Source organism: Microcebus murinus, chromosome 3 (assembly GCF_040939455.1).
Source record: "Microcebus murinus isolate Inina chromosome 3, M.murinus_Inina_mat1.0, whole genome shotgun sequence".
Taxonomy (NCBI): Eukaryota; Metazoa; Chordata; class Mammalia; order Primates; family Cheirogaleidae; genus Microcebus; species Microcebus murinus.
The window spans coordinates 61,063,560-61,115,354 of record NC_134106.1 but is presented as its reverse complement, the minus strand read 5'-3'; the positions used below and the strand labels follow the sequence as shown (position 1 = coordinate 61,115,354).

The window sequence follows — 51,795 nt, the reverse complement described above, 5'->3', positions numbered from 1 at the left end:
CCTCCCCTGGTCCAGCTGCTGGTCTCGGGCAGGGAAGCCAGTTTTAGGGAGAAACAGAATTAACACTCTAGAACAGGGGTCCTCAAACTTTTTAAACAGGGGGCCAGTTCACTGTCCCTCAGACCGTTGGAGAGCTGAACTATAGATTTAAAAAAACTATGAACAAATTCCTATGCACAGTGCACATATCTTACTTTGAAGTAAAAAAATAAATGGGCAAAAACACCCGCATGTGGCCCTTGGGCCGTAGTTTGAGGACGCCTGCTCTAAAGAGTGATAGGGTTTTACAAAGAAAACCCTCCCCTGGCCCAGCTGCTGGTCTCAGGCAGGGAAGCCAGTTTTAGGGAGAGACAGAATTAACACTCTAAAGAGTGAGAGGGTTTTACAAAGAAAGCAATCCCCTGGCTGGCCAAGCCAAGCCAAGCCAAGCCTCTTGCCTGCGGCAGGTAAGGTAGGGAAGTCACTTTTAGTGAGAGACTGGAAACATATTTCCCCCCACCTTTTTCAGGCCATTCCCTCTGTTACAGGGTGTTTCAGGAAGTCCAGGCGCCCTTCCATCCAGGGTCATGTGACACACAGGCGGTATTTGGGGTCCTCTCCAGCCCTGGCAGTGTTCCCTGCTTGCAGCTGACTTCTGAAGGGTCAGACAGGCCACACCAAACATACTCCTGCCAACTGGCTTTGCAGGCAGGTTTCACCTAAATGGAGACACTTATCCATGAGCTCGGCATAGTTCCAAGCATTCGTGTTGCTGCCTAGGACCACAGGCCTCCAGTCTGTCCTCCTACCCCTCTGTGCTGGTCTCTTTTCCCCCTGGCCTCGTGGGCCACCGCACTCCTCTCTGCCAGGCCATCGGCCTCGTCAGGGCCGCCTCCCTTGTGCTTCTCTGAAAACCCAACTATGGAATCCCTTGTCAAACTGCCCCCACCACCGATGTTTTAAACTGAGCTGCTGTTACCTCCGGAGATGTGGTTCCTGCTTATTATTGATTGGTGGGGCCCTGGGGCCCAGCCTTTCCGAGGCAGGAAGAGGGTGCCAGGCTCCCCCGCTGCTCTGCCCAGCTCTCCTTGCCCCGCAAGGCCTGTGCCCTCGGGAGGAGTTTCCAGGTGAGCAGTGGACCTGGGCCAGGGACCAAGGAGGCCCACAGTGGTTCCTGTGCTTTGAAAGATTTAGTCTATGACAATGAAATTTCTTCACTGATCCCACACAGGCGTGGTCAAGCCCTCCTGGGACCTACGCCCAGAGGTGGCTGAGAGACCCGGTTAGGGGCAAGGAGGTAAGCATTGTCCTAAGAGGTGATGAGGGGTTCCTGGGCCCTATGGAAGGACATGAAAAGGGGCCCAACCCTCATCGGTGGATGGCTACACGGAGGGACAGGGCTTCTCCTTCCAGAAATTCAGAGCCATGGTGGAGCTTGGCCCAGCCCCACACAGCCCCTTCTAGTTCTTGCAACAACTGAAGCTCTTTTCGCTTGAGGCCTTCGAACTGCTGTTCCCTTCACTGGAACATTCTTCTCCCCTCTCCCCAGCTCCTTGTTTGTTCAGGAGCTGACTAACTTTGAACTGACAGCAAGGAATTCTCTTGCTTTTATTCTGACAGTTATTGTAACTTAGGCCTTTGCTACTCAAAGTGTGGTCCCCAGACCGGCGGCAGGAGCATTGCCTGAAACTTGCTAAAAAGAAGTGTGGATGCAAAGCCTACTATGCCCACAAGAGCAATATTAGCATGATAGTATCAATGCTGGACGGCTTCCTTCTGCATGCAACTCTGAGGCCCCGTCCATGAGGCGAGAGGTCGGGAGCGCCCTCTGCTGGTGGCCGCTCCCCACTGCCCGGTCATCCTGGGGACATGCTGGGCGCTGACAGCCAGGGAGAGAGGGGGGCTGGCGCCCTCCCCACACCACACTCACTGGCAGCGGGGCTGTGGGCACTGCTGTCCTGCAGGATTCAGACACAGCTGCGGAACTGACTATGTCTGGCTGTGAATCTGGGGGGAGGGTATCATAGGGTCAGGAGACTGGGCTGGGGTACCGGGAGGTCAAGCAGGACCTTCAGACCGAGACACTCCATATGACAGGGAAGACGTTCTGCCATGAAATCTGAGACCAAAATGAGGAAATTCTAAAGGAATTTATCAACAACAGCTTTGGGGTTGCCAGGGTTCGAGGGGCAGAGATGTGAGGAGGGATGGGTCAGTGAGTACAGGTTTCCTTCTGTGGTGATGAAAATGTCTGGGGACTTGATACCGGCGGTGCTTGCACAAGACTGTGGATGTGCCCAATGGCACTGAGTTGTACATTTCACAATGGTTAATTTTATGGTATGTAAATTTCATCTAAATAAATTAGGAGAAAAGAGGAGTTTGGTGGCTCCAAGAACTCACAAGGTCAGAGAGAGCAAAGATGTTGAGGGATTTTTTTATGGGAAGATTTGCTGCTGTGCTCAGTCAGCCCTTACAGAGCGAGGGATCGTGGGAGGTGCCAACTTCAACCCCAGCCCACTGGATAGAGGCTGTGAGGACCCTTCTTGTGAGTGTGAGTCTGAGTCCCCGTCTGCCAAGACAAGTGATACCGCCTGTTGCCTGCGAAACCTAAATGTGAAAGTCAGTGCCTAATAGTCTGGGACTTTGGCAGAGGTAGGATGTTGCTGGCCGTGTTTGTAAGTGTGTGTGTGTGTGTGTGTGTGTGTGTGTGTGTGTGAGAGAGAGAGAGAGAGAGAGAGAGAGAGAGAGAGGTTGGAGGAGAAAAAGAAAGGAAGAAGGACAGGGAGGGAGAGGGAGAGATGGCTCTGCCTGACCGGGGGCTCTGGCAGTGGTGATGCCAGCCCGTGGGCTGCCAGGGAATGGCAGAGTGCAGATTTGTGACTTGTTGGGCAAATGTAGGGTAGGAGACTAAGGGTTTTCCAGAAAGTAGGACTGAGGGAGGACATTGTTTAAGATAATTTTTTTTTCACTCAGAACATTTTTAATAATGCACAGAAACTAAGTATTCATATTACAGATTGTTTTGCATGCAAACATAGAATAGCTTGGAGAACAACATTTAGAAAACAAAAGTCAATGTGAAAAGACAGATTAAAATCACTAAGACAGTACAGGATTTACATGGCTTGGATTTGACAGTTTTCTCACTGCATCATCAACGTCAGAAACCTGTTCCTTCAGCTATCTCCGTTGCTCTGGGTTTAAAGAAATACCTTTTCTTTCTGGTCATTTCACTTTCTGGATCCAACCAGTATTCTCTAATGTCAATTAGAACTTTCCCTTTAAAGCCCCGAACACTTCACTCCCACATTTTCCCAGTCTGAGACACGCTGCCCCGTCTGCTGCTGCTGCCCTGTTTGGAAGATGACAGAGCTCCTGAAGTCTCACCAGTCTTCTGCTTCTTCACAGGCTTCTCTGGAGCAACTTGCTTCTTCCTCCTTAACTTTCTGTCGACTTCACTGTCAGAGTCGCTGCCTGAAGAGCTTGAAGAAACAAATTCCTTGGGTTTAGGCGTGGCTTGGCTCCTGCAGTCCTACACCCTCCTGCTTCCTCTGGAGACTCGGTCTCAGATAATCTTAGAGGTCAGTGACTTGGACCCAGCAGTGAGAACATTTAGGCTGTTGACTCCAGACTTCCCTGCAGCTTTCTTCAGCTCAGGAGTAATTTGCTTGGTTTGAGGGATATTTTATTCTGAACATGGTAAAATGTTGGTAACATTAAGATTTGCTTTTATGTAATAGTGTACTGGCTAAGATAGAATTAATTTGTTTTTCATTTTTGTTTTTGCTTCTTGTGCACATGTATCTGCTTGGGCACGCACGTGGGCACCTGGGTATGTGCAGGAAAAGCCTGCCAGCCTGAGCCTTCTGAACCTCCTCTGATTTTTGCTTTTGTATTTTTTTATTATGGCAAAGTATACGTAATGTACCATTAATCATTTTCAAGTGTACGGTTCAGTGGTATTAATTATACTCACAATGTTGTGGAACTGTGACCACAATCTACTTCCAGAACTTTTCATCATCCCAAACATAAACTGTCCCCATTTAGGCAATCACCCCTCAAGTTTCTCTCCTCCCCTGGCCCCTAGTTACCTCCGTTCTACTTTCTGTCTCCACGAACTTGCCTCATGTGAGTGAAACCATACAGTATGGGTCCTGTTGAGTCTGGCTTATTTCATTCAGTGTAATGTTTCTGGGATTCATGCATGTTGTAGTGTGCATCAGAATCTCATTTCTCTGAAGGCTGAGGAATGTATGGTTGTCCCACCCCTTTTTATCCATTAATGTGTTGGTGGACACTGGGGTTCTACCTTTTGACAAGAGTTAATTTATTTATTTGTTTTGTTGTTGTTGTTGTTATTGTTTGTTTGTTTTGAGACAGAGTCTCACTTTGTTGCCCAGGCTAGAGTGAGTGCCGTGGCGTCAGCCTAGCTCACAGCAACCTCAAACTCCTGGGCTCAAGTGATCCTGCTGCCTCAGCCTCCCAAGGAGCTGGGACTACAGGCATGCACCACCATGCCGAGGCTAATTTTTTCTCTATATATTAGTTGGCCAATTAATTTCTTTCTATTTATAGTAGAGACGGGGTCTCGCTCTTGCTCAGGCTGGTTTCCAACTCCTGAGCTTGAGCAATCGGCCCTCCTCGGCCTCCCAGAGAGCTAGGATTACAGGCCTGAGCCACTGCGCCCGGCCTATTTGTTTTTTTTTTTTGAGACGGTGTCTGGCTCTATGGCCCGGGCTAGAGTGATGTGGCATCAGCATAGCTCACAGCAACCTCAAACTCCTGGGCTCAAGCAATCCTGTTTCTTCAGCCTCCTGAGTAGCTGGGACTACAGGCATGCGCTAGCATGCCTGGCTAATTTTTTCTATATATATTTCGAGTTGTTCAGATAATTTCTTTCTATTTTTACTAGAGATGGGATCTCACTCTTGCTCAGGCTGGTCTTGAAATCCTGACCTCTAGCAATCCTCCTGCCTTGGCCTCCCAGAGTGCTAGGTTTGCAGGCATGAGCCACTGTGCCTGGCCTGAGTTAATTTATTTTTAAAACTATCCAGGAAGGTTGGGCACAGTGGCTCATGCCTGTTATTCTAGCACTCTGGGAGGCCGAGGTGGGAGGATGGTTTGAGCTCAGGAATTCAAGACCAGCCTGAGCAAGAGGGAGACCCTGTCTCTACTAAAAAAATAGAAAGAAATGAGCTGGACAACTAAAAAAAATAAAAAAATAAAAATAAAAAATATATATATATATATATATAAAATTAGCTGAACGTAGTGGCATATAGCTGTAGTCCCAACTACTCAGGAGGCTGAGGCAGGAGGATTGCTTGAGCCTGGGAGCCTGAGCTTGCTGTAATCTAGGCTGACATCATGGCATTCTAGCCTGGACAACAGAGTGAGACTCTGTCTTAAAAAAAAAAAGTATCCAGGAATAAGATAACATTGAAGCCAAAGTGTGGAGATAGTGAATTTTCAACTGGAGCGTCACCCTGGTGAAGTGCTCTTGAGTTACTTTTTGCATGTATCACCCTCAGAACATCCATGTGAAAGGGTTCAGACTGGTGTATTGGGGACAACTTAATTTAAATTTTGCTGACATGGGTGTTGTTATAAGAAGTTTATTTAAGAAAGAACCATGCAGGAAATACAGACTGGTGTCCAGGTGGCAGCCTGGGGTTTAGAACTCACAGCTGACTGGACAAATGGTGAGGGAGGGTCTGTTCTGTGCACTGGAGGAAATGCATCAGGGTGCCTGGGGCCCAGTCACCTAATGCTCCGGGCAGAGAAGGACCACAGGGGGAGAGAGAAGAACTGAGTGCTCCTCTGTGCAGCCATGGGTCCCCTCTGGGCCAGTCTTCACCCAGCGGGATGTGACCCAGGGGAGAGTGGCAGTTGTTGCTTGAAGCACTGGCCCAACGAGGTGGAGAAGCACCCCCGGGAACAAGTGGAAGCCCCCATGGCTGTAGATCCAGGAAGCAGGAGGACAGAGCCTGCTGGTGGGGTGCTGGGACCCAGCCCCCATCCTCAGAGAAGCCTGGGACCAGGGGAGGGAGGCTAGGCAGGAAGGTTGGCACCCTTGGAGCTCACAGCATGGGGCACATGAGAGTTAACCAGCTCTATGAACAAATTTTAGTGACCCCTCTATGTTTTTAAATAACTACTGAGGAAGTGTCTTCTGCCTCCCACCTCCCCATCAGAACACACACACTTATCCATTCGAAACCACAGACTCGGAATCAAGATGGTGGACGAGAAATACCGCCAGACAGAGTGCCTCTGCAGAAAAGGCAGATTCTAGCAGAAATTAGAAGAAAGAAGCAAGAAGACGAGGCTACATCGAACGAGGGTCAGAAGGACGGGTACCTGAGACTCCATGGGAGGAGGTTGTGGAGGAGAACTGGAAGCTGAGACTGCTGGATCAGCCCAGAGACCAGAGGGAAAGGTAGGTGAATAAGCCAACTTTCCCCTCCCCTGCATCTCGGACTGCTGGTGGGCTCCCCAGCGGGTGGAGAGACCTGCAGACACCAGCCCAGAGACAGCCCAGCCAGTGAGCGGTAAGCCAGTAGCAGATGGGGCACCAGGCTCCCAAATCCCTCGGGGCACCTCCATGTGCACAGACCCGAGCTGCACAGCAGGCGCCATATTGCCTCCTCCTCCCCTCCCCCGACCCTATCTGTGGCTGCCCAGAGGGACAATACAGCCACCAGCTGGAGGCACCTCCAGGGAAAGGGACATTCCCTTTTGGGGCCCTACAGCTGACTAAAGGGAACTCAAACTATGAGCTCCCTACCCGCCTGCCCTCCCAGGTGCTGCTGGCATGGTGATCCCAGGAGAATGGGGCAGACCCTGAGGCTGAGAGACACAGACCCAGCTTGGGCCCCGGTGGGTGAATTGGGACCGGAACTCCTCTCCCTGGTGGGGATACAGTTTGAACTCTGGGACCCAGAGGTGAGACCTGGAGACCAGATCCCGTGCACCGAGGTCTCACATTGCCCAGGGCACAGAAGGGATATGCGAACATCCTACTGAGGTCTATGTACCTTCAGGGGCAGATCAGTGTCTTAGAGGGCAACCCTCCCCCAAAAGGAGGCCGTATGCCCAGCCCAGGTCGCGTTCCTGCGCAGGGAACCTCCCAGCCGGCATCACAATCCGGGGAAGGCCCGGTGGCATGTGGTCTGGGCTGCTGTCAGAGGCCCAGGAGTAGCTGAGGAGTTGGGGAGGGTGGAAAGAAGCAAGGCCCCCTCCAGACTGCGGGTCTCAGACAGCCCCACCCCCACACTCAGATATTCTGATTGAGCGGGGCCATTCCAGCCCCTCCCTGACAACTTTTCCTGGAAGCAGAGAACGGAACTCTGACCCCTGCTAATGGCATTGGTGGTGCCTGAGGGCAGGCTTACCCAACCCGCTGCGCCCAGACTCTCACCTAGTCCAGCCCTCACTGAGGGGGAGAAAAGGACACACCTGGAAGTCCCAGGACCCCACCGACCACCTGAGGCACTAGAGTGCCTCTCTACAGGAACAAGAGCTGATAACAGGACACAAAAACAACAGCGTAGCCTGTTCCTCCAAGCAAGCGCCACCTACTGACAGGGAGGGCATCCTGCACACCCTTTTCACGGCACCTACTGACTCATTATACAGGGAGTGGTCAAATCTCACCCACAGACACCACCTACTGGCTCAGAAACTAAACAAGGCATGTGAATACCCACATGAAAACCTAAAGGAAAGAAACAACAACTGATTGACATGGGAAGAAATCAGTGAAGGAACTCAGGAAATATGAAGAACAAAATGGAAAACACACCCCCAAAGAGGAGCACCAGCCCCCTAGAAACGGACACCAACCAAAATCAGGCAACCAAAATGACAGAAGAGGAATTTTGTATGTGAATCATAAGAACACCTACCGACCTGCAAGAACAATTCAATAACCAACACAAAGAAACCACAAAAAGCCTCCAGGACCTGGAACAAAAGTTCACTAAAGAAATCGACACAATGAAGAAAAGTTTAACTGAACTCCTGGAAATGAAGAATCAGTTCAGGGAACTACAAAATACAGTGGAAAGTCTCAAGAACAGAGTAGATCAAACAGAAGAAAGAATCTCAGAGATTGAAGATAACACCCTCCAATTAAATAAATCAGTCACAGAGATAGAGCAGAGAAATAAGAGAAAAGAGCAAAGCCTACAAGAGATGTGGGATTATGTGAAGAAACCTAATGTGAGTGTCATAGGGTTACCAGAAGGGAAAGATGAAAACACTCAAGGGTTGGACAAGCTATTTGAAGATATAATAGAGGAAAATTTCCCAGGCCTTGCCCAAAATCTCGATATACAAGTTCAAGAAGCCCAGAGGACCCCTGGGAGATTTAATGCAAACAGGAAGACGTCACAACATGCAGTCATCAGACTGACCAAAATATCAACTAAAGAGGCCTTTCTAAGAACTGTAAGACGAAAGAAGCAAGTAACATACAAGGGAAAGCCAATTCGAATAACACCAGACTTCTCTACTGAAACCTTACAAGCAAGGAGAGACTGGGGCTCCATTCTCACTCTTCTGAAACAAAACAATGCCCAGCCTAGAATCTTATTCCCTGCAAAACTAAGCTTCATATATGAAGGAGAAATAAAGACATTCTCAGACAAGCAAAGGCTCAGAGAATTCACCAAGACAAGACCAGCCCTATAAGAAGTACTCAAAACAGTGTTACACACGGAACACCATAATAAAAACTCATGAATATAAAAACAACCAAAACCCAAAGATTAAAGGCCAGATATTACAATTGCTCAAGAGAGAAATCAAAGCAACAATATCCAACCCAACAGAATGAACAGTAATCTACCTTACCTATCAGTTCTCTCAATAAATGTGAATGGTTTAAACTCTCCACTCAAGAGACTTAGGCTGGCTGAATGGATAAGAAATGGACAGGCCAAGTATATGCTGTCTTCAGGAAACATATCTAACCTGAAAGGATGCATATAGACTAAAAGTAAAAGGTGGAGATCAGTATTCCAAGCAAGTGGAAGCCAAAAGAAGGCTGGCATGGCAGTTCTAATTTCAGACGATGTAGTTTTTAAACCAACAAAAGTAGTGAAAGACAAAGAGGATCATTATATAATGGTGAAGGGCACAGTTCAACAAGAAGAGATAACAATTTTAAATATATATGCACCCAACTTAGGTGTACCCAGATTCATAAAGCAAACCTTACTGGATCTAAGCAAATTGATTAATAGCAACTCCATAATCACCAGAGATTTCAACACTCCACTGACGGCACAAGACAGATCCTCCAAACAGAAAATTAATAAAGAAATAATGGACTTCAACAAAACTCTAGAACAATTGGGTCTGACTGACATTTACAGGACATTCTACCCAAAATCCACTGAATACACGTTCTTCTCATCAGCTCATGGGACATTCTCTAAGACTGACCATATCCTACGACACAAAGTAAACCTCAAGAAAATTAAAAAAATAGAAATCATACCATGTACCTTCTCAGATCATAGTGGAATAAAAATAGAAATCAACCCTAACAGAAACTCACATTTCTACACAAAAACGTGGAAATTAAACAACCTCCTACTAAATGATTACTTCATAAATGAAGAAATCAAGATGGAAATAAAAAAATTCTGTGAACAAAATGACAATGGAGAGAAAAGTTATCAGATCCTCTGGGACACAGCTAAAGCAGTTCTGAGAGGAAAGTTTATCTCCATAAATGCCCATAACCAAAATTCAAAAAAATCACAAATAGACAATCTAATGAAATGACTCAAAGAGCTGGAAAAAGAAGAACAGACCAACCCCAAACCCAGCAGAACAAGTGAAATCAACAAGACCAAATCAGAACTAAATGAAATTGAAAACAGGGAAGCTATTCAGGAGATTAATAAAACAAAAGTTGTTCTTTGAAAACCTAATCAAAACGGACACGCCTTTGGCTAAGCTAATGAAAAGCAGAAAAGAGAAATCTCTAATAAGCTCTATCAGGAACAAAAAAGGAGATATCACAACTGATCCCAAAGAGATACAAGATACAATTTATGAATACTACAAAAATCTTTATGCACACAAACTAGAAAATGTGGAGGAAATGGACAAATTTCTAGAAACACACAGCCTCCTTAGGCTCAACCAGGAAGAAATAGATTTCCTGAACAGACCAATCTCAAGAGCTGAAATAGAAACAGCAATTAAAAATCTCCCTAAGAGGAAAAGTCCCGGTCCAGATGGTTTCACACCCGAATTTTACCACACTTACAAAGAAGAACTAGTACCTATCTTGCAGAAACTATTCCACAACATCGAGAAGAACAGAAACCTCCCTGACACCTTTTATGAAGCAAATATTACTCTGATACCCAAACCAGGAAAGGATGCAACAAAAAAAGAAAACTACAGACCAATATCCCTAATGAATATAGATGCAAAAATTTTCAACAAAATCTTAGATAACCGAATCCAGATGCTTATCAAAAAAATAATCCATCACGACCAAGTGGGCTTCATCCCAGGGATGCAGGGATGGTTCAACATACATAAATCTATAAATGCAATTCACCACATAAACAGAAGCAAAAACAAAGACCACACAATTCTTTCAATAGATGCAGAAAAAGCTTTTGACAAAATTCAACACCCCTTCATGATACAAACACTTAATAAAATAGGCATAGAAGGGACATGTCTAAAAATGATACAAGCCATATATGACAGACCCATACCCAACATCATACTGAATGGGGAAAAATTGAAAGCATTCTCACTTAGAACTGGAACCAGACAAGGCTGCCCACTATCTCCACTTCTATTCAACATAGTGCTGGAAGTCCTGGCTACAGCAATCAGACAGGAAAGTGGAATTAAAGGTATCCAAATAGGGGCAGAAGAGATCAAATTTTCACTGTTTGCTGATGATATGATATTATATTTAGAAAACCCCAAAGATCCAACCAAGAAACTCCTGGAACGGATAAATCAATTTAGTAAAGTATCAGGATACAAAATCAATACACAGAAATCAGAGGCATTCATATATGCCAACAACAATCTAATTGAGAACCAAATCAAAGACTTAATTCCCTTCACAATAGCAACAAAGAAATTAAAGTACCTAGGAATATACTTAACCAAGGAGGTAAAAGACCTCTACAGGGAGAACTATGAAACACTGAGGAAGGAAATAGCAGAGGATGTAAACAGATGGAAATCCATACCATGCTCGTGGATCGGCAGACTCAACATCATTAAAATGTCTATACTACCCAAACTGATCTACAGATTCAATGCAATACCTATTAAAATCTCATCAGCATTCTTCACAGACATAGAAAAAATAATTTTACGCTTAGTATGGAACCAAAGAAGACCCCGAATATCAAGAGCAATTCTAGGCAACAAAAACAAAATGGGAGGTATTAATATGCCAGATATCAAACTATACTACAAAGCTGTAGTAATTAAAACAATCTGGTATTGGCACAAAAATAGGAATATTGACCAGTGGAACAGATCTGAGAATCCTGATATAAAACCATCCTCATATAACCATCTAATCTTTGACAAAGCAGATAAAAACATACCCTGGGGAAAAGAATCCCTTTTCAATAAATGGTGCTGGAAAAACTGGACAGTAACTTGTAGAAGGCTAAAGCAGGACCCACACCTTTCACCTCTCACAAAATCAACTCACGCTGGATAACAGACTTAAACCTAAGGTATGAAACTATTAGAATTCTAAAGGAAAATGTTGGAAACACTCTCCTAGACATTGGCCTAGGCAAAGAGTTTATGAAGAAGTCCCCAAATACAATCACAGCAGCAACAAAAATAAATAAATGGGACATGATCAAACTACAAAGCTTCTGCACAGCCAAAGAAACAGTAATGAAAGTAAACAGACAACCTACAGAATGGGAGAAAATTTTTGCATCCTATGCATCTGATAAGGGGCTGATAACTAGAATATACTTAGAACTCATGAAAATCAGCAAGAAAAAATCAAATAACCCTATTAAAAAGTGGGCAAAGGACTTGAACAGAAACTTTTCTAAAGAAGACAGAAAAATGGCCAACAACATATGAAAAAAATGCTCAATATCTCTAATCACCAGGGAAATGCAAATCAAAACCACAATGAGATATGTCTTAACTCCAGTGAGAATGGCCTTTATCAAAAAGTCCCCAAACAATAAATGCTGGCGTGGATGCGGAGAGAAAGGAACACTCCTACACTGCTGGTTGGACTGCAAACTAGTTCAACCTCTGTGGAAAGCAATATGGAGATACCTTAAAGCGATACAAGTGAATCTACCATTTGATCCAGCAATCCCATTACTGGGCATCTACCCAAAAGATCCAATGACACGCTACAAAAAAGACACCTGCACTTGAATGTTTATAGCAGCACAATTGATAACTGCAAGGCTGTGGAAACAGCCCAAGTGCCCATCAATCCAAGAATGGATTAATAAAATGTGGTATATGTATACCATGGAGTACTATTCAGCTCTAAGAAACAATGGTAATATAGCACATCTTATATTTTCCTGGATAGAGCTGGAACCCATACTACTAAGTGAAGTATCCCAAGAATGGAAAAACAAGCACCACATATACTCACCAGCAAACTGGTATTAACTGAGCAGCACCTAAGTGGACACATAGGTACTATAGTAATAGGGTATTGGGCAGGTGGGAGGGGGGAGGGAGGCGTGTATATATATACATAAGGAGTGAGATGTGCACCATCTGGGGGATGGTAATGCTGGAAACTCAGACTTGTGGGGGGGGAAGGGCATTTATTGAAACCTTAAAATCTGTACCCCCATAATATGCCGAAAAAAAAAAAACAAAAACCACAGATGCTTAGTGTACTCTTCCAGGAAAAGAAATGTCTCACGAAAGACATGTATATGGCAAAAAGTAAAAATTTCAAAACATAGGTCAGGCATGGTGGCTCATGCCTATAATCCTAGCACTCTGGGAGGCTGAGGCAGGAGGATCGTTTGAGCTCAGGAGTATAAGATCAGCCTGAGCAAGAGCAAGATCCCATCTCTACTAAAAAAAAAAATAGAAAGAAATTAGTCGGACAACTAAAAAAAAAATATATATATATATATATATTACTTTGGCATGGTGGTGCATGCCTGTAGTTCCAGCTACTCAGGAGGCTGAGGCAGGAGGATCGCTTCAGCCCAGGAGTTTGAGGTTGCTATGAGCTAGGCTGACCCCACGGCACTCTAGCCCAGGCAACAGAGTGAAATTCTGTCTCAAAAAAAAAAAATTCAAACAAGGAAAGGTGTCGAGCAGTCCCTAGGCGAGCCCTCATTTCCACAGGCTGTGATCCTGGGGCACCTTCCTACCAACAGAGGTACACCTGGCTTCAGATCTTGCCTTCTTGCCCCTGCCAAGTGGTGGAGCCAATGGGCCAAGAGGGCGGGAGCCAGGCTGGGTTGACCCTTGGACCTGGCTAAGGTTTCTGGCCTTTGGATTTGGCCAGGAGGAAGTGGGTCGAGGGCCTACAGAGATTGGAGGATTCCAGGGAGAAAGAGAGCAAGCAGGCCAGAGTACTTATTCTGGTCTGTCCCCAGATATCTTTTCTGCTCAGGACCTCCTCTCTGCTCAGCTCCTTGGTCAGGTTCCTATACCCCTCCTTCCCACTCAGGCCTGTGGGTTCCTGGACCATCTTTGCCTTCCCCTCTACACACACCTTCATCATCTGCCCTTCTGTTAACTCTACCTACACAATCTGCTGGAATTATCCTAATTGGACTGTTGGACCCTGATACCCTCTCCCTTAGAGGATTTGTTTAAAAGGTTACAGAACATTTCTTCTCTATAGACCTGGAAGCATTATCCTACCATTTCTGAACATCTTACTGAGGATGACCTGTCTGTCTACTTTCTTTCCTGTTTCCTTTTTTTTTTTGGACAGAGTCTCACTCTGTTGCCCAGGCTAGAGTGCCATGGGCATCAGCCAAGCTCACAGCAACCTCGAACTTCTTGGCTCAAGTGATCCTACTGCCTCAGCCTCCCAGGTAGCTGAGACTACAGGCATGCGCCACCATGCCCGGCTAATTTTGTTTATATAGATATATTTTTTAGTTGTTCAACTAATTTCTTTCTAATTTTTTAATAGAGAGAGGGTCTCGCTCTTGCTCGGGCTGGTCTTGAACTCCAGTTCAAACGATCTTCCAGCCTCGGCCTCCCAGAGTGTTAGGATTACTGGCATGAGTCACACTGCCCAGCCTATTTTCTTTCCTGTTGAAGCGATTTGTTGCTATTTTGTTTTACTCATCTCTTTTAAATTATGAGTCCTCACTGGAATCCAGGATAATGATCTGAGGTTGGGCTACTGGAGTCTTGATGAGAAGTCAGGGGAATGATGTCTTTCCAGGAGCGCAAGGTAAGGGAGCCTGAGTTGATGTTTCCCTTCTTCCTGTGAACTCCCAGGATGCCACTTGATTATCTACCTTCCAACTCACTGGCCCTTTCCAGCCTGGGGTGGTCCAGTAGGGGAGTGATCTTCACAGATGCAAGCATGGGATGTCATTGGCATGCTCCCCTCAAACCCCACAACTCTCAGAGGAACAGTGATTCCAAAAATATATTGCTCATTACTTATATAATCCGTTTCCTAAGGGCAATAGAAAAACAAATAAAATAGTTTATCAGGGTACTTGTAGCTGTTAATGCCTCGTTAATTGTTAAGCATTCATTGTTAAAAAGTAAGAAATAACGGCAATAAAATATATATATATATATATATATATATATATATATATATATATATATATATATAAAAGAAATAGCAGCAATACAAGTGCTTAATGAGAAGTGCAAGACCCTGAAAGGGGGGAGGCATCAGGTACAAGATTCCTCTGGAGGGGAGTGGTCAGAAGTCTTGATGGAGTGGGTAGCACTAAAGTGGGTCTTGAAGAAAGAACAGGGCCTCAGTCACATATTGGAATTTGGCCAAGTACGGCCTGACCACTGGCGACAGGATGGGTGTGGTGGGGCTTGGTGGGTGGATCTTACCTCCCACCAGACAGAGCTGGTTCTCCTTGCACGTGGGGCTTTTAGCTACTCCATCACTGGCCAGACACCTGTGGGCCAGCATACTGTACTAAAAAGCAAGAATGCGTAGGCTTTGGGCCTAGAGCTACCTAGCTTTGAGTTTCCCCCTCCCACCTGGGGCCTTGGGTAGGACACCTCAGCTTTCTGGGTCTGGGTCTCCCGTTTATCAAAGTGGGACATTAATACCGACCTTAGGTCTTGTACAGTATAGGAAAATATCTTTCTAACGGTGCCAGTATCTAATAATTTCTTGTTACAAAACATCCATTTCTTCTTCCTTTATGCACCTGGTAGTGCTGAGGCAGGCAGAAGACACGGGAGATGCCTGGTCTCCCCTCCACAGTGGACACACGCCGGTGTGTGCCAACTGCCTGACCTCAACAGAGCTGTGGAGCTGTGGAGCTCAGCAGGAGCTGACTAGAGGCCATAACGTCCAAGCAGAGGGCCTCGCCCCCACTCTCTTGCTAGACAGTCAGTGGTTATAGGAAGCGGGAGATGACGTTGTTGCCCAGGCAGTAGAGCTGTGGGGGTGGTGAGGGCACAAGGAAGTCTCCGCAGGGGACGCACGTCTGGAGCCTAGGTGTACCCCAGCCAGGCTGAGAGCCCAGGCCCAGGGACAGGTGCTTTGTAGGGGCCAGACTTGTGGCTCCGGCTAGGGGTGGTCACTGGAACTGGAGCCTTGTCCTTTCTTCCTCAAAGAGGCCAGGGCAGGGGCACCTGCCAGGTAGGAGAGAGGAGGGACATGCTTTGGGGACCCCCACAGGGCAGGCTGGGGCCGAGCGGGTAGGGCCTTCGCCCTGCCTCTCAACGGGCCCCCCGTGGCTGCCCTCAGGGCCAAGCGAACAATAGTTTATAGTGAGCCGGGCGGCCAAACATATATATTTAACCAGCTGTGGGAGGAGTCGAGAATATTGATGTGAAGAGAAACAGGAGCCTGCACAATGGAGCCATCTGGCCTTTCATGGGGTCCCTGTTCAGAAATGGCCGCCCTGTCTGTCAAAAAGGGGAGACAGACACCAAACCCTCTCTGCGCATGTTCCCTAGGCTGTTGGCATCAGGTCATCGTTGGTGGCCTTTTATCAGCAAAGAATGCTGGTCTGGCCCTCAGGGAACAAGGCTGATGGTCGTCAGCAAGGGAGGGGTAAAGTGATGGGCTTGGGACCTCCCCGTCATGGCTGGGAACTCAGTTTTAAGGTTTCTCTGGGGTCCCCCTTGGCCAAGAAGGGGTGGGTTCAGGAAGCCCGGAGCTGAGGATTTTATTTTTAGTTGACACTGCAAAGCAACATCACCCTGCGTGGCAGGGCAGTCCTCAGGCCTCCTCTCTTGGGACCCCAATCCCTGGACCCCTTCCTTGGTGGCAGGACTAGCCTGCCCAGGCTTTCTGCAGTGACTAGACTGGAGGTGGGAGGGGGTGTCATGCCGGCGCACACTCCCGAGGAGTGTCAGCAGTGGAAGTGACGGAAACTCAGGAAGACCGAGAAGTTCAGTCACTGCTGAACTGGGTGCCTGGAGGAGGCGCAAGGCCTGGGCCGGGGACCTAGACGTGCTCCGCACTGCCTGAGCCCGCAGAGCCCGTCCTCTGACGGTGGACAAACAGATTACAAACAAAATCTCCTCCCAACCCAGAGAGCCTCTCTGCAGAGGTGGAAGAGAAAGAAAACACTTCTGTCATTGAAGATGTATTAAAGCAGAGTGTGATGCACACCACAGGCAATCCGCTAAGAGACTGCAAAGACAGGAAGAAACTCCACCTGTCGGCCCCGCCCGGGGAGGCAACCCCTTCTGAGACCCATTCCATACTGTCCCTGTTCCCAAGATGAGCTGCAACCAGTACTCGGGTGAGGGGGCTCCACGGCACCGTTGGCCACACCCAGTTTATCCTAGATTCATCTTACATCCCCCTGGCCATCTGTGTTCGCTAATTAGCTTGATGCACAGAAAAAATAAACTCCTCTCTTGATGACAGCAGGTCAATTTACAACCCGGAGAGGAAGCGACACGAGATGGGGGCGCTATCTCCCTTGATGATTAGGTTTCCAAACGAGGGGCCCCCAGGTCTTCGAGGAAGACCGTCCTGGGTTGTAAAACTGGCAAGAGGTTTATTGAGCTGTCACAAAAGTTTGCAGGTTGTCTACATCTCAAAGTGGCACAGGAAGAATTTACAATGACACATTTTCTAAAGAAAATGCTCTAAGAAAAGGGACAGAGGGCCTCTCTTGCCCTCTTCAGGTCTCCCTGTGTTGCCAGGCTGGATGTGAACTCCTGGCCTCAAGGGATCCTCCCACCTCAGCCTCCCGAGGAGCTGGGACTAGAGGCAGGAGTCACTGCACCTGGCTGTTCCTCTCTTTTAACACAAAGTATTAGGGTTCCTAGTTTTCATTTTCTTTGCTGTTTCTGAGAGCAGTGTCCTGTCACTTCTCAGCATAGCACCAGTAATTCCCAGCCTAACACAGAATCTGTGCAGTGAAAAGATGGTGTTTTCCTTATTCCCCCAAAATAAAAAAGACAGAACGAAAGAAGGAAAGACAAGGCGTAAGATGTGCAACATTTGGGGGATGGACATGCTTGAAGCTCCTACTCGAGGGGGGAAGGGGGCATGGGCAATATAAGTAACCTTAACACTTGTACCCCCATAATACACTAAAATAAAAAAATAAAATAAAAATAACGTAATGAAAACATAAAAAAAGAAAGAAGGAAGGAAGGAAGGAAGGAAGGAAGGAAGGAAGGAAGGAAGGAAGGAAGGAAGGAAGGAAGGAAGGAAGGAAGGAAGGAAGGAAAAGAAGAAAGAAAGAAAGACCACCTGGCTTAGTATTTTGTATAAATCTGCATGTTCCTTTCAAGAAAATCTTAACTCTAAGGAATTGGAATGAGATTTAGTGGAGACAGCTCGGGACGCTGGGTTGTTCGTTTGCTCTCTTTCCTTGGAAAGGCTTCACTGGTAAGCACTGGCTGTCACAAAGCAGACCTGAATATAACAGCTTTTACGTACAGGCTAGAGACACACAACTTTAGTTATGCACTTGGGGCATTATTTGTAGCAAAAGCCCAAATCCAGCCCAGCTTCCAAGGAGGCTCTAGGACTTATCCATTTCTTTAATACTTGAGAATTTAACTAGAGCTAGAAGACTTTTCAGAAATGATCTCCTTTGAACAGGTGCCAGGCCTCCAACCCACGGCAGGCACTTGGCCGAGTTTTGTTCACTGAATTAATGAATCTTTCAGGTCTCATGAAGAAAACCCAGGCTTCTATCAGGAGAGTCATAAAAATGCAGGAGTGACACTAAACATTGGGAGAGACCAGAAGCCTGGAGGAAACCGAGGCAGCTGTGCTTTGGGGAAGCCACGGCAACCAGCGCGCTCACAGGGAGAGAGAGCCCAGGGACAGACAAGCCCCTCGCCCTGCACTTGACTCTCAGCTTTCTGGCTGGTTAGTACTAGTCGCACTCACCTTGGGAACACACAAGTGCACTTTGGAGCCCTCTGTGCACCCCCTTTGCTTCCTAGGTCAACTTTAGCTAAACATTGAAATGTTCATAGGAAACATTGAAATGAACTGAGAACAATTTAACAAAGATCCGCAGACTCACCACCAGAGCTGATGTTGTCATAGTTAGACTTTACCTTGGAGGTCCCCTCAGATGCCAGAGATCTGGATCCCAGCAGGCTGCACCACGGCCCTGCATCCCAGCTGCCAGCTCGCAGCTGCTGGCTTGTGACAAGGACGGCTGCGGGATGGCACCTGCAGGGCGAGTCTCCATCTTTCGGCATCTGCTCTCCAGTGTCCTCGTGGAAGCCCTTGCCACCAACGTGGCTGTCATCTCTGACCCCTTCCTTGTCCTCATCCCTGTGTGAATCATTCTAACTCCTGCCATTTCTGCCCCTAATGCACCTCCCTTGGTCCCTGTGTCACCATCTTGACTGCCTGACTCTGGTCGATCCCCTGCTGTCTCCTGGGCCTCTGCTGGCCCACAGGCTCCTTTGTGAACCCTGAATAAGGCACCGGCTCGAGTAACGCAGCCTGCTGGAAGCCCAGTTTGGTTGGCAAATAATGCCTTTGAGCAAATAGGAAAAAGATGCCCTGTCCTTAGGCCAGACTCAGCTCCGTGCCACGCTCATGGCTTGGCAAGCTGAGGAAGGCTGGAATTAGTGCCCACGAGCTCCTCTTGGCCAGGTACCATGGTGCAGAGGGCACCCTGCACACCTGCACTAGGGACCTTTGTGCCAGCTGGATGCTGCACGAGCCTCCCGGGGTACCTGCTTCCAGCCCCGCGTCCTCAAATCCACTGTCCATGTGCAGCCAGAGTGATGCGTGTGCCCGTGAGCGTGTGCACGTGCGCGCACACACACAGCAAGTGCCCACAGCCTCCCCTTGCTCTTGGAATAGAGTCCAAACTACGTCACCAGGACGAGATACCAGCCCCCCTCTCCCACTCTCTCCAGCCACGGCCCACCTGTCATGAAGGCTTTCCCTGCGTCCCACCTCAGGGTCTTCAGGCTTCTGTTCCCTCAGCCTGACACGCTGCCCTCACCCTGCCTTGCTCAGGCTCCCTCTGCTTCTGGCCCTCCCTTGGGAGCAGCCAGTGCCTCTCCCTCCCCCCACCCTCGTCGTGGTCATCACGGCCGTGAGAGGCATCCTCTTGTGTCCCAGACACCGAAAGCTCCTGAGCAGCTCCCAAGCGTGAGACCCCACGTCCGCCGGCTTCCCTGCTCACCCCAAGTGCCCGCACGGCCTGGCCCAGGACAGTCATTAACTGAATATTACACAGAAAGGCCTGCTTACACTTGTGACCCTGCCTTCAGCAAGCCCTGAGTACATTCATTCTTACCTGCTTGGCGACTTTAGTGCTTGTGGGGAGAGGCGCGAGTTAATTTTTGGAAGGGAAGCCTCCCTTTGATAGCTCACAACGTCTATATTTTTCAGGTTTGTTTGGCTTTTGCCTGTTTTACTGCTACCTGGACAGTGGGAAATGTTCAACCACTCTTCTGGCACAGGCTCTGCCCAACAAGCAGAACACACACCAGGTGCACACCGTGCTGTGCCTGTCTGCTGTGTCGGCCTTGCTCCCAGCTGAACCTGACATCCAGAACGTCGTGTGTGCATCACACACAACTGTGGAGTGAGTGAATGAATGAATGGATGATGAATAAAGTTGGAAAGGGGTGAGGTAAGTGCAAAAACTGCCAACCATTGATTTTTTTCATGGACCAGGTGGAAACAGCCTAGCTGTGAGGGACCTTGTTGCTGAGTCAGGGGACTTGGCCTCTGGCCGGCGATGACCGAGCAGAGGGTGCATGGCACTAGCAGCTGTGTGCAGGGGACTAGGGTGGGTCGCAGACAGCACCAGGTGTGCCGAGTGGGAGATGCTCCAGACCTGAAGTGCCACAGCAAGAGAGGTCTAGGGCATCAGGGAGGGAGCACCCGGTGCTGTTCCCTGCGTACCCGCTCCAGCCACATTTCCCAGTGACCACAAAGGGGAATGCACACTGCGCTCCCTGGTGAGTCAGCCCAGCTCTTTGACCCTGAGGTTGATGATTATCAGACCCCCAGGAGCCAGCCAATGAGGGCACTGAGCATCCATGCCTGTCCCCAGAGGTGCAGCAGTCCCTGGACAGTCTCTCCTTGGTGCCATCAGAGGTTGAGGGCTCAGGCTGCGCTGGACACTCAAAGCTCCTGCGGTGCCAGGTGAGGGACGGGTGGAAGGACAGAACTCTGAGTTGGACTTTCCTCGAGATCTTGAGGCTGGGCCATTCTTGGTATTTGCCTCTTATGGCATCTCAGCAACGTAAAACTATGCAGTCAAGGGGGAAAGAGCCCTTGCTGAAACTTGTGCTTGTGAGGACAGGATTTCTGCAATGCATGGTTTCTGGGGAGAGAAGAAAGCGCTGGGGACATTAGCCTGGCTGCTGCAGGTGTCATCCCAATATACCAAGAAGCTGAGAGAGCCAAAAAAGGGTAAAGAGGGTAGAAAGGAAGTTACTTTATATACCACAGATTTATAGAAGTTATTACATCCTTAGAACAGCCCCACAAAGCAGGTTTTATTTTACCCTGTTCTACAGATGAAGAAACATAGGCTCAGAGAGGTTACGGGAGCTGCCCAAGGTCACACAGCTATAAAGCGAGGGAACCAGGATTTAAATGCTGGTCTTTTGGACTGTCCCTTCTCGCAGTGGAGGTGGCCTGCTCCTCGTGAGCAAAATCAGAAAGACACATCTGGAGCAGGGTCTCCCCGTCCCTGCGAGACTGTGAGGCATGGGGCACTCACGTGGCTTTCTGTCTCTTCTCCAGGGCTGCCAGGAAGGTGTGCGGGGACTCCTCACTGTCTCTGTTGGACCTTAACATTCAAGACGCAGGGGTCTCCCCATGGCCCCTTATCTCATCCGAAAATACCAGGAGAGCGACCACAAGTGGGTCGTGGATTTGCTTTCCCGGGGAATAACCGAGCACATTCCCGCCACTTTCCGCCACGTGCTGAAGCTGCCCCGGACTCTCGTGCTCTTACTTGGGGGGCCCCTCGCCCTACTCCTGGTCTCTGGCTCCTGGCTCCTGGCTCTCACATTCAGCCTCGGCCTCCTCCCCGTCCTGTGGTTCCTTGCTGCACGTCCCTGGAGGCAGTACGTGGACGTGATGTTGCGCACAGACATGGCTGACATCACCAAATCCTACTTGAGTGAGCCTGGCTCCTGCTTCTGGGTGGCTGAGTCTGAGAAGAAGGTGGTGGGCACAGTGGGAGCTCTGCCTGTTGATCACCTCACTTTGCAGGAGAAGCGGTTGCAGCTGTTTCACCTCAGTGTGTCCTCTGAGCACCGTGGTCAGGGGATAGCAAAAGCCCTGGTCAGGACTGTCCTCCAGTTTGCCCGGGACCAGGGCTACGGTGAGGTTGTCCTTGATACCACCACAATGCAGGTGTCAGCTCTGGGCCTCTACCAGGGCATGGGCTTCCGCAATACAGGCCAGTCCTTTCACAGCATAGATTTCAGGCTAGTGGCTGTTCATACAATTCATTTCATCTACCACCTCCTTTATGCTCAGGGGGGTGGCCCGTGATCTCCTTCCTTGTGCATCAGTCGGGAGGGGATCCTCCATGCTGCAGTAATTAGCAGAGCTGCCTTTCAGTGCTGACACAATAAAAGCTTATTGGCTGTTCACATCAGAGCCCCAGTGTCTGGTGGGGTGGTGGCGTATGGGGTAATGGTCCATTCAGTTTTTGTGGGTCATGTCTATTTCGTTTTGTAGTGTCATGATGATGTTGCATAAGAAAATACCACAAAACAATAACAAGCAACTATTTAGCACATGAGCCTACAGGTCAGCAGTTTTGGCTGGGCTTGGCTGGGCAGCACCTCTGGTCTCAGGTGGCTGAGCCAACCCCACTGTCAAAGGCCATGCGGTTGGCTAAAGTGACAGGGTGATGGAGCTCTCATATCCCACAGCTGAGCTCAGGCATGGTTTTCAGGTAATTGCAGAGAAGGAAAAACTGAAGCAGAAATGAGGAAATGTACTTTGAAGCAGCTGTCGCATCTGCTGACACCCTGGGGTCAGGGGAAGAGGTGGATCTGCCTCTGCAGTGAGAGTAGCAGCAAAGTCACGTGGCAAAGGGGTGGGAGGTGGTTATGGGGAAGAATCGGGGACAATGACATAGTCTATCTGTTCTAGGTCGAAGGTCTCTGAGAGAGAAGAAGGTGGCTGGGGATAGAAGGTGGAATTCAACATGAGATCAACCTGGACCCAGCCTTGGGTTCCCAGCAGGACTGAAGTTAGGCTGGGCATTGGGTCTTCCGATGTGTTCGGGAAGAGGGCATGGGATTGTGCATTTCCCAGATCTGTCACACTTGGGTCCTAGCCTCTGTCCCCAAAAGCTGAGAGACTCCAGATTTTCATAGGTACCGGGGGTCTGACCACACCAGGCCTTAGGCTCATATCCAGTGGCAAGTTGGTACTTGGGCCTGTGGTCATGTTGGGGCACCAAGCCCCTTTCCCAGCTAGTTCATCACCAACATGGTGCCCCTGTGAGTGGTCCAGAGCCTCTCACTGGGTTCTCCCAAATAAGAGGTCAAGTCCTTGGCCTGTTACTGAAAGCTCAGCACCTGGCCACCAGGCCGAATCAGAAGAAGAAGGACAAGTGGTTGAAGAGAAGGAAAGAGATGTTTATTCCTTTCCTAGTTAAGGAGTAAAAAGGCAGACTATGATCCTCAAATCCTGTTTTCCTCCCCCATATTCGAAAATACAGAGTTTTTAAGGGGGCTTCTCAGGTTCACGGTATTGATGTCAACTACAGTTAATAGTTCTGGTCCTTTCATCTCCAGAGTCTGTTTGGAGCCCCCACCAGTCTGGAGCCAGGCCAGAGTGGCCTGGGTTATCTCGGGACTGCCTGCAGCTCCTCCATATCTCCTGCAATGCAAAGGACAAAGAAAACCCTCCCCTGGTCCAGCTGCTGGTCTCGGGCAGGGAAGCCAGTTTTAGGGAGAAACAGAATTAACACTCTAGAACAGGGGTCCTCAAACTTTTTAAACAGGGGGCCAGTTCACTGTCCCTCAGACCGTTGGAGAGCTGAACTATAGATTTAAAAAAACTATGAACAAATTCCTATGCACAGTGCACATATCTTACTTTGAAGTAAAAAAATAAATGGGCAAAAACACCCGCATGTGGCCCTTGGGCCGTAGTTTGAGGACGCCTGCTCTAAAGAGTGATAGGGTTTTACAAAGAAAACCCTCCCCTGGCCCAGCTGCTGGTCTCAGGCAGGGAAGCCAGTTTTAGGGAGAGACAGAATTAACACTCTAAAGAGTGAGAGGGTTTTACAAAGAAAGCAATCCCCTGGCTGGCCAAGCCAAGCCAAGCCAAGCCTCTTGCCTGCGGCAGGTAAGGTAGGGAAGTCACTTTTAGTGAGAGACTGGAAACATATTTCCCCCCACCTTTTTCAGGCCATTCCCTCTGTTACAGGGTGTTTCAGGAAGTCCAGGCGCCCTTCCATCCAGGGTCATGTGACACACAGGCGGTATTTGGGGTCCTCTCCAGCCCTGGCAGTGTTCCCTGCTTGCAGCTGACTTCTGAAGGGTCAGACAGGCCACACCAAACATACTCCTGCCAACTGGCTTTGCAGGCAGGTTTCACCTAAATGGAGACACTTATCCATGAGCTCGGCATAGTTCCAAGCATTCGTGTTGCTGCCTAGGACCACAGGCCTCCAGTCTGTCCTCCTACCCCTCTGTGCTGGTCTCTTTTCCCCCTGGCCTCGTGGGCCACCGCACTCCTCTCTGCCAGGCCATCGGCCTCGTCAGGGCCGCCTCCCTTGTGCTTCTCTGAAAACCCAACTATGGAATCCCTTGTCAAACTGCCCCCACCACCGATGTTTTAAACTGAGCTGCTGTTACCTCCGGAGATGTGGTTCCTGCTTATTATTGATTGGTGGGGCCCTGGGGCCCAGCCTTTCCGAGGCAGGAAGAGGGTGCCAGGCTCCCCCGCTGCTCTGCCCAGCTCTCCTTGCCCCGCAAGGCCTGTGCCCTCGGGAGGAGTTTCCAGGTGAGCAGTGGACCTGGGCCAGGGACCAAGGAGGCCCACAGTGGTTCCTGTGCTTTGAAAGATTTAGTCTATGACAATGAAATTTCTTCACTGATCCCACACAGGCGTGGTCAAGCCCTCCTGGGACCTACGCCCAGAGGTGGCTGAGAGACCCGGTTAGGGGCAAGGAGGTAAGCATTGTCCTAAGAGGTGATGAGGGGTTCCTGGGCCCTATGGAAGGACATGAAAAGGGGCCCAACCCTCATCGGTGGATGGCTACACGGAGGGACAGGGCTTCTCCTTCCAGAAATTCAGAGCCATGGTGGAGCTTGGCCCAGCCCCACACAGCCCCTTCTAGTTCTTGCAACAACTGAAGCTCTTTTCGCTTGAGGCCTTCGAACTGCTGTTCCCTTCACTGGAACATTCTTCTCCCCTCTCCCCAGCTCCTTGTTTGTTCAGGAGCTGACTAACTTTGAACTGACAGCAAGGAATTCTCTTGCTTTTATTCTGACAGTTATTGTAACTTAGGCCTTTGCTACTCAAAGTGTGGTCCCCAGACCGGCGGCAGGAGCATTGCCTGAAACTTGCTAAAAAGAAGTGTGGATGCAAAGCCTACTATGCCCACAAGAGCAATATTAGCATGATAGTATCAATGCTGGACGGCTTCCTTCTGCATGCAACTCTGAGGCCCCGTCCATGAGGCGAGAGGTCGGGAGCGCCCTCTGCTGGTGGCCGCTCCCCACTGCCCGGTCATCCTGGGGACATGCTGGGCGCTGACAGCCAGGGAGAGAGGGGGGCTGGCGCCCTCCCCACACCACACTCACTGGCAGCGGGGCTGTGGGCACTGCTGTCCTGCAGGATTCAGACACAGCTGCGGAACTGACTATGTCTGGCTGTGAATCTGGGGGGAGGGTATCATAGGGTCAGGAGACTGGGCTGGGGTACCGGGAGGTCAAGCAGGACCTTCAGACCGAGACACTCCATATGACAGGGAAGACGTTCTGCCATGAAATCTGAGACCAAAATGAGGAAATTCTAAAGGAATTTATCAACAACAGCTTTGGGGTTGCCAGGGTTCGAGGGGCAGAGATGTGAGGAGGGATGGGTCAGTGAGTACAGGTTTCCTTCTGTGGTGATGAAAATGTCTGGGGACTTGATACCGGCGGTGCTTGCACAAGACTGTGGATGTGCCCAATGGCACTGAGTTGTACATTTCACAATGGTTAATTTTATGGTATGTAAATTTCATCTAAATAAATTAGGAGAAAAGAGGAGTTTGGTGGCTCCAAGAACTCACAAGGTCAGAGAGAGCAAAGATGTTGAGGGATTTTTTTATGGGAAGATTTGCTGCTGTGCTCAGTCAGCCCTTACAGAGCGAGGGATCGTGGGAGGTGCCAACTTCAACCCCAGCCCACTGGATAGAGGCTGTGAGGACCCTTCTTGTGAGTGTGAGTCTGAGTCCCCGTCTGCCAAGACAAGTGATACCGCCTGTTGCCTGCGAAACCTAAATGTGAAAGTCAGTGCCTAATAGTCTGGGACTTTGGCAGAGGTAGGATGTTGCTGGCCGTGTTTGTAAGTGTGTGTGTGTGTGTGTGTGTGTGTGTGTGTGTGTGTGAGAGAGAGAGAGAGAGAGAGAGAGAGAGAGAGGTTGGAGGAGAAAAAGAAAGGAAGAAGGACAGGGAGGGAGAGGGAGAGATGGCTCTGCCTGACCGGGGGCTCTGGCAGTGGTGATGCCAGCCCGTGGGCTGCCAGGGAATGGCAGAGTGCAGATTTGTGACTTGTTGGGCAAATGTAGGGTAGGAGACTAAGGGTTTTCCAGAAAGTAGGACTGAGGGAGGACATTGTTTAAGATAATTTTTTTTTCACTCAGAACATTTTTAATAATGCACAGAAACTAAGTATTCATATTACAGATTGTTTTGCATGCAAACATAGAATAGCTTGGAGAACAACATTTAGAAAACAAAAGTCAATGTGAAAAGACAGATTAAAATCACTAAGACAGTACAGGATTTACATGGCTTGGATTTGACAGTTTTCTCACTGCATCATCAACGTCAGAAACCTGTTCCTTCAGCTATCTCCGTTGCTCTGGGTTTAAAGAAATACCTTTTCTTTCTGGTCATTTCACTTTCTGGATCCAACCAGTATTCTCTAATGTCAATTAGAACTTTCCCTTTAAAGCCCCGAACACTTCACTCCCACATTTTCCCAGTCTGAGACACGCTGCCCCGTCTGCTGCTGCTGCCCTGTTTGGAAGATGACAGAGCTCCTGAAGTCTCACCAGTCTTCTGCTTCTTCACAGGCTTCTCTGGAGCAACTTGCTTCTTCCTCCTTAACTTTCTGTCGACTTCACTGTCAGAGTCGCTGCCTGAAGAGCTTGAAGAAACAAATTCCTTGGGTTTAGGCGTGGCTTGGCTCCTGCAGTCCTACACCCTCCTGCTTCCTCTGGAGACTCGGTCTCAGATAATCTTAGAGGTCAGTGACTTGGACCCAGCAGTGAGAACATTTAGGCTGTTGACTCCAGACTTCCCTGCAGCTTTCTTCAGCTCAGGAGTAATTTGCTTGGTTTGAGGGATATTTTATTCTGAACATGGTAAAATGTTGGTAACATTAAGATTTGCTTTTATGTAATAGTGTACTGGCTAAGATAGAATTAATTTGTTTTTCATTTTTGTTTTTGCTTCTTGTGCACATGTATCTGCTTGGGCACGCACGTGGGCACCTGGGTATGTGCAGGAAAAGCCTGCCAGCCTGAGCCTTCTGAACCTCCTCTGATTTTTGCTTTTGTATTTTTTTATTATGGCAAAGTATACGTAATGTACCATTAATCATTTTCAAGTGTACGGTTCAGTGGTATTAATTATACTCACAATGTTGTGGAACTGTGACCACAATCTACTTCCAGAACTTTTCATCATCCCAAACATAAACTGTCCCCATTTAGGCAATCACCCCTCAAGTTTCTCTCCTCCCCTGGCCCCTAGTTACCTCCGTTCTACTTTCTGTCTCCACGAACTTGCCTCATGTGAGTGAAACCATACAGTATGGGTCCTGTTGAGTCTGGCTTATTTCATTCAGTGTAATGTTTCTGGGATTCATGCATGTTGTAGTGTGCATCAGAATCTCATTTCTCTGAAGGCTGAGGAATGTATGGTTGTCCCACCCCTTTTTATCCATTAATGTGTTGGTGGACACTGGGGTTCTACCTTTTGACAAGAGTTAATTTATTTATTTGTTTTGTTGTTGTTGTTGTTATTGTTTGTTTGTTTTGAGACAGAGTCTCACTTTGTTGCCCAGGCTAGAGTGAGTGCCGTGGCGTCAGCCTAGCTCACAGCAACCTCAAACTCCTGGGCTCAAGTGATCCTGCTGCCTCAGCCTCCCAAGGAGCTGGGACTACAGGCATGCACCACCATGCCGAGGCTAATTTTTTCTCTATATATTAGTTGGCCAATTAATTTCTTTCTATTTATAGTAGAGACGGGGTCTCGCTCTTGCTCAGGCTGGTTTCCAACTCCTGAGCTTGAGCAATCGGCCCTCCTCGGCCTCCCAGAGAGCTAGGATTACAGGCCTGAGCCACTGCGCCCGGCCTATTTGTTTTTTTTTTTTGAGACGGTGTCTGGCTCTATGGCCCGGGCTAGAGTGATGTGGCATCAGCATAGCTCACAGCAACCTCAAACTCCTGGGCTCAAGCAATCCTGTTTCTTCAGCCTCCTGAGTAGCTGGGACTACAGGCATGCGCTAGCATGCCTGGCTAATTTTTTCTATATATATTTCGAGTTGTTCAGATAATTTCTTTCTATTTTTACTAGAGATGGGATCTCACTCTTGCTCAGGCTGGTCTTGAAATCCTGACCTCTAGCAATCCTCCTGCCTTGGCCTCCCAGAGTGCTAGGTTTGCAGGCATGAGCCACTGTGCCTGGCCTGAGTTAATTTATTTTTAAAACTATCCAGGAAGGTTGGGCACAGTGGCTCATGCCTGTTATTCTAGCACTCTGGGAGGCCGAGGTGGGAGGATGGTTTGAGCTCAGGAATTCAAGACCAGCCTGAGCAAGAGGGAGACCCTGTCTCTACTAAAAAAATAGAAAGAAATGAGCTGGACAACTAAAAAAAATAAAAAAATAAAAATAAAAAAAATATATATATATATATATAAAATTAGCTGAACGTAGTGGCATATAGCTGTAGTCCCAACTACTCAGGAGGCTGAGGCAGGAGGATTGCTTGAGCCTGGGAGCCTGAGCTTGCTGTAATCTAGGCTGACATCATGGCATTCTAGCCTGGACAACAGAGTGAGACTCTGTCTTAAAAAAAAAAAGTATCCAGGAATAAGATAACATTGAAGCCAAAGTGTGGAGATAGTGAATTTTCAACTGGAGCGTCACCCTGGTGAAGTGCTCTTGAGTTACTTTTTGCATGTATCACCCTCAGAACATCCATGTGAAAGGGTTCAGACTGGTGTATTGGGGACAACTTAATTTAAATTTTGCTGACATGGGTGTTGTTATAAGAAGTTTATTTAAGAAAGAACCATGCAGGAAATACAGACTGGTGTCCAGGTGGCAGCCTGGGGTTTAGAACTCACAGCTGACTGGACAAATGGTGAGGGAGGGTCTGTTCTGTGCACTGGAGGAAATGCATCAGGGTGCCTGGGGCCCAGTCACCTAATGCTCCGGGCAGAGAAGGACCACAGGGGGAGAGAGAAGAACTGAGTGCTCCTCTGTGCAGCCATGGGTCCCCTCTGGGCCAGTCTTCACCCAGCGGGATGTGACCCAGGGGAGAGTGGCAGTTGTTGCTTGAAGCACTGGCCCAACGAGGTGGAGAAGCACCCCCGGGAACAAGTGGAAGCCCCCATGGCTGTAGATCCAGGAAGCAGGAGGACAGAGCCTGCTGGTGGGGTGCTGGGACCCAGCCCCCATCCTCAGAGAAGCCTGGGACCAGGGGAGGGAGGCTAGGCAGGAAGGTTGGCACCCTTGGAGCTCACAGCATGGGGCACATGAGAGTTAACCAGCTCTATGAACAAATTTTAGTGACCCCTCTATGTTTTTAAATAACTACTGAGGAAGTGTCTTCTGCCTCCCACCTCCCCATCAGAACACACACACTTATCCATTCGAAACCACAGACTCGGAATCAAGATGGTGGACGAGAAATACCGCCAGACAGAGTGCCTCTGCAGAAAAGGCAGATTCTAGCAGAAATTAGAAGAAAGAAGCAAGAAGACGAGGCTACATCGAACGAGGGTCAGAAGGACGGGTACCTGAGACTCCATGGGAGGAGGTTGTGGAGGAGAACTGGAAGCTGAGACTGCTGGATCAGCCCAGAGACCAGAGGGAAAGGTAGGTGAATAAGCCAACTTTCCCCTCCCCTGCATCTCGGACTGCTGGTGGGCTCCCCAGCGGGTGGAGAGACCTGCAGACACCAGCCCAGAGACAGCCCAGCCAGTGAGCGGTAAGCCAGTAGCAGATGGGGCACCAGGCTCCCAAATCCCTCGGGGCACCTCCATGTGCACAGACCCGAGCTGCACAGCAGGCGCCATATTGCCTCCTCCTCCCCTCCCCCGACCCTATCTGTGGCTGCCCAGAGGGACAATACAGCCACCAGCTGGAGGCACCTCCAGGGAAAGGGACATTCCCTTTTGGGGCCCTACAGCTGACTAAAGGGAACTCAAACTATGAGCTCCCTACCCGCCTGCCCTCCCAGGTGCTGCTGGCATGGTGATCCCAGGAGAATGGGGCAGACCCTGAGGCTGAGAGACACAGACCCAGCTTGGGCCCCGGTGGGTGAATTGGGACCGGAACTCCTCTCCCTGGTGGGGATACAGTTTGAACTCTGGGACCCAGAGGTGAGACCTGGAGACCAGATCCCGTGCACCGAGGTCTCACATTGCCCAGGGCACAGAAGGGATATGCGAACATCCTACTGAGGTCTATGTACCTTCAGGGGCAGATCAGTGTCTTAGAGGGCAACCCTCCCCCAAAAGGAGGCCGTATGCCCAGCCCAGGTCGCGTTCCTGCGCAGGGAACCTCCCAGCCGGCATCACAATCCGGGGAAGGCCCGGTGGCATGTGGTCTGGGCTGCTGTCAGAGGCCCAGGAGTAGCTGAGGAGTTGGGGAGGGTGGAAAGAAGCAAGGCCCCCTCCAGACTGCGGGTCTCAGACAGCCCCACCCCCACACTCAGATATTCTGATTGAGCGGGGCCATTCCAGCCCCTCCCTGACAACTTTTCCTGGAAGCAGAGAACGGAACTCTGACCCCTGCTAATGGCATTGGTGGTGCCTGAGGGCAGGCTTACCCAACCCGCTGCGCCCAGACTCTCACCTAGTCCAGCCCTCACTGAGGGGGAGAAAAGGACACACCTGGAAGTCCCAGGACCCCACCGACCACCTGAGGCACTAGAGTGCCTCTCTACAGGAACAAGAGCTGATAACAGGACACAAAAACAACAGCGTAGCCTGTTCCTCCAAGCAAGCGCCACCTACTGACAGGGAGGGCATCCTGCACACCCTTTTCACGGCACCTACTGACTCATTATACAGGGAGTGGTCAAATCTCACCCACAGACACCACCTACTGGCTCAGAAACTAAACAAGGCATGTGAATACCCACATGAAAACCTAAAGGAAAGAAACAACAACTGATTGACATGGGAAGAAATCAGTGAAGGAACTCAGGAAATATGAAGAACAAAATGGAAAACACACCCCCAAAGAGGAGCACCAGCCCCCTAGAAACGGACACCAACCAAAATCAGGCAACCAAAATGACAGAAGAGGAATTTTGTATGTGAATCATAAGAACACCTACCGACCTGCAAGAACAATTCAATAACCAACACAAAGAAACCACAAAAAGCCTCCAGGACCTGGAACAAAAGTTCACTAAAGAAATCGACACAATGAAGAAAAGTTTAACTGAACTCCTGGAAATGAAGAATCAGTTCAGGGAACTACAAAATACAGTGGAAAGTCTCAAGAACAGAGTAGATCAAACAGAAGAAAGAATCTCAGAGATTGAAGATAACACCCTCCAATTAAATAAATCAGTCACAGAGATAGAGCAGAGAAATAAGAGAAAAGAGCAAAGCCTACAAGAGATGTGGGATTATGTGAAGAAACCTAATGTGAGTGTCATAGGGTTACCAGAAGGGAAAGATGAAAACACTCAAGGGTTGGACAAGCTATTTGAAGATATAATAGAGGAAAATTTCCCAGGCCTTGCCCAAAATCTCGATATACAAGTTCAAGAAGCCCAGAGGACCCCTGGGAGATTTAATGCAAACAGGAAGACGTCACAACATGCAGTCATCAGACTGACCAAAATATCAACTAAAGAGGCCTTTCTAAGAACTGTAAGACGAAAGAAGCAAGTAACATACAAGGGAAAGCCAATTCGAATAACACCAGACTTCTCTACTGAAACCTTACAAGCAAGGAGAGACTGGGGCTCCATTCTCACTCTTCTGAAACAAAACAATGCCCAGCCTAGAATCTTATTCCCTGCAAAACTAAGCTTCATATATGAAGGAGAAATAAAGACATTCTCAGACAAGCAAAGGCTCAGAGAATTCACCAAGACAAGACCAGCCCTATAAGAAGTACTCAAAACAGTGTTACACACGGAACACCATAATAAAAACTCATGAATATAAAAACAACCAAAACCCAAAGATTAAAGGCCAGATATTACAATTGCTCAAGAGAGAAATCAAAGCAACAATATCCAACCCAACAGAATGAACAGTAATCTACCTTACCTATCAGTTCTCTCAATAAATGTGAATGGTTTAAACTCTCCACTCAAGAGACTTAGGCTGGCTGAATGGATAAGAAATGGACAGGCCAAGTATATGCTGTCTTCAGGAAACATATCTAACCTGAAAGGATGCATATAGACTAAAAGTAAAAGGTGGAGATCAGTATTCCAAGCAAGTGGAAGCCAAAAGAAGGCTGGCATGGCAGTTCTAATTTCAGACGATGTAGTTTTTAAACCAACAAAAGTAGTGAAAGACAAAGAGGATCATTATATAATGGTGAAGGGCACAGTTCAACAAGAAGAGATAACAATTTTAAATATATATGCACCCAACTTAGGTGTACCCAGATTCATAAAGCAAACCTTACTGGATCTAAGCAAATTGATTAATAGCAACTCCATAATCACCAGAGATTTCAACACTCCACTGACGGCACAAGACAGATCCTCCAAACAGAAAATTAATAAAGAAATAATGGACTTCAACAAAACTCTAGAACAATTGGGTCTGACTGACATTTACAGGACATTCTACCCAAAATCCACTGAATACACGTTCTTCTCATCAGCTCATGGGACATTCTCTAAGACTGACCATATCCTACGACACAAAGTAAACCTCAAGAAAATTAAAAAAATAGAAATCATACCATGTACCTTCTCAGATCATAGTGGAATAAAAATAGAAATCAACCCTAACAGAAACTCACATTTCTACACAAAAACGTGGAAATTAAACAACCTCCTACTAAATGATTACTTCATAAATGAAGAAATCAAGATGGAAATAAAAAAATTCTGTGAACAAAATGACAATGGAGAGAAAAGTTATCAGATCCTCTGGGACACAGCTAAAGCAGTTCTGAGAGGAAAGTTTATCTCCATAAATGCCCATAACCAAAATTCAAAAAAATCACAAATAGACAATCTAATGAAATGACTCAAAGAGCTGGAAAAAGAAGAACAGACCAACCCCAAACCCAGCAGAACAAGTGAAATCAACAAGACCAAATCAGAACTAAATGAAATTGAAAACAGGGAAGCTATTCAGGAGATTAATAAAACAAAAGTTGTTCTTTGAAAACCTAATCAAAACGGACACGCCTTTGGCTAAGCTAATGAAAAGCAGAAAAGAGAAATCTCTAATAAGCTCTATCAGGAACAAAAAAGGAGATATCACAACTGATCCCAAAGAGATACAAGATACAATTTATGAATACTACAAAAATCTTTATGCACACAAACTAGAAAATGTGGAGGAAATGGACAAATTTCTAGAAACACACAGCCTCCTTAGGCTCAACCAGGAAGAAATAGATTTCCTGAACAGACCAATCTCAAGAGCTGAAATAGAAACAGCAATTAAAAATCTCCCTAAGAGGAAAAGTCCCGGTCCAGATGGTTTCACACCCGAATTTTACCACACTTACAAAGAAGAACTAGTACCTATCTTGCAGAAACTATTCCACAACATCGAGAAGAACAGAAACCTCCCTGACACCTTTTATGAAGCAAATATTACTCTGATACCCAAACCAGGAAAGGATGCAACAAAAAAAGAAAACTACAGACCAATATCCCTAATGAATATAGATGCAAAAATTTTCAACAAAATCTTAGATAACCGAATCCAGATGCTTATCAAAAAAATAATCCATCACGACCAAGTGGGCTTCATCCCAGGGATGCAGGGATGGTTCAACATACATAAATCTATAAATGCAATTCACCACATAAACAGAAGCAAAAACAAAGACCACACAATTCTTTCAATAGATGCAGAAAAAGCTTTTGACAAAATTCAACACCCCTTCATGATACAAACACTTAATAAAATAGGCATAGAAGGGACATGTCTAAAAATGATACAAGCCATATATGACAGACCCATACCCAACATCATACTGAATGGGGAAAAATTGAAAGCATTCTCACTTAGAACTGGAACCAGACAAGGCTGCCCACTATCTCCACTTCTATTCAACATAGTGCTGGAAGTCCTGGCTACAGCAATCAGACAGGAAAGTGGAATTAAAGGTATCCAAATAGGGGCAGAAGAGATCAAATTTTCACTGTTTGCTGATGATATGATATTATATTTAGAAAACCCCAAAGATCCAACCAAGAAACTCCTGGAACGGATAAATCAATTTAGTAAAGTATCAGGATACAAAATCAATACACAGAAATCAGAGGCATTCATATATGCCAACAACAATCTAATTGAGAACCAAATCAAAGACTTAATTCCCTTCACAATAGCAACAAAGAAATTAAAGTACCTAGGAATATACTTAACCAAGGAGGTAAAAGACCTCTACAGGGAGAACTATGAAACACTGAGGAAGGAAATAGCAGAGGATGTAAACAGATGGAAATCCATACCATGCTCGTGGATCGGCAGACTCAACATCATTAAAATGTCTATACTACCCAAACTGATCTACAGATTCAATGCAATACCTATTAAAATCTCATCAGCATTCTTCACAGACATAGAAAAAATAATTTTACGCTTAGTATGGAACCAAAGAAGACCCCGAATATCAAGAGCAATTCTAGGCAACAAAAACAAAATGGGAGGTATTAATATGCCAGATATCAAACTATACTACAAAGCTGTAGTAATTAAAACAATCTGGTATTGGCACAAAAATAGGAATATTGACCAGTGGAACAGATCTGAGAATCCTGATATAAAACCATCCTCATATAACCATCTAATCTTTGACAAAGCAGATAAAAACATACCCTGGGGAAAAGAATCCCTTTTCAATAAATGGTGCTGGAAAAACTGGACAGTAACTTGTAGAAGGCTAAAGCAGGACCCACACCTTTCACCTCTCACAAAATCAACTCACGCTGGATAACAGACTTAAACCTAAGGTATGAAACTATTAGAATTCTAAAGGAAAATGTTGGAAACACTCTCCTAGACATTGGCCTAGGCAAAGAGTTTATGAAGAAGTCCCCAAATACAATCACAGCAGCAACAAAAATAAATAAATGGGACATGATCAAACTACAAAGCTTCTGCACAGCCAAAGAAACAGTAATGAAAGTAAACAGACAACCTACAGAATGGGAGAAAATTTTTGCATCCTATGCATCTGATAAGGGGCTGATAACTAGAATATACTTAGAACTCATGAAAATCAGCAAGAAAAAATCAAATAACCCTATTAAAAAGTGGGCAAAGGACTTGAACAGAAACTTTTCTAAAGAAGACAGAAAAATGGCCAACAACATATGAAAAAAATGCTCAATATCTCTAATCACCAGGGAAATGCAAATCAAAACCACAATGAGATATGTCTTAACTCCAGTGAGAATGGCCTTTATCAAAAAGTCCCCAAACAATAAATGCTGGCGTGGATGCGGAGAGAAAGGAACACTCCTACACTGCTGGTTGGACTGCAAACTAGTTCAACCTCTGTGGAAAGCAATATGGAGATACCTTAAAGCGATACAAGTGAATCTACCATTTGATCCAGCAATCCCATTACTGGGCATCTACCCAAAAGATCCAATGACACGCTACAAAAAAGACACCTGCACTTGAATGTTTATAGCAGCACAATTGATAACTGCAAGGCTGTGGAAACAGCCCAAGTGCCCATCAATCCAAGAATGGATTAATAAAATGTGGTATATGTATACCATGGAGTACTATTCAGCTCTAAGAAACAATGGTAATATAGCACATCTTATATTTTCCTGGATAGAGCTGGAACCCATACTACTAAGTGAAGTATCCCAAGAATGGAAAAACAAGCACCACATATACTCACCAGCAAACTGGTATTAACTGAGCAGCACCTAAGTGGACACATAGGTACTATAGTAATAGGGTATTGGGCAGGTGGGAGGGGGGAGGGAGGCGTGTATATATATACATAAGGAGTGAGATGTGCACCATCTGGGGGATGGTAATGCTGGAAACTCAGACTTGTGGGGGGGGAAGGGCATTTATTGAAACCTTAAAATCTGTACCCCCATAATATGCCGAAAAAAAAAAAACAAAAACCACAGATGCTTAGTGTACTCTTCCAGGAAAAGAAATGTCTCACGAAAGACATGTATATGGCAAAAAGTAAAAATTTCAAAACATAGGTCAGGCATGGTGGCTCATGCCTATAATCCTAGCACTCTGGGAGGCTGAGGCAGGAGGATCGTTTGAGCTCAGGAGTATAAGATCAGCCTGAGCAAGAGCAAGATCCCATCTCTACTAAAAAAAAAAATAGAAAGAAATTAGTCGGACAACTAAAAAAAAAATATATATATATATATATATTACTTTGGCATGGTGGTGCATGCCTGTAGTTCCAGCTACTCAGGAGGCTGAGGCAGGAGGATCGCTTCAGCCCAGGAGTTTGAGGTTGCTATGAGCTAGGCTGACCCCACGGCACTCTAGCCCAGGCAACAGAGTGAAATTCTGTCTCAAAAAAAAAAAATTCAAACAAGGAAAGGTGTCGAGCAGTCCCTAGGCGAGCCCTCATTTCCACAGGCTGTGATCCTGGGGCACCTTCCTACCAACAGAGGTACACCTGGCTTCAGATCTTGCCTTCTTGCCCCTGCCAAGTGGTGGAGCCAATGGGCCAAGAGGGCGGGAGCCAGGCTGGGTTGACCCTTGGACCTGGCTAAGGTTTCTGGCCTTTGGATTTGGCCAGGAGGAAGTGGGTCGAGGGCCTACAGAGATTGGAGGATTCCAGGGAGAAAGAGAGCAAGCAGGCCAGAGTACTTATTCTGGTCTGTCCCCAGATATCTTTTCTGCTCAGGACCTCCTCTCTGCTCAGCTCCTTGGTCAGGTTCCTATACCCCTCCTTCCCACTCAGGCCTGTGGGTTCCTGGACCATCTTTGCCTTCCCCTCTACACACACCTTCATCATCTGCCCTTCTGTTAACTCTACCTACACAATCTGCTGGAATTATCCTAATTGGACTGTTGGACCCTGATACCCTCTCCCTTAGAGGATTTGTTTAAAAGGTTACAGAACATTTCTTCTCTATAGACCTGGAAGCATTATCCTACCATTTCTGAACATCTTACTGAGGATGACCTGTCTGTCTACTTTCTTTCCTGTTTCCTTTTTTTTTTTGGACAGAGTCTCACTCTGTTGCCCAGGCTAGAGTGCCATGGGCATCAGCCAAGCTCACAGCAACCTCGAACTTCTTGGCTCAAGTGATCCTACTGCCTCAGCCTCCCAGGTAGCTGAGACTACAGGCATGCGCCACCATGCCCGGCTAATTTTGTTTATATAGATATATTTTTTAGTTGTTCAACTAATTTCTTTCTAATTTTTTAATAGAGAGAGGGTCTCGCTCTTGCTCGGGCTGGTCTTGAACTCCAGTTCAAACGATCTTCCAGCCTCGGCCTCCCAGAGTGTTAGGATTACTGGCATGAGTCACACTGCCCAGCCTATTTTCTTTCCTGTTGAAGCGATTTGTTGCTATTTTGTTTTACTCATCTCTTTTAAATTATGAGTCCTCACTGGAATCCAGGATAATGATCTGAGGTTGGGCTACTGGAGTCTTGATGAGAAGTCAGGGGAATGATGTCTTTCCAGGAGCGCAAGGTAAGGGAGCCTGAGTTGATGTTTCCCTTCTTCCTGTGAACTCCCAGGATGCCACTTGATTATCTACCTTCCAACTCACTGGCCCTTTCCAGCCTGGGGTGGTCCAGTAGGGGAGTGATCTTCACAGATGCAAGCATGGGATGTCATTGGCATGCTCCCCTCAAACCCCACAACTCTCAGAGGAACAGTGATTCCAAAAATATATTGCTCATTACTTATATAATCCGTTTCCTAAGGGCAATAGAAAAACAAATAAAATAGTTTATCAGGGTACTTGTAGCTGTTAATGCCTCGTTAATTGTTAAGCATTCATTGTTAAAAAGTAAGAAATAACGGCAATAAAATATATATATATATATATATATATATATATATATATATATATATATATATATAAAAGAAATAGCAGCAATACAAGTGCTTAATGAGAAGTGCAAGACCCTGAAAGGGGGGAGGCATCAGGTACAAGATTCCTCTGGAGGGGAGTGGTCAGAAGTCTTGATGGAGTGGGTAGCACTAAAGTGGGTCTTGAAGAAAGAACAGGGCCTCAGTCACATATTGGAATTTGGCCAAGTACGGCCTGACCACTGGCGACAGGATGGGTGTGGTGGGGCTTGGTGGGTGGATCTTACCTCCCACCAGACAGAGCTGGTTCTCCTTGCACGTGGGGCTTTTAGCTACTCCATCACTGGCCAGACACCTGTGGGCCAGCATACTGTACTAAAAAGCAAGAATGCGTAGGCTTTGGGCCTAGAGCTACCTAGCTTTGAGTTTCCCCCTCCCACCTGGGGCCTTGGGTAGGACACCTCAGCTTTCTGGGTCTGGGTCTCCCGTTTATCAAAGTGGGACATTAATACCGACCTTAGGTCTTGTACAGTATAGGAAAATATCTTTCTAACGGTGCCAGTATCTAATAATTTCTTGTTACAAAACATCCATTTCTTCTTCCTTTATGCACCTGGTAGTGCTGAGGCAGGCAGAAGACACGGGAGATGCCTGGTCTCCCCTCCACAGTGGACACACGCCGGTGTGTGCCAACTGCCTGACCTCAACAGAGCTGTGGAGCTGTGGAGCTCAGCAGGAGCTGACTAGAGGCCATAACGTCCAAGCAGAGGGCCTCGCCCCCACTCTCTTGCTAGACAGTCAGTGGTTATAGGAAGCGGGAGATGACGTTGTTGCCCAGGCAGTAGAGCTGTGGGGGTGGTGAGGGCACAAGGAAGTCTCCGCAGGGGACGCACGTCTGGAGCCTAGGTGTACCCCAGCCAGGCTGAGAGCCCAGGCCCAGGGACAGGTGCTTTGTAGGGGCCAGACTTGTGGCTCCGGCTAGGGGTGGTCACTGGAACTGGAGCCTTGTCCTTTCTTCCTCAAAGAGGCCAGGGCAGGGGCACCTGCCAGGTAGGAGAGAGGAGGGACATGCTTTGGGGACCCCCACAGGGCAGGCTGGGGCCGAGCGGGTAGGGCCTTCGCCCTGCCTCTCAACGGGCCCCCCGTGGCTGCCCTCAGGGCCAAGCGAACAATAGTTTATAGTGAGCCGGGCGGCCAAACATATATATTTAACCAGCTGTGGGAGGAGTCGAGAATATTGATGTGAAGAGAAACAGGAGCCTGCACAATGGAGCCATCTGGCCTTTCATGGGGTCCCTGTTCAGAAATGGCCGCCCTGTCTGTCAAAAAGGGGAGACAGACACCAAACCCTCTCTGCGCATGTTCCCTAGGCTGTTGGCATCAGGTCATCGTTGGTGGCCTTTTATCAGCAAAGAATGCTGGTCTGGCCCTCAGGGAACAAGGCTGATGGTCGTCAGCAAGGGAGGGGTAAAGTGATGGGCTTGGGACCTCCCCGTCATGGCTGGGAACTCAGTTTTAAGGTTTCTCTGGGGTCCCCCTTGGCCAAGAAGGGGTGGGTTCAGGAAGCCCGGAGCTGAGGATTTTATTTTTAGTTGACACTGCAAAGCAACATCACCCTGCGTGGCAGGGCAGTCCTCAGGCCTCCTCTCTTGGGACCCCAATCCCTGGACCCCTTCCTTGGTGGCAGGACTAGCCTGCCCAGGCTTTCTGCAGTGACTAGACTGGAGGTGGGAGGGGGTGTCATGCCGGCGCACACTCCCGAGGAGTGTCAGCAGTGGAAGTGACGGAAACTCAGGAAGACCGAGAAGTTCAGTCACTGCTGAACTGGGTGCCTGGAGGAGGCGCAAGGCCTGGGCCGGGGACCTAGACGTGCTCCGCACTGCCTGAGCCCGCAGAGCCCGTCCTCTGACGGTGGACAAACAGATTACAAACAAAATCTCCTCCCAACCCAGAGAGCCTCTCTGCAGAGGTGGAAGAGAAAGAAAACACTTCTGTCATTGAAGATGTATTAAAGCAGAGTGTGATGCACACCACAGGCAATCCGCTAAGAGACTGCAAAGACAGGAAGAAACTCCACCTGTCGGCCCCGCCCGGGGAGGCAACCCCTTCTGAGACCCATTCCATACTGTCCCTGTTCCCAAGATGAGCTGCAACCAGTACTCGGGTGAGGGGGCTCCACGGCACCGTTGGCCACACCCAGTTTATCCTAGATTCATCTTACATCCCCCTGGCCATCTGTGTTCGCTAATTAGCTTGATGCACAGAAAAAATAAACTCCTCTCTTGATGACAGCAGGTCAATTTACAACCCGGAGAGGAAGCGACACGAGATGGGGGCGCTATCTCCCTTGATGATTAGGTTTCCAAACGAGGGGCCCCCAGGTCTTCGAGGAAGACCGTCCTGGGTTGTAAAACTGGCAAGAGGTTTATTGAGCTGTCACAAAAGTTTGCAGGTTGTCTACATCTCAAAGTGGCACAGGAAGAATTTACAATGACACATTTTCTAAAGAAAATGCTCTAAGAAAAGGGACAGAGGGCCTCTCTTGCCCTCTTCAGGTCTCCCTGTGTTGCCAGGCTGGATGTGAACTCCTGGCCTCAAGGGATCCTCCCACCTCAGCCTCCCGAGGAGCTGGGACTAGAGGCAGGAGTCACTGCACCTGGCTGTTCCTCTCTTTTAACACAAAGTATTAGGGTTCCTAGTTTTCATTTTCTTTGCTGTTTCTGAGAGCAGTGTCCTGTCACTTCTCAGCATAGCACCAGTAATTCCCAGCCTAACACAGAATCTGTGCAGTGAAAAGATGGTGTTTTCCTTATTCCCCCAAAATAAAAAAGACAGAACGAAAGAAGGAAAGACAAGGCGTAAGATGTGCAACATTTGGGGGATGGACATGCTTGAAGCTCCTACTCGAGGGGGGAAGGGGGCATGGGCAATATAAGTAACCTTAACACTTGTACCCCCATAATACACTAAAATAAAAAAATAAAATAAAAATAACGTAATGAAAACATAAAAAAAGAAAGAAGGAAGGAAGGAAGGAAGGAAGGAAGGAAGGAAGGAAGGAAGGAAGGAAGGAAGGAAGGAAGGAAGGAAGGAAGGAAGGAAGGAAAAGAAGAAAGAAAGAAAGACCACCTGGCTTAGTATTTTGTATAAATCTGCATGTTCCTTTCAAGAAAATCTTAACTCTAAGGAATTGGAATGAGATTTAGTGGAGACAGCTCGGGACGCTGGGTTGTTCGTTTGCTCTCTTTCCTTGGAAAGGCTTCACTGGTAAGCACTGGCTGTCACAAAGCAGACCTGAATATAACAGCTTTTACGTACAGGCTAGAGACACACAACTTTAGTTATGCACTTGGGGCATTATTTGTAGCAAAAGCCCAAATCCAGCCCAGCTTCCAAGGAGGCTCTAGGACTTATCCATTTCTTTAATACTTGAGAATTTAACTAGAGCTAGAAGACTTTTCAGAAATGATCTCCTTTGAACAGGTGCCAGGCCTCCAACCCACGGCAGGCACTTGGCCGAGTTTTGTTCACTGAATTAATGAATCTTTCAGGTCTCATGAAGAAAACCCAGGCTTCTATCAGGAGAGTCATAAAAATGCAGGAGTGACACTAAACATTGGGAGAGACCAGAAGCCTGGAGGAAACCGAGGCAGCTGTGCTTTGGGGAAGCCACGGCAACCAGCGCGCTCACAGGGAGAGAGAGCCCAGGGACAGACAAGCCCCTCGCCCTGCACTTGACTCTCAGCTTTCTGGCTGGTTAGTACTAGTCGCACTCACCTTGGGAACACACAAGTGCACTTTGGAGCCCTCTGTGCACCCCCTTTGCTTCCTAGGTCAACTTTAGCTAAACATTGAAATGTTCATAGGAAACATTGAAATGAACTGAGAACAATTTAACAAAGATCCGCAGACTCACCACCAGAGCTGATGTTGTCATAGTTAGACTTTACCTTGGAGGTCCCCTCAGATGCCAGAGATCTGGATCCCAGCAGGCTGCACCACGGCCCTGCATCCCAGCTGCCAGCTCGCAGCTGCTGGCTTGTGACAAGGACGGCTGCGGGATGGCACCTGCAGGGCGAGTCTCCATCTTTCGGCATCTGCTCTCCAGTGTCCTCGTGGAAGCCCTTGCCACCAACGTGGCTGTCATCTCTGACCCCTTCCTTGTCCTCATCCCTGTGTGAATCATTCTAACTCCTGCCATTTCTGCCCCTAATGCACCTCCCTTGGTCCCTGTGTCACCATCTTGACTGCCTGACTCTGGTCGATCCCCTGCTGTCTCCTGGGCCTCTGCTGGCCCACAGGCTCCTTTGTGAACCCTGAATAAGGCACCGGCTCGAGTAACGCAGCCTGCTGGAAGCCCAGTTTGGTTGGCAAATAATGCCTTTGAGCAAATAGGAAAAAGATGCCCTGTCCTTAGGCCAGACTCAGCTCCGTGCCACGCTCATGGCTTGGCAAGCTGAGGAAGGCTGGAATTAGTGCCCACGAGCTCCTCTTGGCCAGGTACCATGGTGCAGAGGGCACCCTGCACACCTGCACTAGGGACCTTTGTGCCAGCTGGATGCTGCACGAGCCTCCCGGGGTACCTGCTTCCAGCCCCGCGTCCTCAAATCCACTGTCCATGTGCAGCCAGAGTGATGCGTGTGCCCGTGAGCGTGTGCACGTGCGCGCACACACACAGCAAGTGCCCACAGCCTCCCCTTGCTCTTGGAATAGAGTCCAAACTACGTCACCAGGACGAGATACCAGCCCCCCTCTCCCACTCTCTCCAGCCACGGCCCACCTGTCATGAAGGCTTTCCCTGCGTCCCACCTCAGGGTCTTCAGGCTTCTGTTCCCTCAGCCTGACACGCTGCCCTCACCCTGCCTTGCTCAGGCTCCCTCTGCTTCTGGCCCTCCCTTGGGAGCAGCCAGTGCCTCTCCCTCCCCCCACCCTCGTCGTGGTCATCACGGCCGTGAGAGGCATCCTCTTGTGTCCCAGACACCGAAAGCTCCTGAGCAGCTCCCAAGCGTGAGACCCCACGTCCGCCGGCTTCCCTGCTCACCCCAAGTGCCCGCACGGCCTGGCCCAGGACAGTCATTAACTGAATATTACACAGAAAGGCCTGCTTACACTTGTGACCCTGCCTTCAGCAAGCCCTGAGTACATTCATTCTTACCTGCTTGGCGACTTTAGTGCTTGTGGGGAGAGGCGCGAGTTAATTTTTGGAAGGGAAGCCTCCCTTTGATAGCTCACAACGTCTATATTTTTCAGGTTTGTTTGGCTTTTGCCTGTTTTACTGCTACCTGGACAGTGGGAAATGTTCAACCACTCTTCTGGCACAGGCTCTGCCCAACAAGCAGAACACACACCAGGTGCACACCGTGCTGTGCCTGTCTGCTGTGTCGGCCTTGCTCCCAGCTGAACCTGACATCCAGAACGTCGTGTGTGCATCACACACAACTGTGGAGTGAGTGAATGAATGAATGGATGATGAATAAAGTTGGAAAGGGGTGAGGTAAGTGCAAAAACTGCCAACCATTGATTTTTTTCATGGACCAGGTGGAAACAGCCTAGCTGTGAGGGACCTTGTTGCTGAGTCAGGGGACTTGGCCTCTGGCCGGCGATGACCGAGCAGAGGGTGCATGGCACTAGCAGCTGTGTGCAGGGGACTAGGGTGGGTCGCAGACAGCACCAGGTGTGCCGAGTGGGAGATGCTCCAGACCTGAAGTGCCACAGCAAGAGAGGTCTAGGGCATCAGGGAGGGAGCACCCGGTGCTGTTCCCTGCGTACCCGCTCCAGCCACATTTCCCAGTGACCACAAAGGGGAATGCACACTGCGCTCCCTGGTGAGTCAGCCCAGCTCTTTGACCCTGAGGTTGATGATTATCAGACCCCCAGGAGCCAGCCAATGAGGGCACTGAGCATCCATGCCTGTCCCCAGAGGTGCAGCAGTCCCTGGACAGTCTCTCCTTGGTGCCATCAGAGGTTGAGGGCTCAGGCTGCGCTGGACACTCAAAGCTCCTGCGGTGCCAGGTGAGGGACGGGTGGAAGGACAGAACTCTGAGTTGGACTTTCCTCGAGATCTTGAGGCTGGGCCATTCTTGGTATTTGCCTCTTATGGCATCTCAGCAACGTAAAACTATGCAGTCAAGGGGGAAAGAGCCCTTGCTGAAACTTGTGCTTGTGAGGACAGGATTTCTGCAATGCATGGTTTCTGGGGAGAGAAGAAAGCGCTGGGGACATTAGCCTGGCTGCTGCAGGTGTCATCCCAATATACCAAGAAGCTGAGAGAGCCAAAAAAGGGTAAAGAGGGTAGAAAGGAAGTTACTTTATATACCACAGATTTATAGAAGTTATTACATCCTTAGAACAGCCCCACAAAGCAGGTTTTATTTTACCCTGTTCTACAGATGAAGAAACATAGGCTCAGAGAGGTTACGGGAGCTGCCCAAGGTCACACAGCTATAAAGCGAGGGAACCAGGATTTAAATGCTGGTCTTTTGGACTGTCCCTTCTCGCAGTGGAGGTGGCCTGCTCCTCGTGAGCAAAATCAGAAAGACACATCTGGAGCAGGGTCTCCCCGTCCCTGCGAGACTGTGAGGCATGGGGCACTCACGTGGCTTTCTGTCTCTTCTCCAGGGCTGCCAGGAAGGTGTGCGGGGACTCCTCACTGTCTCTGTTGGACCTTAACATTCAAGACGCAGGGGTCTCCCCATGGCCCCTTATCTCATCCGAAAATACCAGGAGAGCGACCACAAGTGGGTCGTGGATTTGCTTTCCCGGGGAATAACCGAGCACATTCCCGCCACTTTCCGCCACGTGCTGAAGCTGCCCCGGACTCTCGTGCTCTTACTTGGGGGGCCCCTCGCCCTACTCCTGGTCTCTGGCTCCTGGCTCCTGGCTCTCACATTCAGCCTCGGCCTCCTCCCCGTCCTGTGGTTCCTTGCTGCACGTCCCTGGAGGCAGTACGTGGACGTGATGTTGCGCACAGACATGGCTGACATCACCAAATCCTACTTGAGTGAGCCTGGCTCCTGCTTCTGGGTGGCTGAGTCTGAGAAGAAGGTGGTGGGCACAGTGGGAGCTCTGCCTGTTGATCACCTCACTTTGCAGGAGAAGCGGTTGCAGCTGTTTCACCTCAGTGTGTCCTCTGAGCACCGTGGTCAGGGGATAGCAAAAGCCCTGGTCAGGACTGTCCTCCAGTTTGCCCGGGACCAGGGCTACAGTGAGGTTGTCCTTGATACCACCACAATGCAGGTGTCAGCTCTGGGCCTCTACCAGGGCATGGGCTTCCGCAATACAGGCCAGTCCTTTCACAGCATAGATTTCAGGCTAGTGGCTGTTCATACAATTCATTTCATCTACCACCTCCTTTATGCTCAGGGGGGTGGCCCGTGATCTCCTTCCTTGTGCATCAGTCGGGAGGGGATCCTCCATGCTGCAGTAATTAGCAGAGCTGCCTTTCAGTGCTGACACAATAAAAGCTTATTGGCTGTTCACATCAGAGCCCCAGTGTCTGGTGGGGTGGTGGCGTATGGGGTAATGGTCCATTCAGTTTTTGTGGGTCATGTCTATTTCGTTTTGTAGTGTCATGATGATGTTGCATAAGAAAATACCACAAAACAATAACAAGCAACTATTTAGCACATGAGCCTACAGGTCAGCAGTTTTGGCTGGGCTTGGCTGGGCAGCACCTCTGGTCTCAGGTGGCTGAGCCAACCCCACTGTCAAAGGCCATGCGGTTGGCTAAAGTGACAGGGTGATGGAGCTCTCATATCCCACAGCTGAGCTCAGGCATGGTTTTCAGGTAATTGCAGAGAAGGAAAAACTGAAGCAGAAATGAGGAAATGTACTTTGAAGCAGCTGTCGCATCTGCTGACACCCTGGGGTCAGGGGAAGAGGTGGATCTGCCTCTGCAGTGAGAGTAGCAGCAAAGTCACGTGGCAAAGGGGTGGGAGGTGGTTATGGGGAAGAATCGGGGACAATGACATAGTCTATCTGTTCTAGGTCGAAGGTCTCTGAGAGAGAAGAAGGTGGCTGGGGATAGAAGGTGGAATTCAACATGAGATCAACCTGGACCCAGCCTTGGGTTCCCAGCAGGACTGAAGTTAGGCTGGGCATTGGGTCTTCCGATGTGTTCGGGAAGAGGGCATGGGATTGTGCATTTCCCAGATCTGTCACACTTGGGTCCTAGCCTCTGTCCCCAAAAGCTGAGAGACTCCAGATTTTCATAGGTACCGGGGGTCTGACCACACCAGGCCTTAGGCTCATATCCAGTGGCAAGTTGGTACTTGGGCCTGTGGTCATGTTGGGGCACCAAGCCCCTTTCCCAGCTAGTTCATCACCAACATGGTGCCCCTGTGAGTGGTCCAGAGCCTCTCACTGGGTTCTCCCAAATAAGAGGTCAAGTCCTTGGCCTGTTACTGAAAGCTCAGCACCTGGCCACCAGGCCGAATCAGAAGAAGAAGGACAAGTGGTTGAAGAGAAGGAAAGAGATGTTTATTCCTTTCCTAGTTAAGGAGTAAAAAGGCAGACTATGATCCTCAAATCCTGTTTTCCTCCCCCATATTCGAAAATACAGAGTTTTTAAGGGGGCTTCTCAGGTTCACGGTATTGATGTCAACTACAGTTAATAGTTCTGGTCCTTTCATCTCCAGAGTCTGTTTGGAGCCCCCACCAGTCTGGAGCCAGGCCAGAGTGGCCTGGGTTATCTCGGGACTGCCTGCAGCTCCTCCATATCTCCTGCAATGCAAAGGACAAAGAAAACCCTCCCCTGGTCCAGCTGCTGGTCTCGGGCAGGGAAGCCAGTTTTAGGGAGAAACAGAATTAACACTCTAGAACAGGGGTCCTCAAACTTTTTAAACAGGGGGCCAGTTCACTGTCCCTCAGACCGTTGGAGAGCTGAACTATAGATTTAAAAAAACTATGAACAAATTCCTATGCACAGTGCACATATCTTACTTTGAAGTAAAAAAATAAATGGGCAAAAACACCCGCATGTGGCCCTTGGGCCGTAGTTTGAGGACGCCTGCTCTAAAGAGTGATAGGGTTTTACAAAGAAAACCCTCCCCTGGCCCAGCTGCTGGTCTCAGGCAGGGAAGCCAGTTTTAGGGAGAGACAGAATTAACACTCTAAAGAGTGAGAGGGTTTTACAAAGAAAGCAATCCCCTGGCTGGCCAAGCCAAGCCAAGCCAAGCCTCTTGCCTGCGGCAGGTAAGGTAGGGAAGTCACTTTTAGTGAGAGACTGGAAACATATTTCCCCCCACCTTTTTCAGGCCATTCCCTCTGTTACAGGGTGTTTCAGGAAGTCCAGGCGCCCTTCCATCCAGGGTCATGTGACACACAGGCGGTATTTGGGGTCCTCTCCAGCCCTGGCAGTGTTCCCTGCTTGCAGCTGACTTCTGAAGGGTCAGACAGGCCACACCAAACATACTCCTGCCAACTGGCTTTGCAGGCAGGTTTCACCTAAATGGAGACACTTATCCATGAGCTCGGCATAGTTCCAAGCATTCGTGTTGCTGCCTAGGACCACAGGCCTCCAGTCTGTCCTCCTACCCCTCTGTGCTGGTCTCTTTTCCCCCTGGCCTCGTGGGCCACCGCACTCCTCTCTGCCAGGCCATCGGCCTCGTCAGGGCCGCCTCCCTTGTGCTTCTCTGAAAACCCAACTATGGAATCCCTTGTCAAACTGCCCCCACCACCGATGTTTTAAACTGAGCTGCTGTTACCTCCGGAGATGTGGTTCCTGCTTATTATTGATTGGTGGGGCCCTGGGGCCCAGCCTTTCCGAGGCAGGAAGAGGGTGCCAGGCTCCCCCGCTGCTCTGCCCAGCTCTCCTTGCCCCGCAAGGCCTGTGCCCTCGGGAGGAGTTTCCAGGTGAGCAGTGGACCTGGGCCAGGGACCAAGGAGGCCCACAGTGGTTCCTGTGCTTTGAAAGATTTAGTCTATGACAATGAAATTTCTTCACTGATCCCACACAGGCGTGGTCAAGCCCTCCTGGGACCTACGCCCAGAGGTGGCTGAGAGACCCGGTTAGGGGCAAGGAGGTAAGCATTGTCCTAAGAGGTGATGAGGGGTTCCTGGGCCCTATGGAAGGACATGAAAAGGGGCCCAACCCTCATCGGTGGATGGCTACACGGAGGGACAGGGCTTCTCCTTCCAGAAATTCAGAGCCATGGTGGAGCTTGGCCCAGCCCCACACAGCCCCTTCTAGTTCTTGCAACAACTGAAGCTCTTTTCGCTTGAGGCCTTCGAACTGCTGTTCCCTTCACTGGAACATTCTTCTCCCCTCTCCCCAGCTCCTTGTTTGTTCAGGAGCTGACTAACTTTGAACTGACAGCAAGGAATTCTCTTGCTTTTATTCTGACAGTTATTGTAACTTAGGCCTTTGCTACTCAAAGTGTGGTCCCCAGACCGGCGGCAGGAGCATTGCCTGAAACTTGCTAAAAAGAAGTGTGGATGCAAAGCCTACTATGCCCACAAGAGCAATATTAGCATGATAGTATCAATGCTGGACGGCTTCCTTCTGCATGCAACTCTGAGGCCCCGTCCATGAGGCGAGAGGTCGGGAGCGCCCTCTGCTGGTGGCCGCTCCCCACTGCCCGGTCATCCTGGGGACATGCTGGGCGCTGACAGCCAGGGAGAGAGGGGGGCTGGTGCCCTCCCCACACCACACTCACTGGCAGCGGGGCTGTGGGCACTGCTGTCCTGCAGGATTCAGACACAGCTGCGGAACTGACTATGTCTGGCTGTGAATCTGGGGGGAGGGTATCATAGGGTCAGGAGACTGGGCTGGGGTACCGGGAGGTCAAGCAGGACCTTCAGACCGAGACACTCCATATGACAGGGAAGACGTTCTGCCATGAAATCTGAGACCAAAATGAGGAAATTCTAAAGGAATTTATCAACAACAGCTTTGGGGTTGCCAGGGTTCGAGGGGCAGAGATGTGAGGAGGGATGGGTCAGTGAGTACAGGTTTCCTTCTGTGGTGATGAAAATGTCTGGGGACTTGATACCGGCGGTGCTTGCACAAGACTGTGGATGTGCCCAATGGCACTGAGTTGTACATTTCACAATGGTTAATTTTATGGTATGTAAATTTCATCTAAATAAATTAGGAGAAAAGAGGAGTTTGGTGGCTCCAAGAACTCACAAGGTCAGAGAGAGCAAAGATGTTGAGGGATTTTTTTATGGGAAGATTTGCTGCTGTGCTCAGTCAGCCCTTACAGAGCGAGGGATCGTGGGAGGTGCCAACTTCAACCCCAGCCCACTGGATAGAGGCTGTGAGGACCCTTCTTGTGAGTGTGAGTCTGAGTCCCCGTCTGCCAAGACAAGTGATACCGCCTGTTGCCTGCGAAACCTAAATGTGAAAGTCAGTGCCTAATAGTCTGGGACTTTGGCAGAGGTAGGATGTTGCTGGCCGTGTTTGTAAGTGTGTGTGTGTGTGTGTGTGTGTGTGTGTGTGAGAGAGAGAGAGAGAGAGAGAGAGAGAGAGGTTGGAGGAGAAAAAGAAAGGAAGAAGGACAGGGAGGGAGAGGGAGAGATGGCTTTGCCTGACCGGGGGCTCTGGCAGTGGTGATGCCAGCCCGTGGGCTGCCGGGGAATGGCAGAGTGCAGATTTGTGACTTGTTGGGCAAATGTAGGGTAGGAGACTAAGGGTTTTCCAGAAAGTAGGACTGAGGGAGGACATTGTTTAAGATAATTTTTTTTCACTCAGAACATTTTTAATAATGCACAGAAACTAAGTATTCATATTACAGATTGTTTTGCATGCAAACATAGAATAGCTTGGAGAACAACATTTAGAAAACAAAAGTCAATGTGAAAAGACAGATTAAAATCACTAAGACAGTACAGGATTTACATGGCTTGGATTTGACAGTTTTCTCACTGCATCATCAACGTCAGAAACCTGTTCCTTCAGCTATCTCCGTTGCTCTGGGTTTAAAGAAATACCTTTTCTTTCTGGTCATTTCACTTTCTGGATCCAACCAGTATTCTCTAATGTCAATTAGAACTTTCCCTTTAAAGCCCCGAACACTTCACTCCCACATTTTCCCAGTCTGAGACACGCTGCCCCGTCTGCTGCTGCTGCCCTGTTTGGAAGATGACAGAGCTCCTGAAGTCTCACCAGTCTTCTGCTTCTTCACAGGCTTCTCTGGAGCAACTTGCTTCTTCCTCCTTAACTTTCTGTCGACTTCACTGTCAGAGTCGCTGCCTGAAGAGCTTGAAGAAACAAATTCCTTGGGTTTAGGCGTGGCTTGGCTCCTGCAGTCCTACACCCTCCTGCTTCCTCTGGAGACTCGGTCTCAGATAATCTTAGAGGTCAGTGACTTGGACCCAGCAGTGAGAACATTTAGGCTGTTGACTCCAGACTTCCCTGCAGCTTTCTTCAGCTCAGGAGTAATTTGCTTGGTTTGAGGGATATTTTATTCTGAACATGGTAAAATGTTGGTAACATTAAGATTTGCTTTTATGTAATAGTGTACTGGCTAAGATAGAATTAATTTGTTTTTCATTTTTGTTTTTGCTTCTTGTGCACATGTATCTGCTTGGGCACGCATGTGGGCACCTGGGTATGTGCAGGAAAAGCCTGCCAGCCTGAGCCTTCTGAACCTCCCCTGATTTTTGCTTTTGTATTTTTTTATTATGGCAAAGTATACGTAATGTACCATTAATCATTTTCAAGTGTACGGTTCAGTGGTATTAATTATACTCACAATGTTGTGGAACTGTGACCACAATCTACTTCCAGAACTTTTCATCATCCCAAACATAAACTGTCCCCATTTAGGCAATCACCCCTCAAGTTTCTCTCCTCCCCTGGCCCCTAGTTACCTCCGTTCTACTTTCTGTCTCCACGAACTTGCCTCATGTGAGTGAAACCATACAGTATGGGTCCTGTTGAGTCTGGCTTATTTCATTCAGTGTAATGTTTCTGGGATTCATGCATGTTGTAGTGTGCATCAGAATCTCATTTCTCTGAAGGCTGAGGAATGTATGGTTGTCCCACCCCTTTTTATCCATTAATGTGTTGGTGGACACTGGGGTTCTACCTTTTGACAAGAGTTAATTTATTTATTTGTTTTGTTGTTGTTGTTGTTATTGTTTGTTTGTTTTGAGACAGAGTCTCACTTTGTTGCCCAGGCTAGAGGCTAGAGTGAGTGCCGTGGTGTCAGCCTAGCTCACAGCAACCTCAAACTCCTGGGCTCAAGTGATCCTGCTGCCTCAGCCTCCCAAGGAGCTGGGACTACAGGCATGCACCACCATGCCGAGGCTAATTTTTTCTCTATATATTAGTTGGCCAATTAATTTCTTTCTATTTATAGTAGAGACGGGGTCTCGCTCTTGCTCAGGCTAGTTTCCAACTCCTGAGCTTGAGTAATCGGCCCTCCTCAGCCTCCCAGAGAGCTAGGATTACAGGCCTGAGCCACTGTGCCTGGCCTATTTGTTTTTTTTTTGAGACGGTGTCTGGCTCTATGGCCCGGGCTAGAGTGATGTGGCATCAGCATAGCTCACAGCAACCTCAAACTCCTGGGCTCAAGCAATCCT

General features: G+C 48.4%; 2 protein-coding genes and 2 pseudogenes across 4 annotated transcripts; 2 read left to right on the top strand and 2 right to left on the bottom strand.

The window, feature by feature from the left end:
• Positions 1–3,012: 3,012 nt before the first annotated feature.
• LOC105884565 (activated RNA polymerase II transcriptional coactivator p15 pseudogene) lies at positions 3,013–18,848 on the bottom strand (annotated as a pseudogene).
• Positions 18,849–20,112: 1,264 nt separating this feature from the next.
• Positions 20,113–22,239, top strand: LOC142869967 (N-acetyltransferase 8B-like). 2 transcript variants are annotated; one of them, XM_076000475.1, is made up of 2 exons: positions 20,113–20,255; positions 21,380–22,239. In XM_076000475.1, exon 2 carries the CDS (start codon positions 21,455–21,457, stop codon positions 22,136–22,138), a length of 684 nt encoding a protein of 227 aa, XP_075856590.1. In that variant the 5' UTR covers positions 20,113–20,255; positions 21,380–21,454; the 3' UTR covers positions 22,139–22,239. The 2 variants fall into 2 exon arrangements, with proteins under 2 accessions (XP_075856590.1, XP_075856589.1); XM_076000474.1 differs by lacking the exon at positions 20,113–20,255 and adding an exon at positions 20,666–20,773.
• Positions 22,240–26,519: 4,280 nt separating this feature from the next.
• LOC142869928 (activated RNA polymerase II transcriptional coactivator p15 pseudogene) lies at positions 26,520–42,355 on the bottom strand (annotated as a pseudogene).
• A 1,264-nt stretch (positions 42,356–43,619) lies between these two features.
• Positions 43,620–45,746, top strand: LOC142869966 (N-acetyltransferase 8B-like). 2 transcript variants are annotated; one of them, XM_076000473.1, is made up of 2 exons: positions 43,620–43,762; positions 44,887–45,746. In XM_076000473.1, exon 2 carries the CDS (start codon positions 44,962–44,964, stop codon positions 45,643–45,645), a length of 684 nt encoding a protein of 227 aa, XP_075856588.1. In that variant the 5' UTR covers positions 43,620–43,762; positions 44,887–44,961; the 3' UTR covers positions 45,646–45,746. The 2 variants fall into 2 exon arrangements, with proteins under 2 accessions (XP_075856588.1, XP_075856587.1); XM_076000472.1 differs by lacking the exon at positions 43,620–43,762 and adding an exon at positions 44,173–44,280.
• The last annotated feature ends 6,049 nt before the right edge of the window (positions 45,747–51,795 follow it).

Coding starts and splice junctions, on each gene's coding strand:
- LOC142869967 (XM_076000475.1), top strand. CDS start 21,455: ATGGCCCCTTATCTCATCCGAAAATACCAGGAGAGCGACCACAAGTGG.
- LOC142869966 (XM_076000473.1), top strand. CDS start 44,962: ATGGCCCCTTATCTCATCCGAAAATACCAGGAGAGCGACCACAAGTGG.